At 39.7% G+C, this 66,620-nt stretch overlaps 1 protein-coding gene across 1 annotated transcript; it reads right to left on the bottom strand.

Annotated features, from left to right (window-relative positions):
- Positions 1-10,887: 10,887 nt before the first annotated feature.
- On the bottom strand, positions 10,888-41,237 carry LOC121878742. The gene is given in 9 exon segments (XM_042385100.1): positions 10,888-12,459; positions 13,423-13,564; positions 13,867-13,934; positions 13,936-13,975; positions 15,962-16,044; positions 16,046-16,065; positions 26,678-26,788; positions 30,425-31,082; positions 41,145-41,237. Coding segments are annotated over 8 exon segments (1,188 nt in total). The 5' UTR covers positions 31,040-31,082; positions 41,145-41,237; the 3' UTR covers positions 10,888-12,350.
- Between the last annotated feature and the right edge of the window lie 25,383 nt (positions 41,238-66,620).

A 66,620-nucleotide genomic window follows, 5' to 3' on the forward strand; every position in this document is an offset into this window, starting at 1 on the left:
ACAGCTAGTAACTTGATGAGTGGTGAAATTATTATTTTTTTCCAGTGATGTGATCATAACAAATATCGAAGTTCTAAATGGCCATGTGCTAACAATACACCAACATAAGTGTGAGATATTAAAATAGCAAACTCTTAGTGGTGCACAGTCATGACACATGTATGGGCACCAGAAGCATTCTAAGACTGGAGATAAAATATATAACCACAACATAATCAAGGTGAACTTCAAGGTGTAATAAATGTAACCTAATTTGAGATTGGAGGACAGTAACCCTTTCTCACACCTCCAGCACCTATGGACACAATGAGCGGTTTCTTTGTCTCTCGCCACCAACTTAAACTCTCACCATCTCACAAGATAACATTAACACAACACAAATGTGGAATCTTTTAATAAAGCTGTTGTCTTTAATTGTCAGAGATTTGGATACAGCTTATATTTTTAATGGTACAGTGAGTTCTGCTATAACGCGTGTTTTGACAACGCGAATTGGCTCTAACGCGATTGATGAATAGAGGAACAATATTTGTAAAACGCGAACGCGTTTGCTTTAACGCGATTCCACTCGAACGGTTGTTGTGGCTTGGCGCGGGGTTATGCAGTGTTTACAGTTCACGTTCAATATCACATGTTCAATTGAGTTATGTGTTTTGTTTGTGAAGAATTGCAGAAATAATTTGTGTAATATTTATGTATACAGTATACCTGTACAGTACTGTATATGTAAATTGTAAAATTTTAAATAAAAGAGAAAATTAAATTACGTAGTGTTTTACACCCGCGCTCTGTTTACATCACACACAGTGTTTACAGTTCACGTTCGACATCACATGTTCAATTGATTTATGTGTTTTGTTTGTGAAGAATTGCAGAAATAACTTATGTAATATTTGTGTGTGTGTGTGATGTAAACAGAGCGCTTGGCCTCTCTCTCTCTGTATGGATGGAATTCGTGGTTTAGAGTGAGTGATACGAATGTCGTAACATTACTAGGCTAAAGGCGCCTGAATACATGTTCAATTGATTTATGTGTTTTGTTTGTGAAGAATTGCAGAAATAATTTATGTAATATTTATGTATACAGTATACCTGTACAGTATATGTAAATTGTAAAATTTTAAATAAGAGAAAAACAAAATATGTAGCGTTTTAGACCCGCGCGCTCTGTTTACACCACACGATCAGTCTGAAACACGTGTGGAGTTTTTAAGCATCGTCAGTGATTTCTGATTACTGTTTTTCCAATTTTGTGACTATGGAAAAGAAGAATATCTCCGGGAAGTGTTTGGATAGAAGATCAAACGAAAAAGTGATCTGGGACCAGCTTCCTCACCATTAAAGAGAAAGCCTTATCAATATATGAGGACCTAAAGAAAAACTCCACCTGATGATGATGATACCGATGATGACGATGACAACTGTCAAATCCTGTCTGCATAACTCCTCAACATCAACCTTCTCCCCCATCAAGTTATATTCATATTTTTTCAAGGTAAAGTGTAACATTTACTGAATGATTTCATTATTAGATATGAATGCAACATTTATTTAGACTGTGCTATCCTTTGTGTTAGGCTAACTACGAAATTTTTTTCGATTTCGAGTAATCTGCACCTAACCCTATTTTCTCCATAAGCCCTGTTATTTCTATTACGCGAATTTCTATAACACGATGTTTTACAAGAACACAACTATCGCGTTATAACAGAACTGACTGTATGACTTAAAAAATCGAAGTACAGTGTATAGTCTTTCAATGGTTGAAGGTTACAAGACTGCAGATTCTTCCAACACTGTGAACTCAAAACACTACATACAGTATTCTAATATAGCATATGTTACAGCAGTGACCACACTGGACACCTGTGCCTTGTCTTGTTGGTTCCTGGTGGCAGATGTTACATACATTTATAAATTTACTGGGAGAAAGGGATGAAGCTAGACAGCTCTCTGTGAGATTGATTGGAAAAATATAACAGTACCGTATATCTGTGTAAGTTATTAGAAAACAGCCCATGTATACAGTATATGTATGTATATATATATATATATATATATATATATATATATATATATATATATATATATATATATATATATATATATATATATATATATATATATATATATATATATATATATATATATATATTGTGCCTAATATATATGGTAATACTATTTGTGTGCATATAAGTGAAAAATTCTCTATGTAGTAAGCGTGCAGTATACAATCATCTTTGCTGTAGATACAGTCTATAAGTAATATGTACAATCAGTTTTTATATAAACTGAGGCATAAGCGTTTTATAGTGATAGTGTACCAGTACAGTACGGTAGTGTGTGAGTTCTCTGCCTGGGGGGTTCTTCTGGCCCTCATCACCAGCAGTTTATTAATAAACAGGTCAATACTGTATCTGTCTATATGGCACACACATGCAGTGTGTGTGTACGTTAAGTGTTTTGTATGTAACTTCCTTTATAGCCATGTGTGTGTGTGTTGCATACATAGGTAAAAAAATGTAGTAGCTGTATGCGAGGGTATGCATGAATGCCTTCCTCATGCAGGTACAGTATACTGTAGCTACATTAATTTCATAAGCTTATATTCCCACCACAAAAAATGTGTACAGAAACACAGGTTCGTGTATAGTGTTGTGGCTCTGAGGTCAGGAACACACAAGACACAGTACTGCAAACCATTAACTAACTGAGGAACTCTTTGTCTGCATGTGTTAAGATACCGGTAAATACTGTACTTCTGTTCTTAGCGTTCCTCCCTGGAAACAGAGAGTGTGAGTCTCGTCAAAATATCAATACTGTACATTTTATGTGTACAACAAGAATATATGTGGTACAGTATAGCTACAACTGACACTACCTAAAAAAATTTCACAAATTGCAATGATAAATTACTGTACTGTACCAGGAATTTGGTGAGCATTTTTGGAGTGTAACATTTACTGTATATGTAAAGTACAGGTATATTGTACAGTATCTGATGCTTGTCTGTAAACAACTGCTACAGTCTGATATACACATGGTCAACATGAATGGTTAATTTTGTCTTAGTAGTACATCAATGGGACAACAGATAGTTGAAACACGGAGTTATGTAGCCTGTGGTTGACTCAAGTTCCCAACAGCAAACTCTAAAAATATTTCTCAGTAAGATCTTAACTGTCAAGTCAACCCTACGATGACTCTGATTACTTAAAACTTACAATACAGTACATTACAAAAACCTTATCCACAGTTACTATTCTTTTAAGAAAACAAAATACTTTAAGCCTGCATAGAAAATATCCAAATTTGTCATATAGAAAGTTGCATTTTAATCCACTGACAGGATTTTTGTCTTACCAGTACTGTACCATACATTTAATGTGCATACTAACACAGAAAACAGGTGACAGTATAAAATCTATGCTATTATAATCAACAACATTAAGTGTAAATCTTAAAGGTAATACTCCAGAACACCAACTACAGTAGTGTCAATCAGCAAATTTCGAAAGTTTTAAATGGAGCTGAAGAGGAAAACTTCCTTCTTACCTCTAGAATATTCCAAAAGAGATGAAGGAATCACAACTGTTGTAATTTAGTTTTTCCCTAGTTCTCTTTATGAGCAACATCCAGTTCATACTATAGATGTCAGAATCATGGGAACAAACAGCTTAACAAAAAATTTCTATTGAAGAAATTTGATTTCTTACCTCATGACTAGAAACAAACGGGTGGAAGAATTGCATATTTCCTACATTTAGTTTTCCCTTGTTGTTAAGTGAAATTGTGCATGCTGCTCAAACTGTTATGTTCCTCTTTTGTTGCCAATACAGCAATGGTACATTTATTAATAATTTATAATCAATTATATAAAACTTAAAAAGCTGCTGCCAATTTTTGCATGTACAAAATAGAAGCGTTAATGTCTATGTGCTCTCACGTACAGCTAAAAATGGCAGAGCACCAAGGCAGCTGGTCCACCTAGGTTCATCATTATGAAGAAAAACTCAGAAAAACAAAAATAGAAATGATGCAATTCCTCGAAACATTTATTGATATTTGAAAGGCAATAAACATGTTTTCATCTATCGATTTTCTCCTAAAAGTGGATTACAACAACATGCAGTGCTGTAAATTGTTATACAGCGATGCTCTTGCTGCCTTATATGGATGAGATAATCTGCCGACAGTTTTACGTGTTTATTTAACGGAAGATTTAAATGTGGGTTGGAGTCAGGAAGGGCATCTAGCCGTAATAACTTCACACAAGATATAGGTACGGCAGCCGTATGCAAAATGTCAATGTCTATTGATACAACAGCCTACAAGTAATGTGCATGTGGCCAAACAGACTATACAAAGATAGTTACTAAGATAGCCTTCTTTCTGACTAGACTAGAACAACCTAACCTCTCTGCCCAAGCGGAAGGAAGCACTGCATTACTGCACTTTGTAGCATATCTCTGCCAGCAATACAGCTGCCATTACCTGCATCCAGTGTGTAATAGCTTTGCTTCAACATGCCTGATGGCAACCAGGTCACCATAGCTGTGCCCATTCCCTGTCTCTGCTGCACACTTGGACAGCATACCAGTGCCTTGGGGGGGGGGGGGGGCATTCCATTTTGGTTTTACCCAGAAGCAGCAATCAGATGATTGCAGTTAATCTACACACACACAAGAAAGTGTTTCAAAGTATTACCATCTTAAATTACATGAATTATATTGTGTATATACAAAAAAAAAATTATCACCAGCTAGAATCATAAAGCATACACACATAAGTAAAATTATAGTACATGTTTTATCATAAATAAGAAATATCAGTAACTTCAGTCCCAACATATGATAAATAATGACATATAATCGATAAATGTACACAAATATATTCAATTCTTTATATAAACTCAATGAGACTTCTAAAGCGCACACCATCCTGCCCCTACACCATCGCCTGACCAGTGACCAACCGTACAGGGGTAAAGAAATCTCTATTAAGGATCCGCCCCTTAAGCCACCAGGCCTCATTTACCAACGTAGATGTATCATGCCGAGCCTGATGGAGTGAGGGAAGCGTATCAATATAAGCCTAAATATATAAATTTTGGATGGAAACAAAATCGCAATGCTAAACAAATTAATTTGTACTTACTAAACAGCCGCGTTGATGTACTCGAATGATTCACTGTGTTTTGATTACTGCGGGGACTAAACCATTTTTGACGACTAAACTAAACTAAACTTTGCTGACGACAGGAACCAGTCTTAACTTTACGAAACTACAATATCAATTTCTATTGAGAAATTAGTTAAAGCATAACAATTCGGGATAGTGTAAATTATTTCCATATAGATTGATAAAATCATACAGAACTATCGTTACCTTCATTTCCCTGCCTCCTAACCTAGGCAACCCGATTCTTTTTTTTGTGTGTTTAGTTTACCTTCGACTTTTCTTCTTTTTTTTCATTCTCGTCCCCTTTGGCGATGCAACAGGCACACTAAATACACCCATCAGTATATAAGGTGGGAGTGTGGCCGGCACTACACTTGGCCACCCTTCACTTTCCCAACTGTAACACTAGGTACCCTTTCAAAGCTGGGTCAATTTGAGGTGCCCAGAGTAAGAATTGGTTACTCTTAGGCATAGTTGTATGCTCTCGGTCGCTATACCCCTTGTACAGTTACTTTATATTTGTGAATCCTTTCATACAGTTACTGTAAAATGAAGTCTCCAGAAAACTGACTTAAACGAACCACGAGGAAACAACAGTATACTATCCTAACCACGCTTATTGAAGGGTTCCTTTAAGTATTTCTCTGTTGATCAGTCAAATTGCATGGCATGTTTCATAGTGTTGGATGTTGTGAGTATACAATATAAAGCACCATTAATCCTGTCATTGGTAAATAATGAGACAAAGAACAAGCAATATAACCCAAAGATCTTCTAGAAGCTATAATTGTTGTATATTAATTGCTTATCCGCAAAAGTGAAAAAAAAATAATGAGACAATTAAACTCGCCCCCTGCTGTTACATACAGTACATAACAACGGGGTGAAGTTTAGTAGAGACAAGAGGACTGCCTCCCCTGTGTCGCCACGGACTTGTTGATCCTTCAGGTATTTCATTTACCAGACCTAATTAAAGTTTCACTAAAGGTAATTGAGTTTATCAGCGTGTTTCACGTTCATTGGTGAGCTTGAAAGTGTGAGCAAGAGGGTGTGATTCTTACTTCGGAATGCCAAGATCTAGTCTTGAGAAAGACAAGTATTAGTTATTATAATGTTTCAACATTATACTTATATTTTAGCAGTTGTTAGATTAACTGAATTAGGATATACCAAGAACCAGTCATCAGAATAGCTAGAACCAGTTTGAAAATGTCAAGTAAGAATGCCAAAAGCTTGAGCTACGAGCACCAGTTGTCTTAAGAATTAGAGAACTGGTTATCATAAGGTCAAGAACTTACTTCGAAAACACTAGACACTGGCCTCATGAATAATAATTATTTTTCGGGGGGAGGTTAGTCCACGTGGAACCATAACTCAGAATATTGAGCATTGGTTGACGAGGAGTCCGAGTTGTGAACAATGTCAGAATTTGGGGATGACTTATGTCATTTCATCCCTTTGAGATGTATCAATGTTTTTTGTATCTCAATAAACGTATCAATCAATGTCAGAATTTCGCGATGAAAATGTCTAGTTGTACTGCGCACATCATTGTCATTCCTAAAAATCCCATTTAATTCATATTACGCTATATAACATTCAAATGCACCGCGCTTGTAGAACCTCAGAAAACGGGAAACATTGATAAAGGACAACTCACCTACTCAATGTTCCTAGACCATGTGTTGTATTGTACCCAGGTACAGTTATATCATATTAAATGTATGTATTCATAGCATTAAGGATAACTCAGGGTATGCATAAGATGAATATTAAAGTCCAGTTGAGCCGGACTAGTGTACTGTAAGACTAAGTGTGGATCAGGGTTTGAAGGTCATACTATTTACGTATGTGAGCGTGTAGCGAACATAACTCCCACAGATATCATATGGAATATACATGAGAACAATGATCTGGAAAAAGGATAAATGTATCAGAACTAGGTGAGGTGTTGAAAGTGATCCAGAAACTATACTTGAAAGGAAATATCTTGTATGCGTCGTTATGAATTTAATACACCTCGTATCCTCACGTGACATATACCCACGACAGGTACAGTGATCAGAGAATCTTAAGTCTGTGTTCAAATAGTGCAATGTGTGAGAGGAGGATCCCTCATTACAGTTTTAAGTGAAGTTGATACACCCCCGCCATGAACATTCAGCCTTTGTTTCAAGGCGCGTCATGTACCCGCCTCAGTTGCCACGTTGATATAATAACCCCATGAATTTACCCCAAGAACTAGCAACGCAAGACCTTACCTTAGTGTGTAATTTAGGATTAAAATATGTGTTTATAAGGCATGAGTGACAATATAGCGAAAAGTGTTCAGGTGAGAACCATAAGAAACAAAAGTGAAAATTAAGGATTGGAAACTGTAGGCCTATGTGACGAGGAGCGGCGGGGCAATGCCCTCAGTCTTCCTCGTTCTACCGCCACCTCAGGTCAGTGTCCTAGCGGGCTATATCCCGCCCTATAATTAAGGTTGATAAATAGAAGTTATTACAGTTTAAAGCTTTGCCGGATATATAAGTGTAATAGGAATGTGTTAAGGGGTGGGATAACCGCCCGTCAGGCATTATTTCTCAGTCTTCCTCGTTCTACCGTCACCTCAGGTTCCATGCTGTCGGAGTACTTTGCCGCCCGGCCGCCATTATCCCTTTGAGCGTCACGACAGGTGGTGACTACTCCCCGCTATCCTGCCAGACCTGTGGATTTCCAGCACACCACTCCAAATGAATAGTCACAACTAAGGAGACCGTGAGAAACTCTGCGGTCGTCACTTGAGAGACCTATAATACCAGGCGTAGAAATAGTGCTGGTATGTCTCTAAGGTGAAGCCCTCGTCTTTACCCACCGAGGGCGGTGTGCGAACGAGGTGCCTGTTGTGTATACCTAAAAGTCAACAAGGAGTCACATACTTGCAGGTGTGGAGTGTAACAGGTGTGTTGAGATGGTGCTACTATGTATGATAACCGACGGTGCTAGATTCCACACAGGTGGAGCAGTCTGATGTGTTAAGGGATATTGTAGAAGGAACGACCGAGGAACGGTGGTCACAGATTGTTATGCAATAAGTAGGTGGATGACCCGCCATCAATGTAAGAGTCTGGGGCCCATCTGGGTAACCACATTTCCGTTGTTCTTCTGAGGAAGGCCAATTCATGTATATGTTTTTACCAGTATGTTTGATAAAGGAATAAATCAATAAGACATGTTATGGTTTCACACCCATATCGATCTGGTCAATGGAAAACCTAACCCAATGCCTAGTCCACTCTGCCCGCTACCTAACGAGCTACATGCTGTCCAGAGGGGGTCTGGTGGCAGCGACCCTTAGGAATTAAGATTAGAGTTAAGTTATCCCCTTAGACTTAGTGACCCCAGAATCTGGCAGTATATAGTTGGGAATATATTAATGGCATTGAGTGACAACAATATTTTTAAGATCTAGTCAGGAAAATTCCATGGATTACAACTTTAAAGAAGCCTAAAGTCTCCCACCATCAACCGGAGACCAACTCTGTCGATCGATTACTTATAATTGCAGTTTTCATTTACGCGTATCTTCGCGCTTTAACGACATGCAAAATTTATTTTATGCAATCTGCACACTTCACACTTTTATGTTATTATATTGGCTATTATATTGTTATAAGGGTATATTACCTCTCTCTCCAATTTGTTAATATTATCCCATGTGTCATCACTATAATACATAATATTGTATATATTATTATCTAGTGCCTTGGTGTTGTGTGTAAGGAAAACCCATAAGTTAAGTTTTAGTCAAAATATGTAATGGTTTATCTTCCAGATTTTATGAATTTCGTAACTTTTTATCAACCACTGGAGTAATGTATGAAGTTTGTGTTTCAGTGATACACAATGTACAAATGTTACATTAGAAGGTCCTAAGTTTAATTAAACCAAGTTAACCCATGTGCAGGGGCAGAGCTAATTTTGTGCCATCATTGGCTCACAGTGGAAGAAAACGGTAGTAAGGGAGGACTCGTATATCATCACGTGAGACCATCCCACTGTATTAGAAGATATTCTTGCCATATTTTCTGATTTTCTCATCCCTTAGCACACTATCTTTCTGTTAGCCCGCTTGAATTTCTCATCTAATCAATATTTTTATGATATTCATATTCTTATTATTAAAAAAAAATATTATAATTCTCAAAAACAATCCTCTCTCTCTCCAAGCTATTACAATAAATCCTTTTACTCCTTACTGTTATCCTCTTCGCCACTGATCAGCTTGTTAGCCGCTTGGGTGATCGATTACGTCTCTGATTACTTTTCCTTTTCATTTGTCTTCTTCACCAAAAGATTGGCTCGCTAGCCGCCCGGGCGATTGGTCACGTCTCTGTCACGCACTGTTGGCAAGTACTGGGCATGCACCGGCTCCTGAATGTACCTGAACCCGCTCCAGTGTTGGTCAAGTCTTGTCTTGAAAGAGCTCACACTCGGTGCCGTCACAAGTACTGCATTATGTGTAGAGGTTTTCAATTTATCAATATGGCCACTAGATATATTACAGATAACTAGGCTATACAAGTTTCACGCAACAAATGGGTACTTGTCTCTCCACATCCAGTTTCCTAGCTGAACTTTAGACTTTAGGGAATTTAAATTTAAGGCTGCCAATGGCTCTCAAATATTACACTTCCTCCTGTTGCACCCTACAGTATATATTTGCTGTACGCATAATAAAATCCATTTTCTGTTTTCGTCCTTTTGAAATCGATGAAAATATCAAATTTTATCGTGTAGTATGTAATTTGATGTGCATCCAGACACGGCACATTTATCAGGCATTGTCATAGACCTTCACACCACCATGGCCAGCTGCTGAGCCCCTTACCCCAGGTCACACACTTGGGCTGCCGACCAGATGACGTCATGCATGGCGAAGGATGAATATTCGACTCGAAGCGGGTCGACTTGGTATAATTAGACTTTGAGAAGAGTAATGCTAACAATTTCTGGTCTCAACACGTATCTGGTAAATCAGACACATAACTGTCCGGCAGATATCCATATATTTCTTACGACTGTCTCATCATAACCTTATAGTCTCCACTAATAGGATGTCAGCATGAAGCATGAAAGGAAATGTGTTTTGTGTATCCTGGAGATTTTTTGGCTAAGTTTAGTCAGCGTAATGCCCGTCTGTACTGACTCACCATATTGTACATTGCAGACTGTGAGGCCTCTTTCAAACGACCAATTTTTTGCCGTGCAACAAAACACATTCGTGTGAAAAATGTCTATAAGACCAGCCCCTCACTTACGTAGCGATGTATTACTATGCTAGGTTACATTTTACTTTACCGGGTAATGTGATAATGTAAGTTCGAGAATATTTCTTCATAGTCATCGCCCATACTTAAAACTTAACACGATCTGATTCTTTTCCGCTGATCAGAGAAAATAATTGGGATATTCATTTCAGTGAAGAGCTGAAGATTTTGCTAGTGGTGGAGGGAGGGTGCGTAACGGAGTTAGGACTATCGCCGTGACACTGAGGAAGGCCAACATCTTCTACACTTTACCGTGAGTCATAATATGGTAGTAACTGAAGGGATTTCTGTGTTTTGTATACACTTAAAGGGATTTGTCTACACCTCTCTATTCTTCTTTGGTTAGGTGTTTATTTAGTATTGTGAAAAACTGCCACAAATAAATAAATAAATAAATAAATAAATAAATTTTATTGCAAGTGACATTCAATACCTGAAAGCAAACTTCAGCTTATGTATTAAAATAAATCAAATCTCCTTGTTGCTGACTGTTGTTCAGTTGTCTTATCATCTGAATACGGTATCACAGTCTCTCAGTCATGGCTGGAGTTCTTTCAGGTATATCTTTCGTTCCACTGGTTATGCAACACAACTATTGAATTCAATTTTAACGTAGATAGTGACCAATTTTCCTTATAAATCCTTCATGCTGACAAAAATATTAAACTATATCGTTCAGTCAAGTTCAAAATTCCGACTGTGGTTGTATCTGCACTGAGCTTAAGCACAAAGTATGTACAAGGCTCTAGTGGTTTTATCTTCGCCCCAAGAAACGTGTTAGTCTTTTTTTTAGAACACTTCAGACTATTAGGTAATTGGGCACATTGATAGTGTCATAATTATCATTTACTGAAATAGAAGTTTCAGGTGGAGGTCAATATTTTCTCAATACGTCATCTGTTTTCATTTTCTTAATTCCCCTTTCCTTGGGGCTATGAGTTACGTGTATTGTAATCTTCATTAAACTGTTCTGTAAAACTAATTTTTTATAGTTTCTTGATGACGTTATTAGTTTAGTTTAATAGAAAAATTCCCTTCAGGTTAGTGTGGTTATGACATAAAAATATATATAATAGTAATATCGTGATGTTGATGCCTGGGATCATTTATACTGAGGGACGAGAGCTACAACACTCGCCACACTACAGGGATTGTCTTATTTCGGGTATGACGTCATTATTTTGCTTTCCCCGGGACAAATAAGCATCCTGTTTACCTAGGTTGGTGTCTTTTTGTCTTCACACTTGAGAAAAATCCGCAGTCGTGTACGAGAATTTTAGCAAAAGCCAAAATGTGCTGTTTCTTTGTTAAGTTCAGCCTTTACACTTTATTTACTTTAGCGTTTGAGGATCGTATTCACTGCTATTGAGTTAGTATAAGTTCATCCTGTCATATAACTTGTGTTTCGATAATTGAACACAGAGTATTACGCCTCTCAACACTTGAGATGCGCGCCTGAACACGTACAAATAACCATCGACACAAATACAAACAGCCATTCAGAATTTTTCAGTCATGACGTACTTGGAAGTGTGTTACAACCCTCCAGCCTAGCACAACAAAGCCTCCTCTTCTCCGGACCACATAACTCTTCACGACAACACTAACACCAATGTATCTCCATTTCACACGGAGGTACTGTAAGTAAGTAAGTCCATCTCGCCCGGATGTCAAAACTGGGCGTTCCAGACGGTATCATAACAGCCTTTCCAAACTGGAACTTGATTATGTCCCACACAGAAGCATTGGTAGTGGGCACTCCAAAAGACAAGGACTGAGAATGTCCCAAATTGGAGTTTTTGTCAGTGGACATCATGAAGAGGAGGTCGAGTGCTCGGGTTACCCCAAGCACGGCAGTTACCCCACGTTGCAGAGGCAGGCTTCAGTCTTGGCTTCCTGACGCACATAGTCTGCCACGTTGAACTTACGCTCGTTGGGATTGTTCGACTTCCTTGCCTTCAGCTCTCTGGGGAAGCTCACAATATAAACTTGGCAGGGAAAATCCAATGAAATAATTTGCAACAAACATAGACAAAAAATGCAAATATAGAAGCAACTGATTCTGTAACGTTTAATCACATCTAGTTGTAAATGGAAGTTTGAAGCAGCTAAAGTGATACTGTATAATAAAAAGTTGAGAAATATTGATAAAAGTTTTTTTTCATAATAGTTATATGCAAATGGTTGAAATTAATCGGAGGGGAATAGAGTGAAGTTAATCATTGGTTGCAGAATTAATCGCTTGATGTTTCTTTTGTTACTGATAGCACCTTACTTCTACAATAACTATTGTCAATAAAATCATCTACGCTCACTTACACCCCATCATCCCTGACCACATCCCCCATCCTCAAACACCCACTCCCACATCCCCCATCCTCAAACACCCACATCCCCCATCCTCAAACACCCACTACCACATCCCACATCCTCAAACACCCACTACCACATCCCCCATCCTCAAACACCCACTACCACACCCCCATCCTCAAACACCCACTACCACATCCCCCATCCTCAAACACCCACTACCACATCCCACATCCTCATCAGCACCCTTTATCACATCCCATATCAGCATTAACACACCCCTCCTGCTCCAAGAACTACACACCCTTAAAATAACACCAGGATCAAGTCTCTCTCTTCCCCACCGACACACACATCTCACCTCCCTCGCGTCATCTGAACCAGTCCCTTTGCTCTGACTTTATCTCCATCTTTACACTCACAACAACAGCCATACATGTTCTCTTAAGTTCTTACCAGCATCTTTTCTCTCTCTCTCTCACTTTCTTTACACCTCATCAACATACACTTTCCATACTCTTACTAACACCTTTCTTCTTCTCTCTCTACACACCTCATGCTCCCACACACTCTCTACACCCACCCTATCCGTCCACACTGTTACACCTCGTCAACTTACCTGGCGACAGCCATGAAGGCGGAGTCCACGTTGAGGCCGGTCTTGGCAGAGGTCTCCATAAAGGCTACGTTGTACTCCCTGGCCAGCCTCTCGCCGTCCTCCCGCCTCACTACCCGCTCCCCGCTCACCTCACACTTGTTGCCTGCAAGGTCAAGCCAGGTCACGGTCAAACTAGTTCAAGGCCTCTTCTTTCACCCCTTAACTTCATTCACCAATATTGCTCCTTTAGTCCTCTTCCTCAACAGTTCCTCACCCATCCTCTTCGGTTCCTCTGTTTTACCTCTCCTCCCATGGTTCACCCCGACGCGCGCGCACACACACACACACACACACACACTGACAACCAGTTTGACAATTATTCAGGTAATTTTGACAGATTGAATACTATTCTTTATTTACATTTAAGATGGATAATTGTTAGTCTTAACCACGTCTTGTACTAACCTATAAGCATAATAACCACGTCGTCCTGGGCGTACTCATGCACCTCGGCCAACCACGCCCGCGTGTTTGTAGCTGTTCTTGTTCATGACGTCGTAGAGGAGCAACAACGCTGAAGATGGTAATGATAATGAGGTAAATATTAAAGATCAATAAAGATGCTAGTTATAATAATAATAATAATAATTATAATGACCAAAACAGGGGATACGAACCCTATCACAGTCCGCACACTCAGATATTTAAAAACACAGCTCTCCTGCCGTCTACCTCTTTATCTACCCCTACTCAACCCTAACTACTGGCTATTTAACTGACATCTTTACACAGTATTGATCCAGAAGACTTGAAATACATTGTAATTTACTGCTCTTTCGTATTTCACAACGACGATTCCAGTTTCCATCGGGGTCAGGATTCACGACGATTATCTGATTTTTTTTATTGATTAATAGCGATTTTAGTAAATTTATAATCTTATCCACTGCTCTCCTTTATTTGTGTAGTTGTGTCTATATTGTTATTATTATTATTATTATTATTATTATTATTATTATTATTATTATTATTATTATTATTATTATTATTATTATTATTACACTAAAAAAAACAGTCTACTCTTCATTATTTCATCCACTACTCTACCCACAACTTCTATCATTCTATTTCCATCCACCATTCACCATGTTAGTCTCTAATAATATTCAATTTCATCACTTACTTAATAATGTTAAATACACCTCCATACCTAATGCGCCTCAGCAAAAAGTTCACTCATTCACATCCTCCGTAGTCAGTCAAACACGCACACACAGGTAAACAAACATCAATACAAGAAGAAAGGTGGATAAACAATTAGAGAGCTAAGTAGATTGACACACTGATAAGTAAAAAAAAGCCCAAAGAAGTAGATAGATAGAAAAAAATAACTATTATACTCCAAAGTTATTCCTTACACACACACACACATTATCTTAAGTACTAAAATAACAAATTGACAAGTGATACCGAACCACCGAACCCTCAAACCCTCGAACCTCTGGAGTTAACGAAACCGTTGATCTAAGTAATGAACCTTAATTTGTATAATTATTTATGGTATTTATATTATGGCTATTATGATCGATCCACATACGAGAAATTGTACAGAAATTTAGTTTGTCTTGGAGGATGTGAGTGTTGTAATGCAAAGGTATCGCCTCTTGTAAACAAAAGTGGATTACGATTTCCTGTCAAATTTTCTTTTTTTTAGTTTATATGTAACAAATGTTAATATTTTTCTCCAACACCTTCAGCTGATTGGTCTGGTTTCTGAGGCACGATGACACAAACACCTGTCACATCTGTCACGACCCGCCGGCCAGATGCTCACACTCTAGTCTGAACAGATGGCGGACTTACTTATTTATCAAACATCGAGTCACTTTCCTACTCGAAATGTCTGAAGGTGTTGTTGATGGTGGCTTCAATCACTATTTCTTTCACACAACTTTCGAGAATATCAACAGTATTATGTGAAGCGACGAGGTTCCTCTTTAAGGCTCTATTTAAAGTGTTTCCATTGGGCTTCCCCCTCCTGCGCTGCCCTGGTGTGAGGCTTCCACTGAGGGTTGTCTAAAGCTATGAGGAAGAGTCATACTCCTCTGGTGATGACACGATCCTGCGTGTCTGAGTCAGCTTTCACCCCCACTTCACTCTGCTTTTGTTTACATTTTCGAAAATTTTGCTCGGTTACTGCATCCTGCCAGTAAATTATTATAACAGGATGTACTTATCATCTTAGAATGTGTGATTACTAGAGTTCGTTAGAGATTATGGGGTGATTGTTTAAGCAATTCCGGTTATCCTTTCCTGTGCTATTTGATATCACACGATCCGCTAAGTATTTATTGACTAGATACATTTATGAGAATCGATCAATATTTTGTATATCTGCGTCACACACACACACACACACAATCAGGACTATACTACCAGCAAACCATTCACACAAACTACTAATACCACAACAACCTTACCATCTCCACACCAATATTCTCCACATCACCAACACGACCAGACCAACTTTAATACACTAACATCACCACACCTGACTTACCATGGGCGTCCCTGTAGTAAGCATGGGTGACGCTCCTAAACCTCTCCTGACCGGCTGTGTCCCATATCTGAAGCTTCACCTTCGTCCACAGTCACCACCTTATTCTGTAATGTGAGAGAAAGAGGGAGTCAGGATCAACGAGAGAGAGAGTCATGCTACAGGGGAGAGAACCATGTTGACAGGCAGGGAACTAGCTGATGGTCGAGTCAGGCCAACACGGGTGCCGCATATTTACTTGAGAATGGCGGGCCAGGTGGTGGGGAAGTGAGACCAACAAGGAGCCCACATGTTTACTTGAAAGGGTGTGAACCTCTACGTCCGGGAGGTGGCCAGGGGTCTTTTGTTGATATCTTGGCACAACCCCATAGCCGAATCTTCACGTGTCATTCACAAAGAAACAAAAAACATAATAAAAAAAAAGGAAAAATGGACAGTGTTTTTTTTTTCAGGACAAGTTTCTGCTACTCCGTCGTAATGTTTAGTTGGAGATGAATCAGGAAAATTCTTTACATCCTTATTATAACAATCATTGATAAAAATTTACATGGATTAGCTATACGCAGAAAAAAGTTTACAATACCAAGAATATACAAAGGAATAATATTTATACGGTGTTAATGAGACCTAAAGACCATTCACATTGTCTCTGATGAACAAAAAACAACAACATTTTATAATATCCACGATACACAAAACACCTGTAAACAGTATTAGTGAGGTAAAATATAACGGTACTACTTAAAATTTCTTCAGATAATCACTTCAGTAAGACGTGGATGAGAAGGCGTTGCGGTATTGACACTCACTCTCTGCCTCATATGCCCCACACACACACAATGTAACCCTTAGCACCATAGATAATAGATAAAGGTACAGAAAATATAACACTGTAAAAAATGTATCAATGTAGCTACAGGAAATATGGTATTAATGTAGAATTCCTCCTGTATTTAAGGGGCACTCTCAGTTACCCAGACTTGACCAGCATCTGATAACCTTGTTTATATCCAGCTTAGCTACAGTGGTGCCTGGACTGAGGAGAATTGTGTCACTTACAGCAATTCGTACACAGTCGTCATAAATTCCTACCTGGTAATAATATTTAGGCTTTATAGAATATCTGCAAGTGAATGAAATCAATATCCGTGTTGATCTGCAAATATTAAGAAAACTATTTTGATTATTAGAAGTTTGAAGAATTCATTGTATAGAAAGTATTCATTACACCAGATGAATCCACAAATGGAGAAAAAAAATAGTCATCGGAATTTATTTGATTAACATACAACTCAGTGTAATATTTCTTAAATGTTTTCCACGGTATAAAATTAACCTTACTTGTATGCATATTATCATGCCTTCAATAACACAATAAAAATGGCACACAGTCGAAGTATGTGCGTCACCCCCTGAGCCGTGACCTTACAACACGACAAAGTTAACGCTGACCTTTTACATAGTTACTATTATTACGTTCTGTGCTATTATTAACTTCCAACTCAAGGTTTATTTTAAAATTAACTCTCTTTTTGCGTCTAATTTGTGGAGTAAACTTGTCGAGTATGACGTAGCATTGTAATACATAGAGAACTTACACTCGCTGTGTTATAAAACCATATGGAGTTATGGCAGGGAAACTCCAGAAGAATTTCCCTACATATTGTTATTATCCTGGAAAAAATGTCCCCATGCATCTTGACACACCAAACTATGAATATATTTAGGAATGAAAATTGGTGATATTATTACATACACTATTTATTAATTTCGTAAAAAAATATAAATATAGGTTGTTTATCTTGTCTCTTAACGGGAAATAAGAGAAACTCGGTATAGCACAAGATAATTAAGTAAACCAGTGGTCCCAACCTGCTGTTTGTGAGACCCTCCTTGTTACACTAAATTTCCTAGTTTTCTATCATTTGGGTGACGCTTAATACAGCAAATTGATATAAACCCCTGCATTTAAAGTTCTATTTTTGAATTGGATTTTATTGAACTGGTGATTAGATACGTCACATTCTGGAACATTTAACAGCGGCCCCATTACACATATATATTTAGGTAGACCATTGTTTGTAGTTAACTCATTAAAACTTACCATAGATACGGTACAATACCCCTGCAAAGGAGACATAAAAACTTTCTTCATACTCTTAAAATATTATAAAATCCAACAGTTTTATAAGTCAACATGCGACCCGAGAGCTGGGTTGAAAATTGGCAATATATTGTAAATTAAGTGCTATAAAATCGCCTTTTTTACGTCAATATCAAGTAAAAATATAATAAAATTTATTAATTTTCATCAGTGAGAAAGAAAAAAAAATGTGAGGCAATTGTAGGGACGAGATAGTGTTGTGGGGCGGTGAGGTCCCCGTCACTCATTATTTGTCACGAGATCTTGTCCAGACGACGTGAGGACCCACAGGAAATTACTTACAATTTTAAGTGTACATTTACGTTGTGGGTTAATTGGCTAGATAAATATATCTCAATATTCTTGTACATGATAATTAAGTTAATGTATAATAAAAGAAATTCAGAGACAACATTTAAGTGAGAGTTAATTGACTAGTTTCTGTATAATACCATCAGTAAAGTATAAATAGTATGTAGGGTAATGGACAAGGTGAGGATGACGAGTCGTCCGGTCTTCCTGGTTTATTTCCTGACACCGGAGTCATCCAGCTGTTAACAGGGTGACAGCCACATCCTAAACATAACCCCGGCTTAAATGCCTTTTTTCCCTCTGACCAGCCTCGAACACATGGGGCAACCATTGTGTGTCTATGTTAATGTGTGTGTGTGTGTGTGTGTGTGTGTGTGTGTGTGTGTGTGTGTGTATATTTATGCAGGTGTGTAAGTGTACATGCACGTGTGCCATCACTTAACTCCAGGTGAGTGTCGGGCCTGCGTAAATAAGTCATTCGGCGACTCCCCTGTGGCAGAAAGGCTGGGTAAATCCAGACCTGGCGGGATTAAAGGGAGAGAGAGAGAGAGAGAGAGAGAGAAGAGAGAGAGAGATTCTTTCATCAAAAATTTAAAATCACCGGGAAACATAACACTATAGACGACCGACGCTGGAAAACCTACCTAAACACGCGATCATCTTATACTCTTCGATTATGGGATCGGTGAAAACCAACCCCACAAAACGGGAGAATTGGAAATCCTGACAAGACCAAACACCATATCAAGACCCCAGAGGATTCAGAGGGTATATACCAGGACGCTGCGGCTCAGCTCTCCTCCTTGATGTAGCGACGGAACACAATTTTGAGGTGGTATTTAATCGACCACGGAGGTGTATAAATACTTCACGCTGTGTTGCCCGCACTGAGATTCTAGTTGGCTGCATCATTATAATTTAAAGTCATTTATGATTTATCTCTTATATGGGATTTCTTTATAAACGAGTCTAGTTTTATATTTCACGAAATTTTATGAATAAAGTAATGTATTTCGGTGTGAGAGCCTCTCCGTTAACGTGGCAACCAGGGAGGTGAAGGGCGGAGGAGGAGATGGAGGAATATGCACTCTCCCATTACCACAGGGCACGAAAATCATTACCGTTTTCATTTCTTTCCTCCTCCCCATACCCCCTCCCCCAACCAAAAAATGTAGCTCAGAGGATTGGTGTCGTGCAGACCGTGTTGAGTTGACCTTTGACCCAGGATCTGCCTTCGATATTCCTTACCCCGTTACATGTTACCAATAGCTGATTAAATTCCTCTGGCAATGTTCTACCTCACCCCTCATGACCTTGACCTCTGACCTGTATCAATAGTTCCCACCACACAGTCATATGCTAGGAATTAAGGTACTGTAGTCTTCTTCGTAGTGAATGAATCCTGTAGAAGGTGTGTTTTATCCTTACTGTAGATTCTAACTACTCAATTTGACCTGTTTTTGTCGTAACAACTCAAGTCATTGTAATATTTGTTCCCCTACAATATTAACTTGAGTACGATGTTATCTTTCCATGAGAAATCGATTAATCATCCTGCAATTAAGAGTTCGGGTGTTATCTGAGCAATCACCATATTCATTTATGACCCCACTAATTATCCCTCACTTATACCTTCGACTTTAGTACTAAAGGTAAAAAAAAAAAGCGGGAAAAGTTCACACTTACGTTAAAGTTCCTCAGAAAGTTGAACTCATTATAAAGTTGGTTACGCTTAGATACGGTGTGTGTGTGTGTGTGTGTGAGGAGGGTTGTTCAGGCGTGCGAGGCTACCGTGTGGAGACCTTGGTGGTTAAAAAACCGTATTACTTCAGGTAGTTTCTCTATACGCAAGAAAAGCTTGAGTGATTGATGATTTGTCGATGCGGTTAGGTAAGGAAACATAAGTACTGGTCTTATATAGCCAGTCTACCCTTCACTCATATTCTGACGCGATGATCTAAAAAAAACACAAAAAAATATAAGAATCAAATATCAAAAGTTAGAAACGAAAAAAAAAACAAACTTTTATCATTTATTGAAGAGATTATAAAAAAACAAAAACAAATGAAAATGCTTCCAACAACTCATGGAATCGACAAATATTTTCCACAGTCAAGTAAATAAAGATCCAGAGACGAGTTTCTATATAATTAATGGAGGAGGCAAAATTTACCTTAGTCACCCTAATAATCGACATCCACTAATATTGGCTAGCCGTTTTCTGTAACTCAATATCTCTCGGGGATTTAAGTGTGCTAATATATTGACATTTTTCTCTCTTCTGCTCTATAGTATTTCTTCTCTCTCTCTCTCTCTCTCTTATCCTTTACCACTTATTTTATTTTATCTATCTACACTCTTTCTGCTATTCCCTCCTCCCCTTTCAATCTCCATTTCTTTCTTCCTCTAACATTCCCTCCTGCTTCTCCCCTTTCTCTCTCTCTCTCCTATTCTCCTCTTTCTGTCCCCTTTTCTCTTTCTATCTCTTCATCATTCCTTAACCTCTTCTCCCCTCTCTCCCTGCCTCTCTCTTTCTCCTTGAGTCTCTCTGGATTTCCCCATCTCGCCAAGAGTCTTCAAACCCTCAGCCTCCAGCGATCAGTTCCATAATCCGTCTTCCAGGAAGGTCTGACACAGAGGCTTTCACACACCACACACACACACACACACACACACACACACACACACACACACACGTACACACACACACACACACACACACACACACACACACACACACACACACACACACACACACACACACACACACACACACACTAACCACCAATCTTCTCTCTACCATCTCCCATTTCCATCCATCCATTCAGTCATCCATCCATCCATCCAGTCATCCATCCATTCATCCAGTCATCCATCCATTCATCCAGTCATCCATCCATTCATCCATCCATCCATCCATCCATCCAGTCATCCATCCATCCATCCATCCATCCAGTCATCCATCCATCCATCCATCCAGTCATCCATCCATCCATCCAGTCATCCATCCATCCATCCATCCATCCATCCAGTCATCCATCCATCCATCCATCCATCCATCCATCCATCCATCCATCCATCCATCCATCTATATTTCCTCTCAATAAAGTTTAATTTGTTAAGATCGAATAGTGTAAAATAATGAAAGATAAGAGAGACAACGAAAGATAAATATTGGAAAAGGAAATAAAGAATAATAATAATAATAATAATAATAATAATAATAATAAGTTGATAAGAGGCTTTTTCCAAGAGGCTTCGACGCAGTAATGGTTCGAGCTTTAAAAAGTGAGCCTTAGGTTTCAGTGAGAATAGATAAATGGATGGATGGATGGAGGAAATAAGAGATGGATAGATAGATAGATAGATAGATAGATAGATAGATAGATAGATAGATAGATAGATAGATAGATTACTGGTTCTGTTTATTGATCTTTCTCATAACGAATCAAAACGCCAAAGACAATGGGGCCCCAATCACAAAGCGGCGTCTTGGTCACTATTACATCTTGAGAGTCACCAATAACACACAATAAGTATTAATATTATCGTATACACCTTCCATCAAGTCTTACACACACACACACACACACACACACACACACACACACACACACACACACACACACACACACGGATCTTATAACACGCTAACCATAGACTCTCGTAACGAATGCAAAAGTTTTCGTATGAACTAATGGCAGTAAACATCGGCTGGGGGATACGGAGGGAGGAGTCCATTCAGTAGTCTATTCCTCGCTGCCAACCTTTATACAGCCCTCAATCATCTCTCCTCCAAGGCTGTTATAAAATGAGCGTGTAGCATATATATAAAACAGATCTGGGTCAAGCCTTGTAGGTTGATACGGTGGCCCAGTGGTCAGTCTTTCTCTCTCTCTCTCTCTCTCTCTCTCTCTCTCTCTCTCTCTCTCTCTCTCTCTCTAAAACTCTTTCTTTTTGCTCTTTATTTGTTTGTTTATTTATCAAGGACGAGGAGAAAGATGATGTGGGATAACTGTTTATTCTTTGCTGGAGAGATTCTTGCATCTATTGTACCCTCCCCACCTCCCAGCACACACACAGACACCCTCCACCTAAAAGAATTCAAACCTGTTTCAATTTCCACATGTAGATCCTCATGCCATCGCCTTTAAGATAAAGAGGTCAGGCTACTCTCTGAAACCCGCCATCTGTAACACTCCTCCGCTACCTTGAGAATACCTCCCCCCACCACCACCACCACCTGTAGCCTATCGACTACCTGTGAACACTCTCCCCCACCTATAGCGCCTCGACCTACTTGTAGAAGCCCACCACCTTTAAGGACGTAAAGTAATCGGTTTAGATTGAACTCAACTTGGCATATAGGCTCAGTGAATAAAAAAGTATCTCTCTTGCGTATTTTTTTCTCTAATGTATAAGAAAGTCACAAATCTATTTTCTTCTGTTCGTAACCTTCAAGAACTGGTATTATTGGTATTATTATTATTATTGATTTGATATTTTGATGATGGTAAATGTGAAGGATATTAATTTATGGACTGTATGGTGGAATATATTAATAATGCATCCTTTGAGGTCTAGGCGAGATGCATGCGGGAAATAACATAGCAGTATCAGTTATGAGTGAGGTACATCAGTTAACATTAATTAAAGTCTATTATGCAATATGGAGTGTAATATAGCTCAGTGAAGTCCAGGGAACAAGTACCATTAATTATGTGATATATGAGGCAATTGTCATTAGTCTGAGCGTGATATTTGAAACATCGAGTATTATTAATTAAAAAAAAAAAAAGTTTACCTCATCATGGAAGTATTTTGTGTGGATTATGTATACTCGGGGGGGAAAAAAAGTTCACTCCCCGTGGTGAAAATGAGTCACGGGAATGAGTCACCGAACTGACTTACCCTGACTCATTTGGGATCGACGCCGCTTCATTTTTGGAGGGACATGAACTTTTGATCCCGACTGTACCGTGAGAAAATGTTATAAAGTTTCATTGTACAGCACTTATATGCGCCAGTAATTAAAGATAAACAGAATAAAAGTAAAAAAAAAAATAGTACTATTTTGTAGTAGACGTGTGTGTACAGTATTACGTTAAGTGACAGATATTCATGAGTACATTACATAATATCAAAAATTTATTACATTAGGTGAAGTCTGTATTGAGTCTGATTGTCGACACCTTGAGAGCTTAAAAAGGACGATAATTTAAAGTAGAAAAATTAGGCAACTTCCACGTGATGTTTACAATAATAATAATAATAATAATAATAATAATAATAATAATAATAATAATAATAATAATAATAATAATAATAATAATAATAATAATAATAATAATAATAATAATAACAAACTTTATCTCAGAATAAAAATCCATTAAAACCTACCATTAAAAAAGCTTAAAAGTGTGGGCTAAGCTAGAGGTGGGTTAAGCTTGACGGCGACTTGAATCAATTATGTCTTAAGGGTAAGTAAGCTGGTTCAGAAAGGTTGAAATTGATCCCCGAGTTGAGTTTGATGGGTAAAAGAGATGATATATTGAAGTAGACAGACAGACAGACAGACAGACAGATAGACAGATAGATAGATAGATAGATAGACCATAAGATGAATAGACAGATGAAGTGACAGGTGAGGACAGGTAGACAGGTAGACAGTTAAGAGGCGACATATAGAATCAGAGGAGGTAATACCGTAGATTTGTTTTGTGTTGTGAGGCCAATGACAACCCTGTCTTACCTCTCACCTCATACCCCTCACCCCCACCCCCACCCCACCCCTCACCCCACACCCTCACCTCTCACACCTCACCCCCTACACCTCACCTCACACCCTCACCTCCCATCCTCACCTCTACACCCTCACCTCACACCCCACCTCTCACACCTCACCTCTCACACCCTCATTTCACAACCTCACTTCCTCCTCCTTCATTACACCTCCACCATCTCTCTAGTCTTCCATCAATCTTTCCTCACCTCCCTATCCTCTCTACCCTCCCTCCTACCCCACCCTCCCACCCTCCTACCCTCCCCTCCTACCCCCACCTCCTCCCATCTCTGCTCCGCCTCTCCCTGTGACCACACACATTTTCATTAGTTAATTAAGTTACTTGATAATTGTGAAGATCTCATCGTGAAGCGAAGAGGTGAAGTCTTATGTATGTTAACAAAAAACAGCAACAATACTCGGTCTCTCTGTCTCTGTCTCTGTCTCTCTCTTTGTATTTCTGTCTCTCTGTCTCTCTGTCTGTCTGTCTGTTTGTCTCTCAGCTCCTCGGTGAAGCTGTGTACATACAGTGGCTTACGAGCTGATAGGACGGGGATAAGGAGCTCATGAGATTAATACACTTTGCTATGTACTTAATCAGTGCTTAGTATGGTTCACTAGGAAGGTGCGCTCATCATCCTAGGCATGAGAAAGAGAGAGAGAGAGAGAGAGAGAGAGAGAGAGAGAGAGAGAGAGAGAGAGAGAGAGAGAGAGAGAGAGAGAGAGAGAGAGAGAGAGAGAGAGAGTGAGAGAGAGAGAATGTTCGCGAGGTCAGAGATGTTCACAAGATTATAGTCACCAACCTAAGCAAGTTGAGCAGAAAGTTATGTTCACCACACCACAGGTAGTTCAGTGTGAATATATGTTCAATTAGCCCCGGAAATGTTCAATGGAAAGGAGTTTTCTTTGGCCAAGAAATGTTCAACAGCTTAAAGAAGTTCGCAAGTTCAAAAAAATCCTGAAGAAGACAGAGTAGTTTAATAAATGTTACCATAATATATGTACCCCCGTATATCTTCATGTAGTGGTACCCCTGTTAGCATGATATATATACCCCCGTATACCTTCATGTAGTGGTACCCCTGTTAGCATGATATATATACCCCAGTACCTCTAAGTAACAGTAGTATCGTTGCTAACTTGATTTACTGCATCTTATACTTCCAGGTTATGGTGGCAGCCCTCCTATTGTAATGAATGTACCGCACTTTTTTAAGAGGTAAATTGTAACCCGTACCTAGTGAAGCCTTCCAATCATTGATGGTCTCCCTAAGATGGTTTCTAACCCTGTGACAATCGGTGAATGAGAAAACTGATGACCCTATCGTTCTTTTCGTGTGCAGTCGACATTGACGGATGAACGACCCCAGTGAGAACAAAGGTCAGGAGAGAGAGAGAGAGAGAGAGAGAGAGAGAGAGAGAGAGAGAGAGAGAGAGAGAGAGAGAGAGAGAGAGAGAGAGAGAGAGAGACACCACTAAGGTCATCACATCATTAGGTATTGATAGAGAGACACCTCTATGTGTAATTACCTCCCCAACGACTTTAACATGTTATCCAGTGCCCCTTCTATCACTCAGATAAGTTAATAGACACTCTACCTCCAAAACAGTGTATAATAGCCTTATAAATCCTATTATCCATCTTTATATCGATTTCAATCCTATTTTCTCAACTCGTCACTCTCTTGTTTTCAAATTTTCTCAGACACTCCCGGTTCTTATAACTTAACCATTCATCTCTATACCAACTCTAATATTTAATCTTCTCATCAGAATATCAAGCCTCACATGACACACGAGAATAGTAAAATAGTAATAATTAATTTTAAATCACGTAATGGAAAAATAAAATCCATACGAGATTAAAACACAACAATAAAAACATGGAAAAATAAAATCCATACGAGATTAAAACACAACAATAAAAACATAAAAAAAAGATAAATAACCCCAAAGAAAACATTTAGAAGAACGTGATTTATTTCATATTAAACACAACACAACATAATACGATGATGGCACCAAATCAACTCAAAGGTCGTGCCATTTTGTTATCCATGTTATTGCTTCCTCTGTGTGCCTGTGTGTGTATATGCATATTTCTGAGTGTTTCTGTGTCTATTTGTGCGAATTTGTGTATTTCTGTGTGTGTGTTTCTGGGTGTTTCTGTGCGTATTTGTGTGTGTGTTTCTACGTGTCTGACAGTTTCTTGTTTCGTGTCGGCAAATCTTTCGTTGCAATGTTTCGATCTGATATGAGAGCTGTTGGCGGTGACAGGGGGCAAAAGGGAAGGGGAAGGAAGGAAGATTGAGGCAGATAGGGAAGAGGAGGAAGAATAGGAAGAAGAGGAAGAGAGGAAAGATGAAGTAGTAGTAGTAGTAGTAGTAGTAGTAGTAGTAGTAGTAGTAGTAGTAGTCGTAGTAATAGTATGAGTATGAGTAGAAGAAGAAGAGGAAGGGGAAGAGGAAGATATAAGCTGTACCCGGAAGTCTATGCCGACAGTAGAGATGAAGGAGCCGCTGAGGAAGGTGCCATCCTTAAACCTTGTCAGGATACAGGTCTTGCCCACACACGAGTCGCCGATCAGCATCACCTGTAGTAGACGCAGAAGAAGGAAGGGTTTAATTAAGGCAGGTGTTCAGGGTCGTGGTTATTATATAGTGAAGATATACAGTACAGGTAATATAGGTGTGTAATAACTCTGACACACATACATACATACATACATACATACGTACATACATACATACATACGCACATACATACATACGTACATGCATACATACATACGAACATACACTAAACATTTCTTAACTAGCTAAAAATGATGAAAAATCCCCCCCCCCCACACACACACGCACACGCACACACACTCACACACACACAAAGCAAACACAACACAGTCTCTCATAAAACGGCCACACATCCTCACCAACTGGGGTCACACTTAACTCCCCTTCCTTAACTGAGGTCAAAGTTAACTACTCTTCATTAAATGGGGTCACACTTATCTGCCCTTCCTTAACTGGGGTCACACTTAACTACTCTTCCTTAACTGGGGTCACACTTAGCTCCTCTTCATTAACTGGGGTCACACTTATATATCCTTCCTTAACTGGGGTCACCCTTAGCTCCTCGTTAACTGGGTTCATTGAGGACTGAGTTAATCACACTAAAGCCAGGGATGAGTTAAGTGTAATCTCGTCACCTCAGACTTGCTCAAGGGCCGTCACTCCAAGACAATTCATTTCACGGATCCTTGACTTCTGGGTCATCGTGTGTGTGTGTGTATGTGTGTGTGTGTGTGTGTGTGTGTGTGTGGAATACTATAGTGTGTGTGCGTATGATGAAGCAATGTATAGTTGTGTAGTGTATATACGTGTAAAAGTTACAATGTATATATATATTTATGATCTCTTTAGGTCTATACTTTTACGTAAAATTCCCCAAATTCCCTTAAAAAAAAAATCTCTTACGTCAATTTCTTCCTCTTGTAACTAAAGCCGTAACTCTCCACACCTCAAAATGGCACCAAAGCTACACTGAGACTCTAGTATAGCTTTGATACCGCCCTCTTATCACAGAGCAGGGAATATAATTAACGTAGAGACAATGGGAATTAAGACGCCAGGCTGTTTGTTCGCTTGACGTGATAAACTGTCGTGGGAGTTGAATATTACCCTGAGTGACTGTTTGTCTTGTCTGTTATATACGTCTGGCTGTCTGTATGAAGGCATTTGGGTGTGTGTGTGTGTGTGTGTGTGTCTGTGTGTGTGTGTGTGTGTGTGTGTGTGTCATTATATATAACTGTTTACATGACTGTCTGTATCTCTGCTCAACGACGTGCCTGTCAACCTCGGCTTCATCTAACTGTCAGTGTGTTTGTTGAACTGTTAGCGTGATTCTGTCCATGGCTGACTTAATGAATTCATCCAATCACTCTGAATTTAAAGAGTCAGTCGCTGCCAATCATTCAGAACTTTGACAATCACATCTAATCACATACAAGTTATAATTCAATGCTATTAAAAATAAATAAACACAAAAGACTGTTAAAAACTTTTAGATTTTCTATATACAAAAATAAAATTCTCTCTTTCTTTCCTTATATAAAAAAAAGAAAAAATACAAAGCTATTATTTATCCATATTTTTTTTTCGACATAAAACAATAATTATTTAGTTTTAACCTTTGTTAGATATTAAGAAATGAATTAATTTATTTAGGAATTTTATTATTATTATTATTATTATTATTATTATTATTATTATTATTATTATTATTATTATTATTATTATTATTATTATTATTATTATTATTATTATTATTATTATTATTAGAATTATTATTACCTAAAATCTCATAGTGCAAATAGGAAAGATTACCACATAGTAAGCTAAGACATCGTATAAAAAGATAAAACATTGCATAGTAAGCTAAACACAACCTCTAGTAAGCTTGAAAATCACGCAGACAGATAAAACATCACACAACACCACATAAAGCACTCAATACCCTACATGTGCAACTTAAACGCCACACAGTAAGATGGAACACCACATGGAAAGCGAGAACATCACATGGTGAGAGCTAAAACCACATAGAAAGCTATACAACATAGTGTAAGCTAACGAATCACATATCACAGTTATTGCCAGTAAGCTAAAATATCACTTAACAGACTAATACATAACATGATAACTTAAAAATCACATAATTAGTTCAAATATCACATAAGCAGCGAAAACATCACAAAAGCTGCTAAAACATCACATTAATCAGCTAAAAAATCACATTAATCAGGTAAAACATCACATAATCAGCTAAAATATCACATAAGCAGCTAAAACATCACAGAAGCTGCTAAAACATCACATAAGCTGCTAAAACATTACATAATCAGCTAAAACATCACATTAATCAGCTAAAACATCACATTAATCAGCTAAACATCACACAATTAGCTAAAATATCATATTAATCCTCTAAAACATCACATTAATCAGCTAAAACATCACATAAGCTGCTAAAACTTCACATAAGCTGCTAAAACATCACATTAAAAGCTAACACAATACTGTTTATGAGTAAATTAGTACAATACTTTAAGCTAAATGACTGATCTTGAATTTCAGATGTTATGAATATTTTAGTATTGGAAGTAGCGTTGTGCACCTAACGTTATGTGCGGCTTATCGCCAGAACCTACTTAGACACCACATACTGGGAATCATACTCAGGTCCCAGATGTGTGTGGTTTTCGATTTCTCCTCCTCACCGCCCAGCCCGGGACTCCTATTCTATCTCGTAAACTCAATCCATCACTTTGACAAGATTGGACGTAATCTCGGAATTTAATTAAGTCGTGAAGTATCAGTAAAAATTATCTTAACTTTGATAACGGCAAGAAGAATTTCCATTTAATTGTTTTATTTTATCTTATTTTTGTATATTTGGACAAACTAATTGGGTGAGTGAATGTTTTTATTTGAAAGGTTGTTTTTAGAGGTTCACTTGTGTCACGAAACTGTTTTGGAGTTTAGTGAGTTTTAGAAGTTAATTGTGTGTGTGTGTGTGTGTGTGTGTGTGTGTGTGTGTGAGAGAGACACCAGTTTGATATGACATGAGGAATGTACAAGTGACTTAATATCAGACTTTGATTAAATCGTTATTGAGTGTTTAATGGCGGTATATATCTACCTCAAGTCCACCATATACCGCAGGGCAAAATAATAGAGAGAGAGAGAGAGAGAGAGAGAGAGAGAGAGAGAGAGAGAGAGAGAGAGAGAGCATGTTAGGTTTCTTTGAAGCTACGCACGACTTCGCTTCATGATATCTGAGCTTCCCAATTATCCAAACAATTTTATTAACTTATGAAGATATGATCATCAATTGTTCTCACTGTGTGTTGTAGCTCAGCGGAAAGATGTAACAAGGTGAGACACTCAGGTTACATCCTTCCCTTAACGTAAAGGTTTTGTTTTTACTCATCTGTGGAGTAAACAGTGCAGTACAAAATAACAAAACAAAGCATCACGGCTTATCTTCTACTGTTTATTTCCAGTCTTACAGTACACGTTCTCTGGGCACAGTAGATTAACAAGAGAGGAAAACTAGGTTAATAACTTTTCTTAAATTGTGCAAAGTTAGGTCTCAGTGAACGTATTTTAAGTAAGACTGGAAACTGTGGGTTGCAGTGTATCAACTAGAGAAGGTGAAGAACACTCACCTTGAAAGTGTGGTCACAGGTCTCGAATTGGGAGACTCTACGGATGCTGTGTCGTCGCCAGTCGCCTTCCTCGTTGCGGAACTGCACATAGGCTCCGTTGTTCCTCGGTGTCCTCCTCTCCGCGACCGCCTTCTGGGACTCTGGATCTTTCCCGCCCAGAGAACGAACCCTCGCTAGACCGCTTACCAGACTCCTTCTGAAGGTGACGGAGTTAAAGCCTTCTTCTTGCTTGTCTTGTTTCGTCTCTCCTTCATCTTCTACTTCTTCGTGAATCTTCAGTCGTGGAGGTTTCTTTGGACCATGTCGATAATTAAAATAGGAGACGTCGCTGGTTGCGTCACGGCCATTTTTCTCCGGGAGGTCGAAAATGACAGAATTTCTCTTTGGTTGATACTCTTTTTTCTCTTCTCGGAGGGACTTGGCTCTTCTGAGGTCAACTCTACGGGGGATATCTGAGTCCGAGTTGATGGTAATGACGCCATTCTGGGAAGTCATCTGCGGCCGCACTACCCGAGTATTGTTACGCCTCAGTTCGTAATCCGAGTAGCTGTAGCGGCGGTCGTCTGTGTGGCCATTGCCGCCGCCGGAATGAGGCAAGTTGGTCTCTACGCTCATGCCGCCGCCAGAGATATAAGGCTACAGGGAACTGTGGGAGGCGCTGAGGAAGGAGCGAAAAACTAGACGATAAGAAACGATAAGGAACGAATCGAGAAGCTTCGTAATAATATGAGTGAAAGTCTGGTAAGAGGAGTAAGGGAAAAGGGATAAGTGGTAAGGGACTGGCGAGTATTGATAACAAAGATAAATTTAAGAAAGTGGAAGTAGATTTATATGATGAAGAATGAAGAGTAAGAAAAAATCTTTCTGGTGTCTTCCACTATATATTTTATCACGCATTTCTCTCACCAATAAACTATACTTCTGATCAACACTCAGACCAGCACAAGATCCAACACTGTAAACACTAGTTCCTTTCTCCGTCCACCACAAAGACAACAACACAACTACACTCATTCTATTTCCGTCAACTGGTGATTGCAGAGAAGAAAATATCAAACAAACTTTGTATTTATTTCATCGTTAAGTTCCGCAAACACTTAAGCAAATGTTTTCGACGAGTTTTTTCTCCAGTAATGTTTCCTGAGATCTCGTGGTGTCAGTGCAAGCGAGTACCTCATGTTGGCACTAGATGAATGTGGCGCTTGTGGTAGAGATGGTGATAGTAGAGGTGGTGATGGTGAAGGTGGTGGAGGTAGTGATGGTGGTGGTAATAGTGAGGAGGTGGTGAAGGAGGCGGTGAAGGTGGTGGTGATGGTATAGTGTAAGTGACCCCCCCCCAAACGGAAATCTCCTAAGCGAGTATTTTGTTTACCCTGTTGTTCTTATTGGTGTTGCGTCACACACACACACACACACACACACACACACACACACACACACACACACACACACACACACACACACACACACACACACACACACAGCCGGCTCCTCCAACTCCTGCCATCAATCACTCACAGATCACAACAAGAATGAATTTTCCAGCAGAATTTTCACTAAGTAATATACGTCAAGTACAAATCCTACACAAATTCGATCACTTTCCCATCACTTCCCCTTCACTTTCCGACCAGTCTCACCAATTATCACTTTCACCCTCTGAATATGTAGCTACAATAATATTAATGCATTAAATTTAGTTAAACGTGTGAACAAACTTATGCATTGATATGTTAAATTAAAGTAGGTTAAAACAGACCCACACCTTGATCCCTCCCACGTCACACATGCATTACGGATTAAATACACGTGTTAAGGAGGAATTGTAAAGCTTGGTGATAAAGAGAAATAGAGAGAGAGAGAGAGAGAGAGAGAGAGAGAGAGAGAGAGAGAGAGAGAGAGAGAGAGAGAGAGAGAGAGAGAGAGAGAGAGAGAGAGAGAGAGAGAGAGAGAGAGAGAGAGAGAGAGAGAGAGAGAGAGAGAATTGCAAGATACGTCACGTCAGATGAAATTAGGTTAATTTTACGGAATATAAGACTTCTCATAACACACACACACACATTTGTACATATAAATGCCCTTGGCGCTTTTATTGCAAGTGAGAGTGTATGTTACAGGGGAATTTATGGCAAGTTACAGGAGTTAGTTATGTGAGTTACAGGGAAGTTACAGGTAGGTAAGAGAGGTATAATGAAGGTGGGTACAGGTGCTCTCTCAGACACTTGTGGACACGTGCAGGTGTTAGTCTGACTAGGTCTCTCTCTCTCTCTCTCTCTCTCTCTTACTGATACACACTGTACATACATACATACATACATACATACATACATACATACATACATCTAAGGCAGACAGTTACGCACCAGCCATATATTCATTGCCGTTTTCCAAGGGTCACTGCCACTGGTGTCGTAAACGAGTGACAATGCTGGCAGAAGCTTGATGGACGCTCCAACTTGGCTTTTTATTTATTTTTTTACCTCATACGATATTGATTTCTCTTGCTGGCGATGAGTACAATGATGCGGGTCTTCGATATGTCCTGTCAGGGTAGTTGAGTTTCTCTCCGCCTATATCACTGGTATCAAGGTTAACTAGTGTTGTTTCATTACATCATGACCGTATGGGAAGGAATGCCGGGCGTACACACACACACACACACATACATACACACACATACATACACACACATACACACACACACACATACATACACACACATACACACACACACACATGCACATACACACACATACACACACACACACACACACACACACACACACACACACACATACACATACACACACACACACACACACACACATACACTCACACACATACATACATACATACACACACACACACACACACACACACTCAACACTTTGTAATCCTCAGGTCCACCTTGTGTTGATGTTATGTTTGTTGAATGTTGCTCAGTCTTACCACACACAGACAGCCACTAACTACCATCACAGCCATTATACCACCTCTATGACCACAATCATTTCCCACCACTGAGCACCATAACCATCAGCACCATACACCACCAATCATTACTTCTATCCCCTCACCATCACAAACACCACAGTCACAACCACTACCTACTACCTACTACATCACACCACACATCTCTACCACAATATTATATAAACCTTTCCTCAACCCCATCTACCATCATTCCCTCCTTTTCAAACCCCACCATCATCACAACCACCACCACCACCACCACCACCACCACCACCACCATCACCACACCATCAACACAACGCACCAACATCATCATAACAAAGGAGTGGCAGGGAGGCGAGCATCACCCTTCAAGTCTTCAACAATACCGCCATCTACATATGAATCCCCCCCCCCCTAGATCAAGGTTACTCAGGATGTCATCTACTGTAAGGCCTCTAACTTCTTCTAAACTAGACAGATTTCAGTTACGTGTTAAGAAAATCAGAATGAGGTGATATTTTTATGATGTTGGTAGTATATGGTAATGAATGTCTCTGTACTTTAGAATCTAATCCTGTTTAAACTTTTGAAATACGAGTTGGATTCTAAGTTAGTTTGATCAGAACCTTCTTGCCGAGGCAGTAAGAACTAAACAAATCTTATCACCACAGAACATGACAAGGGAGCATTACCCTGAGGAACAATTTCATGATACCCGATTATATTAAGAGGGATCTGATGCATTAACTAAATCCCACTGCAACAGATTCTTCGCTCTCTTACCGAAATATTTTAATGTTGTTTATGTCTGGGTGAAATAAATCGTGAACATTGTGGAATGAAAATGATGGTAACTTTGTTTTTTTTTTCGTTCGGATCTGAGAAACGATGTGAGTTACGATATTTTCTAATATTAAGAATCTTAGGCCTATGTATACTTTCTGTTACAGGTGTGTGTGTGTGTGTGTGTGTGTGTGTGTGTGTGTGTGTGTGTGTGTGTGTGTGTGCAGCATATGAATCTAAATACACACCAGCATACATATAAATTTTCATATCAATTGAAGTATTCATGATTGTTTATGTATACTGAATGTGTATATATATATTAACATAAATATATATATCTAACCTCAATAAGCACCAGCGCTCCTCTGCTAAACTATCGGTTCATTCAGAAGTGTCATAGAAGCAGTATATAATGTATACCTGTATGGATGTAAATTGAGAAGTGGGTGGCCTTGAGCTTTCACACAGGTAAGCAAAGGTGTTCACAGGTGTCGAGTCTGAATTCATCTTTACATTATCCTGAAGTTGACTATCTATAACCTTATCAACCCCTCCCAACCCCCTTCAATTCCTCCCAATCCCACTCAACTCCTTTCAACCCCCTTCAATTCCTCCCAATCACCTCCAATCTCTTTCAATCCTCTTCAATTCTTCCGAATCCTTTTCAACCCCTCCCAATCGCTTTCAGTTCCTTCCAACCCTCTTTAACCCCCATAAATATCTTAATATTACCCATTCTGCCTCATTTTCAACCCCTCAACCTCAAACTCTCGTGCTCATCTCCTGAACCTCATCCTCATCCCCTGAACGGCATCCTCAATCCTTCAACCTCTTCCTCAACCCTTTAACGACATCCTCAACCCCTCAACCTTATCCTCATCCCCTCAACGCCATCCTCAATCCTTCAACCTCTTCCTCAACCCTTTAACGCCATCCTCAACCCCTCAACCTTATCATCAACCTCTCATTCGTCATCTTCCGTCTTGCTTTCGTGTTTTCTCATAGCAACAAAAATTTATATAACTTTTCATAATTTTTTTTTTCGTCAGCTCTGAAAAATCTCTCATATGACCGATATTTCAATCTTTTTGCATCTTCATTTTTAATTAGTAGGAAGGACGTCTGGTTAATAATGTTAATTAACTGATAAAAGAACGTTATTATTGAATGGAGTATTAATTTTCACGTACGAATATTAAAACCTTCACATTTTATTTTCATGTACTGTACTCGTAATCTTCAGTGAAATTTGTTATGTTGGTAAAAGCTCTTTGATAACGGACAGAAGATGATATGAAAGAAGTCAAATTTATTGTTGCTTTAGGATGTCGTATTTCTGTATAAATTTCACTAAAATGAGAAATAAAATCCCCAAAACGACTCATTAAATTAATTTCCGTAGATTAACAATATATGTACTTTATTACTATACTGAAATACTTAAAACATGGAATACACTCAACGCTTATGTACTTTTAGACTTAAATAAGATTTTAATATCAGTAAAAAAAAAAATACAGTTTTGATTACGAAAAAAGAATAGCGAAAATTATATTCATCTGAGTGTAAACCCGACCCATATCTGTCTTAACGATTACTACAATTATTCCTTAACTAACAGCACTAACTAGACGTACCAAACATCATTAAAACCGCCCAAATAGCTCAATTATCTCTGAATAATACAGTTTGACAAAGACACACACACACACAGAACAATAGGAACAGAACAGCATTTAAATCCAATATAGTAACGAGTTCTTTATTTTCAACCAGGAACAGAGAGGAAGCTTCAGATGGCACAACACAACACATGATGGACAGTGTTGGTGGTGAGTGTTGCGTTGCCATTTCAAGTCCATAATAACTCTTGACAATTAATAACATGAAGTAAGTATGTATGGAAGGTTGTACACATGAAGTAAGTATGTATGGAAGGATGTATACATGAAGTAAGTATCTATGGAAGGATGTATACATGAAGTAAGTATGTATGGAAGGATGTATACATGAAGTAAGTATGTATGGAAGGATGTATACATGAAGTAAGTATGTATGGAAGGATGTATACATGAAGTAAGTATGTATGGAAGGATGTATACATGAAGTAAGTATGTATGGAAGGATGTAAACAGTAATCTCATGTATGAAAGCATATTAGTATACAAACACATTATATATATACAGTATGTGCACAAGCCCGTACTGTGCACACTTACACACTTACACACTTACACATGCGGGCACTTAAGAGGTAGTTATTATGTACTTACACACTCACACTTGTTCGTCCTCACATATAACCTACATATATCCATAAACATAGAAACGTACATATACAAATACATACATACATACACAGACACTATCTTACATAAATACATACACTCAAGTACAGATCCGACAGACAGACAGACAGACAGATGCAGACAGACAGACAGACAGACAGACAGACAGACAGACACTCATATGTTCCTGACACCTGACACGAGTTACGTAAATATCCATTCTTAATTAATTCCTAAACCAATTTCATTACATAATTTTCAGGTGATGTCAACACTCATCTGCGTTACCATAGCAACTGTATCTCACTAAAAACAAATTACAATAAAAAGCTAAAAATAACAAATAAACTTTAACTAATTATATACAAATTACAATAACTGATCCATAATTATCTGCGGTGATTATTATTTTGTTTAGATATTTTTTCATTTCATATAATTAATTAGATTTGTTATTTAATTTGCTACGACACCAACTTGTTATTTCTGTCTGTCTAAATCTAAGAATTGACTCGAATTTGCTTTACGGATGGAAGGTTAGCTGCGTATGAGGATGGGAAGTTAGCTGCGTATGGGGATGGAAAGTTAGCTGTGTATGAATATGTCAAGTTAGCTTTGGGTAATGACGTGAACTTGGCTGTGTATGAAGACATGAGTATGATATGACTCGACTGACTAAGGTGTGTGTGTGTGTGTGAGGAGGAGGAGGAACGGGAGGAACAGGAGGAACGGGATGAACAGGAGGAACAGGTGGAACGGGAGGAACAGGAGGAGAAACAGGAGAAGGGATTATACCTACCATGATTATTCTCTATGTTATTATTTACTTTTATTTTCCGTCTCTAACACACACTTTCAACTCTTTCCATATTATACAATGTTATTCGTCAGTTGTCTCTCTCTATCTCACTTATAGAATGACGTCAGGTAGGGAGACGATATCCTCACTTCTCATTCTCTTCTGCAGTTTCATTTCTCTTCAGGGTTACGTGTTGTTTTGTAAGCGCTCACAACAACGCCTCGTTCTCCCAAACACCATATACTCTTAAGACTCTCAGTCAGTCCTTCACTTGTCATCCGTACTAAAGCTCTAACACATCTCTATAACTCCCTCACCTCCCAGCAACCTCACCTCTCAGCTACCTCACCTCCCAGCAACCTCACCTCCCAGCTACCTCACTTCTCAGCAACCTCACCTCCCAGCTACCTCACCTCCCAGCTACCTCACCTCCCAGCAACCTCACCTCCCAGCAACCTCACCTCCCAGCAACCTCACCTCCCAGCAACCTCACCTCCCAGCAACCTCACCTCCCAGCAACCTCACCTCCCAGCTACCTCACCTCCCAGCTACCTCACCTCCCAGCAACCTCACCTCCCACCAACTTCACCTCCTACCATACCTAAAGAAGATATTCCCGTATCCACTCCCTACGTGCCCTTCAGTAGATCTCATGGTATTATTACAATCCCTCCCGACTGTCAACTGGTCACGAGAAGACATCAACATAAGCATCTTTTCATCTTCTTTGTCCTCGTCTTCAAACACACTCTTGGGCAACTAAATCCATCACTTAATTTTCGTCTATCATCTATTGTCTTCTCTTCATTTTATGTTTACGGAATAACATCGACAATAATTGGGTTCGATTCTCCTGTCAAATTGATGTGTGCGGTATACTCGGTATTAAGTGGAACCAGGATGTAAATCGAGTCGTGACCCGTGTTCCGGAGATAATGGTTAGTCAGTACGGCGAGTGAATTGTCTGGTTTTCCTGGATTCTCTCTTGACAGTTAGGTGTATGGATCTTTGAGGTGGCACTATGTAGGTGGCATAGGTGGCACTATATAGGCGGCAGGTGGCAGTATGTAAACAGTAGGAGGCAATATGTAGGTAGCAGAGATGGCACTATATAGGCGGCAGATGGCACTATATAGGCGGCAAATGGCACTATATAGGCAGCAGATGGCACTATATAGGCAGCAGATGGCACTATATAGGCAACAGATGACACTATCTAAGCGGCAAATGGCACTATGGTGTAGGCGGCAACTTCTGTGCTTTATAATATTCAGATGACCTTAGGACCAGTCAACCTTGGTCGTAAAGTGTAAAAATTACCACTACGCCCTTTACCAAAACCTTTTTCTGCCAACAAACATTGATTCAACCACTGTGTTCTGGTCTGTTCTTCCTGTCTCGTGTAATATTGCCTCGGACGCCCTCGTGGTTTTAAAGCTCTACACACACACACACACACACACACACACACACACACACACACACACAAAACGTTCTTACAGGTATGTACTTATAATTCCTTGCGTACGATAACTTAAAACCCCTTGAGTACGATGATCCTAACCCTTTGAGTATGATAGATGTAAGGTCCTAGTACTCAAGGGGTTACTGGATAGCCTAGACTGTGAAACCTAACCTACCCAAACCTTTACGGGCTAAATAAACGTCTAATTCAAGTATTGATGAACATACTCACCAAAACACTGGGGGGAAAACCACAAGGCTAAGTTGAGTTGTGTCTGTGGACGGAGGGATGAGGGATGGACGGTGGAAGGATGATGGACGGGTGATGGGGGGATAATGGATGGATGATGGGCGGAAGATGGATGGGTGATGGATGGATGATGGATGGGTGATGGACGAGTGATGGAGGGATAATAGACGGATGACGGATTGAAGATAGATGACTCACGGACGGACGACTAACGGATGACACTCGTACACCGAACGGATGACGGACGTACGACTAACGGATGACAGACGGATGCTAATTGAAGAACTACAGACTACATGCTCAATTTCTCTACCCATCAAGATTACAACTGAACCAACAAAAAAAAAAAAAATGAAATTACTAAAGAAAACCTAAGGCGCATAAAATTGTCTAGGGAAATTGGCTTTAGTTCCCCAAACCCCTTATACTGTAAAACCAATTTATAATCCAGTAAAGGTAATTGTTACAAAGCATTTTAAACTGTTTTGGGGTAAAAACTTTAAATCTCCAACGTTCCTCGGAAAAAAAAACATATTTAAAACACCAAACTTCCAGGGGAAATCTGTTTAAATATCCAAACTTCCTCGAAAAAGCTGTTCAAATCTCTAAATTTCCTCGAAAAAACTGAATAAATGTCTAAACTTCCTGGGAAAAGCTGTTTAAATGCCCAAACTTGATCGGAAAAGCGATTTAAGATGCAAACACATCTGTTAACACCTCCACGCTCAAAGTAGGTCTTCCCTCCAAAGATTTAATTCCCGAGAGACAGACGAACTTGAGAGAGATACGCTGTCCTCGTCTCAGTCTAAATTCACCTTCAAGTGGGTTGATTTCACAGGTGGATGGGCATCTTACTCACAGTGTCAACTATCCTAATTGCCTTCCCCGAGACGAAGGTAAACTCTGGCTGTAAATCCCAAGTCTGTGTCCTCAACCACCTCTCTACTCCCTCCTTCCTTAACCTTCCCTACTTCCTTTCTCAACCTTCACTCCCTCCTTCCTTAACCCCCCTTTTCTCCCCTCTATCTTCCCACTCTTCCCTTTCTCCTTGCTTCCTTCCCCAATCTTCCCTAACTATATCCCTCCTTCCCAAAACTTTCCTTCCTCCTCACCTTCCTTACCCTCATCCCTGTATCCCTCCCAACCTTGTCTCCTTCTCTCTCTCCCTCCCTCCCATGCTTTCTGTTACCGCGTCTATTATGAATGTTATTTATCACCCCTCTTCCTGTGGCTATTCTTATTTCTTTCTGTGTTTTCTTACGTCTTTATTTGTGTATCTCTATTACCCTGCTTCTGTTTCTCTGTCTAGTAACACATCATTCTGTTTCTGTTTATCTGTAAAATCTCGTAGGATGGGCGCGGTGGATGAGGGGACGCAACATTCGCCTCCTGCTTTAACGGTGGTTGGTTCGATCCGGACACCCCCAAGCCCCAAGTGAAGGCGATCGAGTGCATTCTCGGCCACACTGCCTCCTCGTGTATCGAAGGCTTAGCAACCACTTTCACTGAGATACTATGGGTGATGGTGAAGGTACGAGAGAGGACAGACGGAGCAAACATATCGTAACTAACAAACTCACTGGATGATACAGTGGCCCACGTATATATGCATCACTAACACGCAATGTTTAGTTCGTCTCTACCTATATTATGTGTTCTTTGTGATGCAACAGGTGGCAGTATGTGTCTGTAACAGTAGTAAGAAGGAAAACAAGGAAATATGTAAATATGTCATCTGGCGAATTCTTCTCATGGTTTAGTGACATACAGACGGAAATACAACCCCACATAACCGGGGTCTTGCGATTGATAAGATAAACGGAGGATTAATGCCACTGTGTTCATAGCTAGGGATGGAGGGAGGAATATTGTTCACATGTTCAATACTCCCGGCCACTCACCTCATCCAGGTATTCATAGGTATTCACAGGTGTGGGGATACCTAGCGCACACCTGTTGCGTCTCTCCACCACTTACTTTTCCATCTGTGTTTCTGAGTCACACTCACTCTGCCACTCTCGTTGACACTTAACAATCTTATGATATGGTACTTCCTGTTAATTCTCACCACACACGAAACAAAATTTAACGTAAATACTTTTCATCATCTATTTCCATAATTTCAAGTAAAGTTACACCACACTTCCGAACACTTAATTCCTCTTCATCTCATATCACCTGTTAGTTGGTTACATGGCACGTTGCCCTATAACTAGAGGTAGAGGAGAGCGTTGCGTCAACCTGTGGCGTCCGACTGTATCTCTTCCCCTCGGCGACGCACCTCTTACTGAACATACCGGCTATCACCCCGGGAGGATGGTGGTGCAGTTGTCAACGTTCGCCACCTGTCACAACCTGGTCCTATTTTTTCCATACCATTAATAGGTATGAGAAGTGTGTGGTGTTGGTCAGTTAGAGTGAATTTAGGGATTTCTCAACCTGTGGTCAGGAGGAGTGTTGATGACTGCAGCGGTCGACACTCAGGCCCCTATCTTGTGTTTAGGGAACGCCACCTGTTGGTTTAGGTGTGTGTGTGTGTGTGTGTGTGTGTGTGTGTGTGTGTGTGTGTGTGTGTACCATATTTACTAAACATAAAATACACCCAAACATATAATCATCCTTTAAATACAAAAACTATATACTGTACTCCGTATATAAACCAACACATTATAGCATATATATTTTTTCTAACCTTATCTTACCAAAATATTTATACATATATATGACTTTCCCATATGCAGTAAGTACCCACACTCTGTAACGCAATAGTCACTGCATGTCAGAAGATGAGGGAGGGAGGGAGGGAGGGGGGAGAGGAGGGAGGGCGGGGAGAGAAAGTACCCGCCCCTCCTTCCCCACCCCATTTCTCTCCCTTGTAGAGTAATGGCCACACACTTATGAACTAAAAAACACCATATCTATAGGTTAAAATTGTTTCTTTCTTAATAAAAGCTAAACATTGGACTAAGAATTATACATATATAAATTATTAGATGATACAAAACGATAAAATAAATCACCAGTGTATTAAAAAATAACAACTTTATGTATATTATCTATGTATGTATACTGTATAGTCAATGTATATGTATATAACAAAACGCCCATCAAAAATCTCCAACGCGGGTCATATTAAAGCGACGTTGTGATGGAATTCCCAGATTATACAAACATGGGAAAACAAACTTGTCGACATGGAGATAAAAACACAAGCACTCACCTGTTTGTCTCCTGCCTGGGTAAAACACAACTATTATGTATGTATGTGTGTGTGTGAGAGAGAGAGAGAGAGAGAGAGAGAGAGAGAGAGAGAGAGAGAGAGACACACACACACATATACAACCCACAGGAGGTAGAAAATACGAATTAAAAATAGATAAAAAAAAATCAAATCATAACAAACAAACGCAAAGACAGATTAAAAAAAAATAACATGAGACAGAATAAAAATCCAAGAAGACCAACTATTAGACAGAGAGAGACAGGAAACACTATTCACCATACGAGACAAAAGGAAATAATGCGATTTTAGACAGACGGAAAAAAAAAGCAATGAAATATGATCAAAAACAGAAGGACATGGATAGAACGAATTGAAAAAAGTGACAAAATGGAGAAATGTTTAGTTTTAGTGACAGAGGTGAGTGGGGGAGGAAGTGGCTGTGGGTGGGAGGGGGGGGAGGAGTGGCAGGGCAGGTGGGATGAGGGAAAGTAGTAGTAGTTGGTGAGAGGTGAGAGGTGAGGAGGAGGAGGATGGGGGACTTACCGTGAAGCCTATCCCGACAGTAGCCGAGAAGGTGCCCGGCTGGAACTTCCCCGTGTCGAACTGAACCAGGAGAGATGTCTTGCCTACTCCGGAGTCCCCAGCAGGATCGTCTGTAGGAAGAACAACACAGGACTTCAATAAACTGGTCTGATGGAACACGACACATCAATAAACTGGTCTGATGGAACACGACGCATCAATAAACTGGTCTGATGGAACACGACACATCAATAAACTGATCTGATGGAACACGACACATCAATAAACTGATCTGATGGAACACGACACATCAATAAACTGATCTGATGGAACACGACACATCAATAAACTGGTCAGATGTAATGAAGATAAAGACTCCACGAAGAAATAGTAATAAAGGTGAACTGTTTAAAAAGAGAAAGAACAGAGAGATTATTGACTTGTCTTAGTAACAGAGGAACATTTAAACACCTTCACTATCAGCTCCTGTAGAAGGGAATTAAACAAAATTCCCTGGATACCCAAATGAAGACGCAGTGAGATACAACTGAGAAATGAGACAGAGAAAAACTTGATTCAAATAATATCGGGAAAATGATTGAGATTACGGGACCTATTAAAAAAAGAGAAGCAAGAAGATGCGTTAATAAAAGGATGTATAGAGAAATAAGAATAGGATGGAGACAGAGGGTTATAACACATGGGTAGTTTGATTAGAGTAAATGATGGTAATTGAACAATGGTAACGATCCCCCTTGGCGTCACGGATTGGTGGGATATGACAGATGTTTAATTACACGATGGTAGTATGTGAAGAGCCTTTGATAACTTTACCCCTAATTGATAGACAATAGCCAATATGACGTTACTCGTTCCCAAAACTATCTCTGTGGTAGGGTTCGATGAATTTCAGAATGAACGCTGTGACGCCTGTTGTCTCGGTAGGGTTGTCAAAAATCTTCATCCGTTGTGTCATTTTGTCTCACATAAAAACATAAAGATATTTTGTGGAGCGAGTTACGTGGGTTCATTAACTCTACACACAGATAATCAGAATATATTTTTATAGCCAATGAGAAAAAAAGTCAATCCCCTTCAATATAATGTTGTTTTTGTGTTTCTGTCATTTATATCTTTTATCAAATCCTCCAACAGTTGAGGTTTTGTCCATTTTTTTTTTCCCCGGGAACTTGTTTTATCTGACCCAGAGTGATAGTGTGAGCCAGGGGAACACATCAGGTTAGGAGGCCAGGTAGGGGGTGCTCCAGGGGTCAAGCCAACCCAAGGCTTAACAGTGCTAGGACGTATTCCACACCATATACACAAATTGTACTTGAACCTTAAATATCAGGCATCAATCACACTATATTTACTAATTAACGAAAAATATACTGAATTTATTTCGCATCCGCTAACATAAACCTCAATGTTGCAATTATTAATGTATCAAAAGGTTCACGTATGACTGCGCAAGATACAACACTACTGACTGCACTGTCTTCCCTAAACTATGTGATAAGTAAACATTGCTTTAATGAAACACTGAAGTATGACCTATTATACTTTGAACATCTCAGGTGAGATAGATTTATTTAGGTTTGGTCATATTTCCTTTAAGCCAAAGAGAGAAAAACGATATTCAAAATTCATAGAAATTTGTATAAACTTTCACATGACTTCCGTTTTCTTTTCTGTTTTTTATGTTATAAATTTTAAAGTATATCCTCAATAGCTATACACGTAGGGTAAAATCTTATTCTTATGACACAGCAAAAAGAATTGACCTAATATAGTTTTCCGTATAATGAAGTATCAGTGTGGACTATATGTCATATTTTCTACTCATGTTTCTCGTCTTCAACACTGGCATTCCTCGACGTTCACAAGTTCTCAACAGCGATACGATTATATCAAAGGATTTTAGAACTTTCATACACAAATTTAGCTGCAGGGAAGTTGCTGCTATATATTCTTCACTCAGACTTCCAACATTGACAAGTTCGCTGGTTGACATGACTGCCTGTGTGTTCGTCGCATCTTTAAAACATAAGACCTTGACGTCAAATTCTTCTGACGTAGGAGGTAGAGTATTTTTCGTTTTGGAAATTTCAGTTAAAGAATTTTCTGGTTTTTACATTTTTTTTTCGTTACCGGAGTTTCTAGACAATTTATGAAACTATAAATTTTTTACCCAGTTGGTTATGTTTTTTTTTATGATATTACTTACTAGGGTTCACTGTTACCTCATACTGGGGGGAAAATAATATCCACAAGCACATAATACAAAATCTAATGTTGGAATTTGACTTATATAAATTATAAGTTATATTTGCACTATTATAACCCCCATTATATATACTGCTTCTCTTATGACACTTGCACCAGTGTTATATTATATGTCACGTATATCTGTTAGGGTAAAGTCGAACACATGATTTATCCCCGAATATCAAGGGGCGCTGATAACAAAAAAAGAAAAAGATGTGATAATATTGAGTTAATCTCCAGCAAAAGTTCTGACCATGATACGTTAAAGCTCATCCCGTTAACACAAGTTTTGGCTATGATAGGTTAAAGTTCATCCTGTCAACACAAGTTCTGCCAACATCTGACGTGTGTTTTAACCCACAGTCACTCAGTCATCATGGTGGTCCTCTGAACTGTTAATCAATAACCAGTCAAGCATTATGCACTCATACTTTATGTGATCATGCAATACCAAGGCATCACTCTTACTGGTAGTACAGTCTCGATGAATTGTGAATCTACGACGGGTATAAAAAAAGGGAAACGGAATGTGTTTGTTTATCGGATGTCAATGAAGGCTTCAGCAACATTAATTCAGAAAAGAAAGTTAGGTTCATTTACAGTGAGAGAGAGAGAGAGAGAGAGAGAGAGAGAGAGAGAGAGAGAGAAGCGACTGAGAAAACCTTAGGATCCTTCAACATATCATGAATGCAGGGAAGGAATTAATTAAAGGACATCCGAGATTATTAATATACGTGACTGAGACCCGAGTGAGGAAGACGAGTAAAAACTGAAGATAATATGTCCCACAGTGAGTATCCAACAGGCGAATGAATCTCAGGTATCATAGTAAGCCCTGAAGAAAAACGGGAAGAAGTGAAAATCAATAGAAAACGCATCCAATGAATATCAAACAAGTGACCTGGGACCAATTCTTCTTCAATAGGGTCTTCCAGTGATATATCTCTAGCCATGGATACTGAAAACTATTTATATTTTTTGCTGTTGGTGAGGAAGTAAGGTTATATAAAATGTATACCAATAAGGATGACCAGTATAAGCGACACACATCACGCCTTTCTGGATGAACCCGGCCGAAGAAAAGAAGTCCACCTCTCGCAGTATAGAGAGGTGTGACTCGAATGCAATGATGGATGGTCAGTTCTAAAAGCTCTTAAGAGAAATTTGGTAAGAATGGAGAATATGTATCAGAGGTCAACATGAGGGAAGGAATTATGTTGTGGGGAAGAGGCGGTGTGTGTGTGTGTGTGTGTGTGTGTGTGTGTGTGTGTGTGAGAGAGAGAGAGAGAGAGAGAGGTGTTCCCCGTCGCCGCTGCAGGTAAGAGCCTATATTGTGTCAAATCATTAAAGTTGACCTGACCTCCACCTGACCTGACTATTTCCGTCGCTCTAGTCACTATTCCACAACCAGCTAAACAACTTGACCCAAATGACGGATCATTCATTCCTCCTGACGACAACACCGAGTAACATCAAGGGATCATAGCAAGCTTTAAGGAACACATACAGCAACAAAGGTTTCTGGTTCATGCACGGAAAAACATTCCCTGGAGCAGTGACTTGAACCTTACGCTCCTTTCTGAGTTCTGGTTGTCAGGGGAAATGTACCAAGAATTCTTAGTGATCAGTCTGTGTTGATTTAACCTCTCAAGTGTGCTAATTTCTTGGTTAAACACTCATTTATTTTGTATCTAATCCCGAATAAATTATATATACTCTTCAATGGATGCAAACGCGTCTAACTATACGATACGATAATCTATAGATGGCATTGGAATCCACTTGTATGTATAGCACATGTTTTCAGGGTCGTATTAAAATAGAACTAAATGCAGGTTATAAAAAAAGAGCAAGATGGTATCAGAAAGGGAGAGAGAGAGGCAGCAGCATCATCATCATAAGTGGATGTGTGTCCAGGTGGCACTACGGTCACTTGTGTTGGATTAAGTCCAGTAATTTGCTCTCCCAGGGGCCATCAACTATACTACTTTTGTGAGTAAGGTTTTTTACAGAGAATTTTTAGTTTGTGTATTTTTTGAAACGGTGTTATTAATACGAAATTTAATGGCATGATTTATTCTTCATATTATTATTATTGTTGTTGTTGTTACCGATATATCTGAGAGCAAATTGTTTCTAAATAATTCTCAAAATACTCTGGTGTAGTTCACTGGTTAATCTGAACCCACTTTGAAGCTTCATATATCAAGTTTTGTAAGCCATCACCGTGTCTACGTCTCGCATCAGGTACCGGTATGCGAAGCCTTTATATGTGTTTAGTGTTGATCTAGATGACAAAGGGTGAGGCTGGAGCGATCGGACACACACACAGCGGCTATTTTTGACTGAAAGGGATCAAAGCGCATGATTCACCGCTTCGACAATAACTCCGTGTGTCGTCTCCTCTTGGATTCGGTTTCATTACATTATTATCTACGTTAATTAGTGAAGGTAGAGTCTTAAGTGTTATTTCTTATGTTGTTTCGGATGTTATTTTAGATTTTTTCTATTAGTTTGATGCGTTTTTACACATTCAGTTACGAAACAATATTCGAACCCTGACCGGCTTATAGCGAGACAGTGTTGTCATGGAGGCGACTTTTATTATCTTGCTGTTATTCTATCTATCTATTTATCTATCTATCTATCTATCTATCTATCTATCTATCTATCTATCCTACAGCCAAGTTTTTCAATCTCTTTTCCCTCGTTTCTCTCTCCTTTGTTTTGTCTATTTTATAACCTTTTTTGAAGCATTTCAATATTTTGGTGCACAGTTGAGGATATCCGTTACCGCATCCGTTACTAAACCAGCTGAGTACTGAGTGGTGGTGGTAGTCCAGGAAACACTCACGCCATGACCAACGTTAGAAAAGTGGTCTTAGGGTCTCAAATGCTCTGGAAGGTGAGAACTTACGTGACAAACTCCTTGAATCAACAACAGAAAAATGGCTTCCAATATGAGGTCTAAAGTGCACTGATACTTCTACGTATATAGATATGTTCATTCCTGAGTTAAGACGAAATATATATCGTGTAGTACCTCTGAGAACACGGACCCTGGCCAGAAATTGTCACTTTGGTGAGTAAACACGCGGCATTGTTATGGTGTGTTTACTAACTGGAACAGCCTGGAGACGCCATAATGAATTCACCGCGAAAGTCTCAACATTGGAATTCTAGTATTTCTTTTATAACATATTGCCGGATTCATCCCTGTATAGCGAACAATAAACCTCTTATTTATCGTTCTCGTCTGATTACTTATTCTAATGTCTCTATTATGTTACATCTGTCTCGTGTTGAGGGAGATGGGTGAGGACAGAAGATGACATACCCTCCACCTGAGTTAGTTGTTCACTGTGTCTTAGAGTGACAGTTGTAGTGGACGTACTGTATATAACGGGTTTTATTGGAGTTTTATCACCCGAGTTTTCATCACTCTATAATACTAAAATGACTATAACCAAAATAAACAAATGACATGGCGAAATTTTAATCCCCCGTGTGTTTTTAAGACCACTGAGTTAAAAACGGAGAACATATTAACCATAGTAATATCAATAATTCTTCGTTATCTTCAAGAACAGACGACTTAAAGCGAATGATATACAGTGATGTACATAATATCTCCACCTGACGCGGCTGAGGATCCTACTAGCAGCCAGTCTGAGAGTCTACTAATACCTCAACTTCGTCAGTTTGTTGTTGTTTGCCTTCTGGTCTCCTGTTGCAGAAAATAACTTGTATCTTGACAGCTGAGGAAACGAGACGGCAGTACTCGTATGTGTGTGTGTGTGTGTGTGTGTGTGTGTGTGTGTGTGTGTTGAAAGCTGTTTTTATACCAATGTAAACAACTAGAAGACGTTAGAAGGTGGAGGATGTTTGGATACAGCAGTAGTCTGTGTCAAGAATAGTTGGTGTAGTGAGGGTGTTCCTGTCTCTCTCTCTCTCTCTTACTCTGTCTCCTTTACTCTCTTTCTGTCTGTCTGTCTGTCTGTCTGTCTGTCTCTGTAAGTGTACGTTTTCTTTTCGCTTCACTACAACACACTCGCTTCACTACAACACACTCGCTTCACTACAACACACTCGCTTCACTACAACACACTCGCTTCAATACATCATACTCGCTTCAATACATCATACTCGCTTCACTATAATACACTCGCTTCACTATAACACACTCGCTTCAATACATCATACTTGCTTCACTACATCATACTTGCTTCGGTACATCATATTTGCTTCAATACATCATACTCGCTTCACTACATCATACTTGCTTCAATACATCATACTCGCTTCACTACAACACACTTGCTTCAGTACGTCACACTTCCTTCACTACATCATACTTGCTTCAATACATCATACTCGCTTCACTACATCATACTTGCTTCGGTACATCACACTTGCTTCACTACATCATACATGCTTCACTACATCATACTGGCTTCATTACAACACACTCGCTTCAATACATCATACTTGCTTCAACAAACTCGTCAGGAAAACTAATATTGGCAGATGTGACGATTATTTTCGCCATTTCAGATAAATTTATAATTGAGTGGGAAATGTTATGGGGTTTGGCACTCTTGTCGCCAGCCTGATGAGAGAGAGAGAGAGAGAGAGAGAGAGAGAGCCCACCAAGTACAGTACTTACCAAAATAGCAACATTTAGAACTAACCGACCGACCGTGAACTAGATAGATAGATAGATAGATAGATAGATTAACTAATGGTGAGTAGGATAGACGAAGTGGGTAGAAGAGGAAGAGAAGAAGAGGAAGAAGAGGAGGAGGAAGAGGAAGGGGAAAGGGGAGGGATCAGGGTAAAGATGTCAACTTATAGCACCAGACCAATCAATCATTCCTGTGGTGTAGGAGGAAGAGGAAGAGAAGGAGGAAGAGGAAGAGGAAGAGGAAGAGGAAGAGGAGGAGGAAGAGGAAGGGGAAAGGGGAGGGATCAGGGTAAAGATGTCAACCTATAGCACCAGCTCCATCACTCACTCCTACACACACTCGCTGAAACGCCATCACTTGACGACATATCTTCCAAATGTCCTCCACAGATTCACCCGCCCACGAGACACTTTTCAACGGCCGAGTGATACGATTTTTATTTTTATTTGTTTTTATTTTTTGAGGTTATTTTTCATATATTATATAAGATTTATAAACTAGAAATACTTATATCTATCTACTATTATTACGTATATTGATTAGATAGCACTAACATTCATTTAACAATAAGAAAAGAACCGAACTTAATCCAGGTGTGAAATCTCTCAAAAATTTATGCTTTAAACGTAGGATCAGGTTAGTTTAGGTTAAGTTAGGTTAGGTTAGGTTAGGTTAGGTTAGGTTAAGTTAGGTTAAGTTAGGTTAAGTTAGGTTAGGTTAAGTTAGGTTAGGTTAAGTTAGGTTAGGTTAAGTTAGGTTAGGTTAAGTTAGGTTAGGTTAGGTTAGGTTGGGTTAGGTTGGGTTGGGTTAGGTTAGGTTAGTTTAGTTTAGGTTAGGTTAAGTTAGGTTAGGTTAAGTTAGGTTAGGTGAGTGAGAAATATTCTTCTTTACATCTCCACTTGGGATAATGTTGACATAGGAATCTTTGTAGGAACCTAAGCTGTCACCACAATACCCGACGCTCTCACGGGAACATATTATGAGACACACCAACTCCCACGGCTTAAAGGCTATTCTTACTTTACATGCCACTAGAGAGAGACTGTCATCCAGGCTGTGAATGGATGATGAGCATTATGTCAGGATTAAAACAAAAATGGATGCTAGCTCAACACACCAACCAATTATACTATATTTAATGATAGTGGGAAGGTTTATAAGTTGGGGTGTAGGTTAGGTCAGATTTCATTATACTCATAAGTCTAATGCTGTATCCCAACCTAACCTAACCTAACCTAACCTTACCTAGCCCTAACCTAACCTAACCTAACCTAACCTAACCTAACCTAACCTAACCTAACCTAACCTAACCTAACCATAGTCCAATATTGTATGTTTGAGGCGGCACAAAATAATATACATAGCTGTTTTATTTATTAAATTTTTAGAAAGAACTGAGAGACATAAGTTACGATAATAAACAACCATGAATGATGAATGATGTATCTGGAAGGGAATAAAACACATCGTGAATGCAAATAATATAAAATAATCAGAAAGGATTCAAGCAAGTAGATATACAATGTAATAGAGTGAATAACAGTTAACAATATCTTCACCATTATGTAATATTACAGTAAAGATTCAACCAGGTATATTTTTTGCGTTGTATAAAATGAATGTGAAGTGAATAATGAAAAGAAGGGATCAGATAACGCACACCTCAGTAATGTAATATTTCAACGTGTGGCGGGAGACGTGGGCGCTTTTAGAAAATAAGAAATACCAACGCGGATTCTTTTCAGCTGGATACGATTCAGACTTATTTCAGTAATATTGTTTGGAATATTTAATGAGGTGATTTATATTTTTCGTGGGATTATGACGTTTGTTGTTGGATACAGTATGGTAAGTGTTTATTGAATTTTAAGTGCATTATTATTATTATTATTATTATTATTACTATTATTATTATTATTATTATTATTATTATTATTATTATTATTATTATTATTATTATTATTATTATTATTATTATTATTATTATTATTATTATTATTATTATTATTATTATTAAACCTTACGTAATCAGCGCCCTGATAATTATCAAAGTCATAAGTTACGTAAACATCAATATTGCGATCAGTCAGTGGACGTAACCCATCCACCCCATCCACCTCCAACCTCGCTCGTTCCCCTGCTCACTGGGGGTCTCATTCGCCTTCTTCGCCTGCTGAACACCAACCCCCAAACGTTCTCACACTGCCTCTTGTTATTAACTTAGAGTGAGAGAACGAATTAAGAGTCCCATTGCAATTTTGACGGCCTATCACAACGACAGAAGAAAACACGATAATTTCTATTTAGTTAGCAAGTTAATATTTCCCAAATGGCGGCATACTTGAGGTGAGAACTTGAGGTGAAAACAAGAGAACCTCACCTATAATGAGAACTTACCGGCATACGACTTCACAACTTTCCAAACTTAAAGTCCCATTGACAAACTAAATTAATCATAGCATCCGACCCAAATTCATGAGAGAGGCACTTAATGAACAAACCATTACTAATATTTTGGGTAGCAAGTGAAATGAAATGAGAATATATGAGAAAAAAGGAAACGAAAATAAGAGTTAGTTAATACTTTATGTCTTTTATTACATTCACAGGCTTTTGTTTTTGTTTATTTTGGTCTCGATCAAACTAGGAAAATAAACAATTCCACTCTGGGCCAATATTCTCGTATGGTTTTTTTTTTTTAGAGAGTGGGCGTATTAAGTCTGGGATCTGTCGCCTGTCTGTGTGTCTGAGTGCCTAGGTGTCTGGGTTGTCTAGATTCCGGGTAGTTAGGAGTCTGGGAGCCTAAGGTATCTGGGTATTTAAGCGCTTGGTTATCTTGGTATCTGGGTATTAGGGGTATCTGGATATCAACAGCATACTAACTCTCCCTCGGGGCAGGGTACATATGCCGTATCATCTTCACTGGTGCTCAGAGCCTCGAGTTAAGATTCAGAATGAAAGCGACCGGAAAAAACAGACCGAGAACACATATACAATACTCGAGTGTGTGGTAAAGACTGCACCTCTATTTCCAAGTCTGGTTGTCGGGTAAATATTTGTAATTTTTCTGTCAAATTGGTACAAAAAATTTATTTGAATTACAGATAAGGCAGGACAGAGAAGATAAGAAGATGACGGAATACAAAAAGAGGTTTACATATGAGAGAGAGAGAGAGAGAGAGAGAGAGAGAGAGAGAGAGAGGGCGGCCGTACTTGGATCAACATGGTGTGTGGGTGGCAACGTGCGGCAGGATCACCCTGTCAAGATAACATATCTCCCGGGATGACGCACGGCCTGGGGAACACAGGCGGGGGAAGGGAGGCATTGGTCTTAACAACATTAACTAGATTTAGGGCTGTGTCTCCATGATCGAAGCTGTAACTCTTGTTAATAAAACCATTACTGAATCTCGAGGCTAATTTATTCCTAACATGGAGACATGAACATGGGAATTAATGAACTCCAACTGTTGGTTACAAGCTAGAGATGGTGGGATTAAGGGGTGGTGCCTCCCATTAATGTATCCTGAACTCAAGGCCCGGGTGACACTACCAAACATCATAGGCCTTCCTCCTATAGTGACACTGGATAATGAAGGTCATAACAAAGTAACAAAGAACAGACTGACTGTCCAAATGGCTAATAAGCTGATAAGTGGTGAAATGATAGCTTTGTCAGTTAACGAGCCGATCATTGGTGAAGAGGATAAAAGTAAAAATTATGTAAAGTAAATACGGTCGGTGCATGCGAACTGTAAACAAGTCAAGATGACGTGCCAGGAAGCGTTGTACTCCGACATAGATTCGTGTTCAGGGCGAAAAAGTAAAAAGGTTGCAATTCCTATACTTTTTATATTCTAGAGGTTAGAATGAAGTTTTAATTTGTCGTTTTTCTTTAAGTTGCTTATTCTCACGAGTCGCAGACGATCACCCTGATGGGGTTTGTAATGTTAGGTATTAAGATGAACAAGTGGTATGACACTCCATATCAAACCTGTAAACTTAAAAAAAATCTTTCTCGATGACCACTCATGTACTATGTTGTATATAAGGAAATAGTACTTCACACAGGGAGTGGTAGATCTATGGAATGGTCTCCCAGCTCAAACTATGGAATCGAGAACAGTACGAGGGCAGATGGGCTTCACAATAGCCGCAGATAAAATTATAAAGAACAATAGAGGGATCTAGAATAGGCCACTGGCCTAACTCCCTTGGCATGACCATCTCTAGTCGGGTGACCATTAGGTAAATACAGTAGGTAAATAAGGTATACTTCTCTGTCTTGACCACCTTTGATCGTAGAGTTAGCGATTTTATTCTTGTAATCGCGTCCAACTACTTTTTGTCTGTTTCATCAGGATCAAAATTTTATATTGTTTCTTAATCCTAAACATGATGTCATATCCAATCCTAAGCTCGGTTCATTCACGATACATTTTAAGTTTAATTAATATTTGTTTTTGTTAGCCTTAAAATAATTTACGTTTTCTTACTAAATACTTTTATAGAAAACTAAATATTTTGTGAGTAACTATAATAGAATAAAAATATACACCATACAGTACACTCTGACAGCTATTTATTGAAAATTTCTCTTCACAGCATTGAAAACGCATTGAGTGCGTGAGGGCGAGCTTTTTCAGAGTGAGAGTTGTAAACTCGTGGAACAACCTGCCAGAGAGTGATGTGACGGCGCCGAGTGTGAGCTGTTTCAAGACCAGACATGACCAACACTGGAGAAGGTCCAGATACATTCAGTAGCCAGTGCATGCCCAGTATTTGCCAACAGTGCACAACAGAGACGTGACCGAATGCACAAGCGGCTAACGAGCCGATCAGTGGTGAAGAGGATAAAGGTGAAAGTCACGACACTTGCTGGTAAGTTATTCTAAGAGTTTCAAACTCTCTCTCCAAAAAGTTTGCCCTGATAATTTTCTGAACTTGAGGCTTCTTTAACCTGAGGCTGTGACCTTTAGTGAGGCGGACATCCGCTAGTTCCAGGCATGAACACTCGACTGAGTAATGTCCTCTGCGGTGCTTATAAACTTATATTAAGTCACCCCTTGCCCGCCTATAGTATACGCAAGTGATCGCGGGCACCTTCGTGCCCAGTGAAAGTTTGAACGCTCGTGCTTGGCTAGCGTACAGCGAATGAGGGTGCGCCAAGTCCGTAGACTTGCATGGTTAATTAGGGTGCTCTAAGTCCGTAGACGTGCAGCGTTTTCCATCGTAAATAAAATGGTTAATTAATGCCTTCCTAAAGAAACCATCGACATGGGACCAGGTTAGTTCCACTCTACGAATTTTTTTGCGATTTTTCCACCAAGTTTGATGAAAAACGATTGTGCCGTTTCAGCTGCCCACAACAGACAGACAGACACACGCCTAGTCCTATAGTATATTAGATAGTAAATTGTGAACTGTAGTCGTTCTATTCTCTCTGGGTACCCGAGGTGCCATATAGTGCAGGCACCAGTCAGTCTGGTGGTCCTCTTTTATATTTACTAAGTTATTTTTGTTTATTCCTCCTTATTTTCTTAAAATTTAATAACAATTTTGTTTTTTCTATTTCATGTGTACCTTTACTGTAAGGAAGAGTTCCCCCAATCCATGGGTGTTTTAAATATGTGATTGATGAAACTACTGTATGTTGTTATATCTTTTTCATTCTGATTTGCTGGGCAGTATAATATAAAATAATCCAAATTTTCAAGTTCATTGTTACATGTGATGTACTGTGTTTTTTCCCTCGTGAACTGTGTCTTTCATTTAGTGGTAGTGTGTTGTTCTTTATAGTATCTGTAAATTGTTATGACGAATGAGATAGATGATTGATAAACGCTAAATTGGTCACACCCATTTGTAGGAAAATTTAGGCCTTTGCAATCCCTCTCCCCACCAAGAATTCTTCACTACGGTGCTGAAAATAATAATCATAAATCGAAATATTTTCAATTACTCTACATTTAATTGATTTCAACTCATTGATGGTGTTTATAGAATTTTTTTGGGGTTATATTGGACTAACTTATACCTTTAAAATTTAATTTATATTATTGCTATAAATCTAATCTTCCCCTTCCCCCCCTAATCCACTACCCCTCCCCTCCCCTCCCCTCCCCCTCACCTTGTGTATGATGTCGTCCTCCTCAGGCGTGGGGATGGTGGCGGGGACAGGAGCCACGCCCCGGTACCCGGTGGGGCTGGGGGTTCTCTGTCTGTCTGGGCCCTTCTCTACACGCAGGGCCCCTGGATATAGAAAAGAAGAAATGGTGAGGAACACAAAGTAGATCGCGCCCTGACAGGTGCAACTTATTAACTTCCTTTTGTGTCTTGCCGTGTTTCTTCAATTACGAGTATTTCGCCTGAAATGTTGTTATTAATGGTAAAATAGTGTATGATTTTTGTCTCAATACAAAAAAGATATCGTTATCTCATTTCGAATTTTAGATCAGTTTACCCTCTCACCGTAAATCATCGTTTTCTCTAGTGTTCACAGCCGTCTCTTTGCTCCAGAGCAGTGTTCCCTACACAGAAAATGACCCGTTTTCTCTCAGAGCCAGAGTTGGAAATGATTATTATTTGCTGCAGTCTCGCAAGTGAATATATATATATATATATATATATATATATATATATATATATATATATATATATATATATATATATATATATATATATATATATATATATATATATATATATATATATATCCTCTTGGTATACTGCAGTAAATCGAACGTGAGACTCGTTAGCCTGACGGCAGTGAGAATGCAGTCTTTTTCTGTATTCAAGAAGGCAGTTCACTGCGTTACACCATCTTCACCTCCGCTTCTGTAAAGTGAGGTGCCCATCCATACCCCTGGTGACTAGGTGTACCCTAGGCGTGAATCTCTGAGTCTTAAGACGGAAGGCGAGAGCTGTTTCCATTCAGCTGTAAATATTGGCTTAATGCTTCTTATTCCTTGAATTTATTTCCCTTCACCTCTCTGTGTCAATGTTCCCGCCTTGTTAATCCTATCACAGCTTTTCCTGTACTGTAAGGATGCTTAATAAAATTCTACCTGGATTGATAACACTTACTGTACAGTACAAACAGATCTCATTACCGTCAACAGAAGCAGCCACTGAGTCTCACCTGCGGAGGTCGGGGGGGTGTCCTGGCTGGCGGTGTACCCGCTGGTGGGTCTTGAGTAGTACCCAGAGGAAGGTCGTGATCCGTTCACGACGTGGGTGGCGCCTGGTCCTAATGCGCCCCCCACCTCGACCCCTGGAACCTCCGCCGAAGGGGAGAGGAAGACGTCGTCGTCGTTGAAGTCGTCGCTCATGACGGCGACGCAGAAGGAAGCTTGGTTTAGATGTGTTGTTTCGAGGGACCGGTAAGTGGGGCTGAGAGTCAGCTGTGTGCCATCGGTTTGTTTACAGTGGGAGAGGAAGAGGTCTGGAGTGGTGTTCTAGATAGTGTGACTTGGTCCATGCATGACAAGTGATTACTGTACCAGCAGGAGCCACGTCAGAGTCCATAAACTGCACTGTTTTTTTCAGGAAATGGTACCTACACCGCCTGTCTCCCTCGTCTGCTGAAACTCCACAAAATGTTCATGTTGTTAGTTGCTTCATCAAGCTTTCCCACCACCAAAAGTTCAAGAGGGTCACTTAATCCTCGCCAAGGATGTTCATCAAATCTGCTGGCAGGAGATGTGTGTGTGTGTGTTTGTGTGTGTGTGTGTGTGTGTGGATGGAGACTTCACGTCATCACCAGGCCTCGACACGCCTCCTCTAACTTCACCATCCTGTTACTGGCCACGCCCTCTCCTGTCACTTCCACCTCCCCGTGCTTCTCTCTCCCACGCCTCGCTCACCAACACCTCTTCTCTTCACTACACCTCTCTCTCTCTCTCTCTCTCTCTCTCTGGCCTGCTTCACGGGTCACCTCTCGGATCCTCGCCACATCTGTAAGGTGGAAAATTTATATTCATAGAGTTGGCTACTGCGATTTAGTGGACATGTCAACGAAAACAAAATTATGGCCGCTTTGTCTCTCCCAGGGAAAGATATAGAAGGTCTTCCCCATTCTTTATAAGCTTTCCATATACAGTATATCATTATATAAGTCTACACAGAACTATATTATATACCCAATATTAAATGATAGTTAAGGTTGGCAGGATAATAAATGGTTACCATGATATAAAGTGTAGGAATTGGTCTCCAGCGAGTGCCAGGGCATGCCTAACAGTGCCTATAAACCGGATATCGCCAGTGGCATAATAACATTACGTGCTGCCTATAAACAAAGACGCCATCTTTACTACTGAAATGAGCTTATGAGAATATTTCACCGTGATAAAAAAATAACAAAGATGAAAGAAAACTAAAAAAGACCCACGAAAATATATACAAAATAAAAGAATAAGAAAGAAACCAAGAAAACAATTTATAAGTGAGATAATAAGATAGACTCACAAACAATAGCACTTTGTCGTCACTCATAATTAGCAGGAATTTAATTTGACGACGGTATTTTCTCTAATAAATAACTCGTCAAAAAAGATAGTTGAAAGTTAATTGGAATAAATGGGATGACGTGTTGTGAGATGGGGTATGAGGTGGGTTGTGAGGTGGGTTGTGAGGTGAGTTGTGAGATGGGGTATGAGGTGGGTTGTGAGGTGGGTTGTGTGATTGGTTGTGAGGTGGGTTATGGAAACTTAAACATTATAAAGTCTTTTGCACACACACACACACACACACACACACACACACACACACACACAGGTCCTCAGAAACAGCATAGTGACACTTTCAACGACCACCCCTCCCTGATACGACCACCCCATCCCTGATACAACATTCCTCTCCTTGATACGACCACCCCCTCCCTGATACGACCCCCTCCCTGATACAACATTCCTCTCCTTGATACGACCTCCCCTCCCTGATACGACCTCCCCCTCCCTGATACAACATTCCTCTCCTTGATACGACCTCCCCCTCCTGATACGACCCCCCTCCCTGATACAACATTCCTCTCCTTGATACGACCTCCCTCCCTGATACGACCCCTATGAATCAGTATGAAGTCAAATTTGCTGGTCGTGCAGGAGAGAGTGTGTGACGGTGGTGAATTTGATCCTCACTACCGAGGTCTGGCCGAGGTGCTAATATAAGTTGGGAATTATAGTGGGGGGTTCTTATATATACCCTTTGATTATTGTAGTGAATGGGGATATGGTGAATGTCGCCTTGTAATTACGTGTGTGTGTGGGGAGGTGGGGAGCTGTGTGTGTGTGTGTGTGTAACTCCATCGATCTTCAAAAGGAAACTTTAATCATTAATGTCCATAAAGAAACTCAACCACAAAACTAATAAACTTTCATCACTTGGTCACTGTCACACTAGGCGGGTCAACATTCGTGTGTGAGCGTCAAGAGGCCGTAGGTTAGCAGGGAGGTGAAGGGATGATAGGCTCACTTAATCTTCTTGTGTCAGCGTCGACTTCCTGTTTTCTGTGATTTACATTTATTTACTTTTTGATTCCTAATGGACGCAGTGCTTGTTAGTAATCGGTTACGGGATGTTACTTGAAAATGAATAATGCTACGGTAATAGGAAATGGTTATAGCTTGATTCATTACTCTTAAATAATAGCAAACACTTGTAATAGTATCATGCCTAAACACCTACATTAGTTAAACAAATATTCCCCTGATGAAACAACATTTGAAATAATGTTATATATGAGAATCTTCTCTCTCTGTGAGCACAACAAAGCCATGTATTATGACACATAATAAAGAACAAAACACAAGAATTAATTATTATTTTGTATAGATTTAGACGAGGCATGGCGGGAGTGAAGCGGCAGTGCTGTACAGTCAGAAGCCAAAATATACTTTACTAGTTTTTAGAAACTCGAGTAGAGTGAATGTCGCTGGAAATGTCTCCCGGTTCAAACATGTAAATAAGTTAAACAAATAGGTAAAACTTTGCAACATTAGTAAGGTTCTACTTAGGCGGAAATGTTAAAAAACCCACTGAAGTCTGTGGCAATATTCTGGAGTCGTTAACACGTGTAAAATGACTCAATGGTCCAGGGGTGAGTGTGGTTATATTTACATTCCGACGGAGCGGTGTTGTGCTTCTTGGGTGGGAAGGGGACGTTTGAATTACAAAGTAAACACGAACGAGAAGACACTGAGGCGGTACCTTGATGCGTGAAATAGGGGATATATATATTTCCATCTATTTCTGACACAGATTCCAAACCAGCGAACTGTAACAAGATAACTGATTAGTTATACCTGGCGAGGTTGTACAGGTCGTGGTAAGGACAGAAAGAGACGTTATTCACAGATATTCTTGGAATGGGCCATGACACATACACACACACAGACACACACACACACACACACACACACACACACACACACACACATAAATTTAATTATTTCTTTATATACATTTCCCTAAATATCAAAGGAGGCCTGGGTGTGTGAAGGTATAATGGTCTTACACAGCTGAATTATGCATTACTGCTGGGATGTGAGTGTCGCTAGGACTGCTGCTGCTGCTGCTTGCTGTGTCTTTGAAGAATATAAGAGCTAAGGGCTGCATTTTGATACACTAACAAGATGAAAATTAAATAGTGTGTGTGTGTGTGTGTGTGTGTATGTGTGTGTGTCTGTGTGTGTGTGTGTGTGTGTGGACCGCTGGGCTGATGTACAGAACAGTAGAGGTAACTCGTTCTGACAAAACAATCGTCTGATACAAAATCTTCCAGCTGTCTGTTACAAGATCACCAGCTGTGTGTCTGTATGGCCACGTGGCGAGCTTCATAGATCAGACATTTGTAAGTTTATTTGTATTTCATTTCTTTTTCTTTGCCTTCTTTTCTCCTCTCTACAAGGAATGAGAGGCGACCCACTCAGGAGGTAAACATGAGCCATGACCACAGTGATATATCTCCCTTGAACTTTAAATGCTAATGGCTATTGTATTTACAAATCTACAATACTCGTTAAAAATATTAGTTGTTAAACCTCCAGTAACACAGGACACCACCAACAAATATTATATCACAGTTTGGTGGACGTGACATACAGCAAGTCTTGTTATGTTTTTGAATGGGCGTCAAATGTTATGTTTTTGAATGGGCGTTAAATGTTATGTTTTTGAATGGGCGTCAAATGTTATGTTTTAGAATGGGCGTCAAATGTTATGTTTTAGAATGGGCGTCAAATGTTATGTTTTGCAGTATGTTCTCAAACTTGTTTAGCCGTAGCTGATCGTCGACCCATCCACTTTTGTTATCTGACGTTGAAAGGTAAAAAAATTACTCTCCTCCTCCGCCTCCCTCCCTCTCAATCCCTGGAACGTGCATCAGCTATATATTGATCATTCTAACAACAAGTAAAAACACTAACTGATGCAAACAAGAAAATGACAACGATATTTTCAAGCAAGAACGTAAATCAAATATCACACGGCATACAGTTGTGACCGAGACACGAACCTATACACAGGCACCTGAGAGTGAAGACAAGGAAAACGTCACTCACTCACTCCGGGACTGTCTGCACTCTCTTGTTTACATTTTGTGTCAGTAGTCATCTAGATTTTTTTTAAAGAGTTGGTATGAGGCAGGACATTGAAGTGTACCTGTCGACACCTCCATATCTTTCCTCTGACAGGTAGTTCCCTCCAGATAGAAGATGTCAGTTACCTCACAGCCTCGACTCACTCTTACTGTTAATGGTGTTTGTGTTTACGCGTTGAAGCATCTGTTATCTGCGTCACACAAGGCCACATGTTACGAGAGAGGATATTGATACTTAAAAACCATATAACATGTATCGTAATACATCTAAAAATTTTCTTAATGGTGTCATTATAGTCTGTGGAATATTAAAATTGTCAAGATATATAATAAAATGGCTTCAATATTCAGATAAGTTCTTAATAAATCTGTTTTTTTTTCTTCTCCGCCATTTTGCGTTGTTCGTTGAATCTTATAAGCACCACAAAACGCCTCGCAGGTGTTTTCGAGAACTGGAGAGAGGTAAAGGTTACGAGAGACATACATACGTACAGGGAATCCATAATTTGGGTTTTGAGAACAAGAAAACATGGTCTCATCTTCTTGGTATGTTTGAATTCATAGAAAACTGACACCATCGAGTTTCATCATGACTTATTATTATTATTATTATTATTAATATTATTATTATTATTATTTTTAACCTCCCCCTCACTAACCCCCTTCGTTATCCCCCTCACTAACCCCCTTCGTTATCCCCCTCGCTACCTCTACCTCTCGCTAACCCCTATCTACCCCTGGATCGCTTTACACGCTCCAGGAGATATTCGTAGAAAGTTGTTGTGTTTGACGCTTAAAATTAATTAACTATTTTAGCCTCCAAGTCGAGAAAACTAGTGCAGGTTCTGAAGACGAAACTTTTTAATGATAAAATTGTCTATATTATATTAGGTTATATCTCACACACACACACACACACACACACACACACACACACACACACACACACACACACACACACACACATGTATGTTAGTCTCAAAGAACGAAAACAATCCAGCCTAACATCCATACACACACTGAGAATTCCTTCATACACACATACACACAGACAATCTATTCACTTATATAGTGTATGTTATCTGACCACCCTAGACCACCCTAGACCACCCTAGACCACCCTAGACCGACCATTAACTTTACCTCCAACATACGGAGCCGTAACTCTAGCCAAATGATACACCTCCTTTAGTCTTGAGATCGACCACTTCTTCTTCATATGTACTCAATGACAACAACAACTGGGAGAAGATCTAACAGGAACACTAAGTTATCGTATCGTTATTGACAACTTTATTTAGTTATATCGATTAAAATCTTGGCTCTGAATTGGCCGTCTGTGTAGAATTTAAGGTAATTTTGTTTCATTTTTTTTTATGTAAGGTAAGATTATTTTTTATCAGATATATGAGCCATTTTAAGAATATTTATTTATTATTTTACATGTAGGTATAAACTTTAGATGTGAAATAATCCTTAATTAGAGATGTATTAAGGTTTCTGGTAGGTGTTGTGGTGCCTTAGATGACGAGTATTTGACAGAATAATCTGTTGTAACTCAAAGCTTCACCTGAGTCTCTGTCGTACAGGTGTAAACATCAAGAGTCTCCCTCACCAGTGACTCAAACATCATTTAATCTCTATGTAGAGTCTGTAGACCCTACGACTGTATATTTTTTCTTTATTTTACAAACTAATAAAAACAACCTTCTTGAGTTTCATCTTTTAATTGGACGATATCTACAGAGAAATATTCAACGTTATCTCACCTACAGCATCACACTCTGCATAACCTTCACAGACGGACTCGACGTTACGTACAGACACTCAACGTGGAGTCAGGGGGACCACTCCAGCCGTCAGAAATGGTAGGCATCAGCAGGGACTAATCAATAGCAAGCTGCCCGGCCATGAGCTACACTATCCTCAGCCTAAACAAAGTGGAGAACGGCAGTGTGTGTGTGTGGGGCTCAGACCTCGGCCCGCCTACACACACAAGGGGAGGTGGAGGGGTGAGGAGGCGTAGGTATATAGTGGGTGGGTAGGAGGGGATAGGATGGGGTAGGATGGGGTGTGAGTGGTGTGGGTGGAAGGGAGGTGTGGGAGGAGAGATGTGTGGGATTTAAAGGGACGGGATTCAGTCAGAAGGAGGATTAGGAGGAGGAGGAGGAGGAAGTGGAACACGGGAGAGGAAACGTGGGTTGGGGGGGAGGCAAACGCTGTGAGGATGATAGACGGGGAAGTGGAGTACGATGAGGAAGGTAGATAGGAAGATGGAAGCTCTCGGGGTGAGGGTGGAGGGGAGCAATTGGTCCTCTCCTCTACACGCCAAAGAAAAACGAAAGCAAAAGTTGATTGTTTTACTTGACGTTGAGGAGAGTTACGGTGTTTGGGGTTTCTGAGTGGAATGAGGCTGGAGTGAAGAGAGGAGAGGAGAGGAGAGGAGAGAGAAGTGATGTGGAAAGAAATTGAAATTGGTAAGTAGCGGAGGATATCGAGGAAAGGATTATCCTCTTTAGTTCTGAGTTGGTAAGACCTAACCTAACCTAACCTAACCTTACCTAACCTAACCTAATCCACCCTAACCTAATCCAACTCTGCGTACACTAACCTACCCTAACTTAAAGAAATTACCAATGTATTAGTTTATCATGTATATTATTTTCCTATATTTGCATATACTAATAATATAAAATAGAGCGAAAATTCACCTCGGAATATCATTATAATCAAGGCATTCTAGACTTGGAATCTGGGAATGGCAGACTGGAATGGTGGGAATGGTTGACTGGCAGATGATGTCTTTGGCCCCCCAATGCGAAGGGAAGAGTATTGTGAAAGAGAGAGAGAGAGAGAGAGAGAGAGAGAGAGAGAGAGAGAGAGGCGTTAAGAGGGGCCTGGAAATCTTCTCTTTGATACCTCTGAGCTACACACACACACACACACACACACACAAGGTAGTTCTAGTGCTGATTTAACGACATTGTAGGGTATAATATACTGTATATGTTTGCGTTGTGTTGTAGGTTCTGGGAGTCCGGGGATTACGTCATTAAAAAAACTTGAGTGACTTTCACCTCAGGAGTTTGAGAGTTTATTAAGGTATTAAGGGAGCCACTACACGTGTTGAAGGCCTCGTAGGCTTGATGCTGCTCTTTTGAAATTCCTCAACGCGAGCTGCACCAACTTCTTGTGTGCTAAACTTCAGGAAAGATGTGCTTTGGCTGTAGATAAGAACACATCACTCCTCGTCCTGTGTCTTTCACTTATTTAGGGTAACATGAGGACTATTTAGGTGTTTCCTGTAGCTACTGTAGCTCTTTTGCTGTAGGTAGTCCCACACAACAACCATTTTGTTTTATTCTAAGTAAGTAAAAACCGCAGGGAGAAATCAGGCAGGAATCTTCGTTAAATCTATTCACCGAGGTGGCGTCTAACCAAACACTGACGACCATAACATGTCCAGCAGTGTGGTGCCGTAGGTATGTTGTACACGAGTGAGCAGTATGGATAAGAACCTGCAGCGGCCGTCCTGAAATTTCTGGGCGGATAAACACTAAGGGCCAAGAGCCCCTCCAGCAGGGTTAAGGCAATCTTCTCCACGATGAGATGGTCCCGGGAGGCAATATTGTGATCCTTTAGTGCAATGAGAGGGAGAGAGGGGGCGGGAGAGTCTGTTCTGAGTGGGTAGCCTGTAAGTGCATTCTACTGGTTAGCTGTTGGAGTGAACTTACGTCAGACACTCCTATAAAGACTCCTTATGTTTCTAGAAGATTCTCCGTATTAGACATGTTGTATATGAGGCTATGACTGGGAGTGCTTCGGCATGTCTAATTATCCAAGTTATAATTAAGATCGTTGAGTCTTTGTCATTGGTAGTCATCCAGAAAATGCCAAGAGGAATTTTATGAACATGAACTCCATAAAACTGACTGCGTTCTCGTGTATAAAGTTAGGTACCACCGGGTCATGCCTGGCGTCATGGGCAGCGAGGTCACACGTGCTCACTCTCCCATCCTCTTCACAATATCCAATCTATTTTCCTCAGCACAACGGCGACAGTGCTAGTGGCCGGAGGTGGCGGTGATAGTGGTTATGGTGGTGATGGTGATAGTGGTGGTGATAGTGATGGTGGTGATAGTGATAATGGTGATGGTGGTGATGGTGATAGTGATGGTGGTGGTGCGAAAGAGGACACCCGTGACAAAGACTCTCTCACTTGGGCGATGATGAATGATTGAGATGAGGTATTTTTACCTGTATACGGTTAACAAAGAAAGGTACATCTCTCTCTCTCTCTCTCTCTCTCTCTCTCTCTCTGTCTGTCTGTTTGTTTATCTATCAGAGGGAATATTCATGTGTGTGACGGCGGTGGGAGCAGTGGAAATTAACACAGGTTTTTATAAGGGATGAATTTTATTGACGGGGGCCTTATCAATATTCTTGGAAGATTGGCGGTGAAGAAGTAATTGTTTGGGCTCTCTCTCTCTCTCTCTCTCTCTCTCTCTCTCTCTCTCTCTCTTTCTCTCTCTCGCTTTACGTGATATCGGACATCTGAGGAAGATTTTCTTTAAGAACATTTCAAGGCGAAGTTTCAGGTGTGGACGACAGAGAAGAAGCAAAAAAGATGGAAGGTGCAACTCCCTAAGGTGGCATTATTCGGATTACAAGTGTGTGTGTGTGTGTGTGTGTGTGTGTGTGTGTGTGTGTGTGTGTGTGTGTGTGTGTGTGTGTGTGTGTATATGAGGGAGGGAACAGCTGGCGATCTTACACACACACACACACACACACTCATGTTTCTCATCCACTATACCTTATTCATGCTTCTTCCTGACCTCTATAAGTGAACGGGGAGAGGCAAGGCTTGGAGAGACAGAGGAGAATGAAGGAGGATAGAAGGAGAAAGAGTTAAAGGAGAGAGAATGTGAGAGACAGAGAATAAACAAAAAAGGAGAGAGAGAGAGAGAGAGAGAGAGAGAAAAATAACAGCCATGCCCTAGCTTCTGATCCGAGTGATAAAGGATGAGGATGAGGAGGAGAAGATAGGACAGGAATTGAAGGAAGAGAAGAGTTGGAGAAGGAGGAGAAGGAGGGGAAGGAAATGGTGAAGGAGAAGGAGATGGAGAATAGAGGAGGAGAAGGAGAAGAAGGAGATGAAGGAGATGTAGATTCAGGAAGAGAAGGAAATGAAGGAGAAGAAGGAAAAAACTCAAGGAAGTCAACACTACTCGTCTATACTGCATCAGAGCAGGAAGGAAAATAGATGAAAATAATCAGACGTTTTTAAGAAATTCTGTATTCGAGTTATTTTTACAGTAAGAAAAAGTAACCCCTAAAGAATATTGACTTCATAGGGA

The sequence above is a fragment of the Homarus americanus genome, unplaced genomic scaffold (genome assembly GCF_018991925.1).
Source record: "Homarus americanus isolate GMGI-L3 unplaced genomic scaffold, GMGI_Hamer_2.0 scaffold2558, whole genome shotgun sequence".
Taxonomy (NCBI): Eukaryota; Metazoa; Arthropoda; class Malacostraca; order Decapoda; family Nephropidae; genus Homarus; species Homarus americanus.